Source organism: Homo sapiens, chromosome 13 (assembly GCF_000001405.40).
Source record: "Homo sapiens chromosome 13, GRCh38.p14 Primary Assembly".
NCBI lineage: Eukaryota > Metazoa > Chordata > Mammalia > Primates > Hominidae > Homo > Homo sapiens.
The window spans coordinates 66,195,537-66,251,371 of NC_000013.11; the positions used below are offsets into that span (position 1 = coordinate 66,195,537).

At 37.6% G+C, this 55,835-nt stretch overlaps 1 non-coding gene across 1 annotated transcript, besides 5 other annotated features; it reads left to right on the plus strand.

The window, feature by feature from the left end:
* Window positions 1–22,713: 22,713 nt before the first annotated feature.
* On the plus strand, window positions 22,714–22,788 carry MIR4704 (microRNA 4704). Its single transcript, NR_039853.1, has one exon. It is a non-coding gene; the product is annotated as a microRNA 4704 (primary transcript).
* Window positions 28,916–29,440: an enhancer, noted in NCBI's record as "OCT4-NANOG hESC enhancer chr13:66798584-66799108 (GRCh37/hg19 assembly coordinates)". NCBI's record gives its function as "activates a minimal SCP1, AML or CMV promoter by ChIP-STARR-seq in naive H9 embryonic stem cells {active_cell/tissue: H9 hESC(naive)}" and the evidence as "EXISTENCE:reporter gene assay evidence [ECO:0000049][PMID:30033119]".
* Window positions 29,441–29,965: an enhancer, noted in NCBI's record as "OCT4-NANOG hESC enhancer chr13:66799109-66799633 (GRCh37/hg19 assembly coordinates)". NCBI's record gives its function as "activates a minimal SCP1, AML or CMV promoter by ChIP-STARR-seq in naive H9 embryonic stem cells {active_cell/tissue: H9 hESC(naive)}" and the evidence as "EXISTENCE:reporter gene assay evidence [ECO:0000049][PMID:30033119]".
* Window positions 30,761–31,477: an enhancer, noted in NCBI's record as "OCT4-NANOG-H3K27ac hESC enhancer chr13:66800429-66801145 (GRCh37/hg19 assembly coordinates)". NCBI's record gives its function as "activates a minimal SCP1, AML or CMV promoter by ChIP-STARR-seq in naive and primed H9 embryonic stem cells {active_cell/tissue: H9 hESC(naive and primed)}" and the evidence as "EXISTENCE:reporter gene assay evidence [ECO:0000049][PMID:30033119]".
* Window positions 35,281–36,210: an enhancer, noted in NCBI's record as "H3K27ac hESC enhancer chr13:66804949-66805878 (GRCh37/hg19 assembly coordinates)". NCBI's record gives its function as "activates a minimal SCP1, AML or CMV promoter by ChIP-STARR-seq in primed H9 embryonic stem cells {active_cell/tissue: H9 hESC(primed)}" and the evidence as "EXISTENCE:reporter gene assay evidence [ECO:0000049][PMID:30033119]".
* Window positions 36,211–37,140: an enhancer, noted in NCBI's record as "OCT4-NANOG-H3K27ac hESC enhancer chr13:66805879-66806808 (GRCh37/hg19 assembly coordinates)". NCBI's record gives its function as "activates a minimal SCP1, AML or CMV promoter by ChIP-STARR-seq in naive and primed H9 embryonic stem cells {active_cell/tissue: H9 hESC(naive and primed)}" and the evidence as "EXISTENCE:reporter gene assay evidence [ECO:0000049][PMID:30033119]".

Sequence of the window (55,835 nt, forward strand, 5' to 3'; positions counted from 1 at the left end):
CAGATCTTAGAGGACAATCATTCAACTTGCTAGGTATGATGTTAGCTGTGGGTTTGTTAGATATGACCTTTACTGTATTGTACCTTTCTCCTAAAACAATTTATTGAGAGTTTTTATCATGAAGGAATGTTGAATTTTATAGGATATTTTTTAGCATCTATTGAAATGAGCATATGGTTTTTCCCTTGATTCCTTTAATGTGATTCATCACATTTATTGATGTTCTTTTTTTTTTTTTTTTTCAGACAGAGTCTTGCTCTGTCACCCAGGCTGGGGTGCAGTGGCGCAATCTCGTTTCACTGCAAGCTCCGCCTCCTGGGTTCACGTCATTCTCCTGCCTCAGCCTCCCAAGTAGCTGGGACTACAGGCGCCTGCCACCACGCCCAGCTAATTTTTTGTATTTTTAGTAGAGACAGGGTTTCACCATATTAGCCAGGATGGTCTCGATCTCCTAACCTCGTGATCTGCCCGCCTCGATCTCCCAAAGTGCTGGGATTACAGGCTTGAGCCACCACACCTGGCCTGATGTTCATATGTTGAATCATCTTTTTATCACTGGGATGAATCCCACTTGATCTAGGTGAATGATATTTTTAGCAGGCCATTGAATTCAGTTTGTTGAGGTTTTTGCATCCATATTTATTAGGGATATTGTCCTGAGATATATATATATGTGTGTGTGTGTGTGTGTATATAATGTATATATATATGTGTGTATGTTTGTGTATATATAATGTGTGTATATGTGTGTGTGTGTATATATACATATATATGTATATATGTATGTATATATGTATATGTATATATGTATGTATATATGTATATATGTATGTGTGTATATATACACATATATACATATATATATATATAAAAAACAGGACAATATCTCTAATACACATGGATGCAAAACCCTCAAAAAACTGAATTCAACAGCTTGCTAAAAATATCATTCACCAAGATCAGAGCTGAATCAGAGCTGAACTGAAAGAAAATTGAGATGCAAAATAAATAAAGACCAACAAATCTAATAATTTCTTCTTTGAAAGAATTAATAAGATCAATAGACCTCTAGTTAGACTAACAATGAAAAAGATAGAGAAGATCCAAATAAACACAATCAAAAATGACAAAGGGGACATTCACACCAAACTTGCAGAAGTACAAACAACCCCCAGAGACTACTTTGAACACTTTTGTGTATACAAACTAGAAAACCTAGAAGAAATGGATAAATTACTGGAAATATAAAACCTTCCAATATTGAACCAGGAAGAAATTGAAATCTTGAACAGGTCAATATGAGTTCTGAAATTGAATCAGTAATAAAAAACTTACCAAACAGAAAAAGCCCGGGAGGAGATGGATTCACAGCCAAATTGTACCAGACATATAAAGAAGAGTAACAATACTACTAAATTATTCCAAAAACTCAAGGAGGGGAGACTCCTCCTTTACTCATTCTGTGAGGCCAGCATTATTTTGATACAAGAGAAACAATAAAACATGAAACAGAGAAACATAAAAAATGGCAGAGAAACAATAAAAAATGAAAACTTCAGGCCAATATCTCTGGTGACACAGACAAAAACATCCTCAACAAAATACTAGCATTCAAATCCAATAACACATTAAAAAGCTAATCTACCACAATCAAGTAGACTTTATTACTGGGATTCAAGGTTGGTTCAACATATGCAAATCCATAAATATGATTCATCACATGATCATAGCTAAAAACAAAAACCAAATGATCATCTTAATAGAACAAGCTTTCAATAAAATTCAACATCCCTTCATATACTATACCATTAACAAACTAGGCATCAAAGGGACATATCTCAAAATAACAAATGCAATCTATGACAAAATCATAGCCAATATCATGCTGAATGGGCAAAAGTTGGAAGCATCTCTCTTGAGAAACAGATCAGAACAAAGATGCCCATTCTTACCACTCCTACCCAACATAGTAAGTAATAGACAGAGCAACTGGACAAGAAAAAGGAATAAAAGACATCCAAATAGGAAGAGAGGAAGTCAAACGATCTCTGTTTGCAGATGACATAATTCTATATCTAGAAAACCCCATAGTCTCTGTCAAAAGGCTTCTAGAACTGACAAACAACTTTAGGATATTTCAAGATACAAATCAATGTATAAAAATCAGTTGCATTTCTATACAAAAACAACATCCAAATTGAGAGCCAGATCAAGAAGGCAATCCCATTCACAATAACCACAAGATGAATAAAATTCCTAGGGATACAGGTAACCAAGGAGGTGAAAGAACTATACAAGAAATCAGAGATGACCAATGGAAATGGAAAAACATTTCGTGTTCATGGATAGGAACAATTAATACTGTTAAAATGGCTATACAGCTCAAAGTAATTTACAGATTTAGTGCTATTCCTATCCAACTACCAAAATCATTTTTACAGGATTAGAAAAAAGCTATTCCAAATGTATGTGGAACCAAAAAAGAGCCTGAATAGCCAAAGCGACCCTAAGTAAATAGAACAAAGCTGGAGGCAGCACACTACCTGACTTCAAACTATACCACAGGACTACGGTAACCAAAACAGCATCATACTGGTTGAAAGACATATAGACTAATGGAACAGAATAGAGAGCACAGAAATAATGCCATGCACCTACAACCATCTGAACTTTGACAAAGTCAACAATAACAAACAGTTACTGTTAATGTACCCTCAGCCCTAAAACAAAAATTGGAAAAGAAAAAAATAAAAGATAAAAACTAATTTAAATATATTCTCAACATTTAACTCTCTATATAATCTCATTCATGCACATATTCATGTATATCTGTGTACAGAGTTTTATGGATGGAAAAATGAGAAGGGTATTGCTACAGATATCAAAACATATTTTACATTAGGAAAAAGTGGTATAAATACTATTTAATAAATGATGCTGGGTTAACTGGCTAATTATATGCAGATGATTGAAACTAGATATCTTCCTTTTACTATATACCAAAAGCAACTCAGGATGGATTAAATGCTTAAATGTAAAGACCTAAAACTAAAACTGAAAAAAAAAAAAAGAAAGAAAAGAAAAAACCTAGGAAGTGAAAAACCTAGGAAATACCATTGTACCATTGTGAACATAGGCCTTGGCAAAAATTTCATGAAAGACTCCAAAAGAAATTACAACAAAAACAAATATAAGCAAGTAGGACCTAATTAAACTAAAAAGCTTCTGCACAGCAAAAGAAACTACCAACAGAGTAAACTGAAAATCTATAGAATGAGAGAAAATGTTGCAAACTATGCAGCTGACAAAGGGCTAGTATGCATAATCTATAAGGAACCTACATCAACAAGCAAACAACAAACAATCCTATGAAAAAATGGCGAAGGACATCAACAGGCACTTCTCAAAAGAAGAAACATACATGTAGCCAACAAGCATATGAGAAAATGTTCAGCATCAAAAATCTTTAGAGAAATGCAAATCAAAACCATAATGAGATACGATCTCACCAGACTGAATGGCTATTACTAAAAAGTCAGAAAATAACAGATGTTGGAGAAGTTCATACACTGCTGGTGGGAATGTAAATTAGTTCAGCCACTGTGGTAAGCAGTCTGAAGATTTCTCAAGTAACTTAAAACTGCCAATTGACTCAGCAATCCCATTACTGGATATATGCCCGAAGGAATATAAATTGTTCTACCAAAAATACACTTGTCCACATATGTTTATCACAGCACTATTTGTAATAGCAAAGACATGGAATCAACCTAGATGCCCATCAATGGTGGACTGAATAAAGAAAACATCATACATGTATACAGCAGAATGATACACAGGCATAAAAAAGAATGAAATCATGACCTTTGCAGCAACATGGATGGAGCTGGAGGGCATAATCCTAACCCAATTAACACAGGAACAGAAAACCAAATACTGGATGCTCTTACTTGTAAATGACAGCTAAGCATTGAGTACACATGGAAACAAAGAGGGGAACAACATACACCAAGGCCTACTTGAGAGTAGAAGGTGGGAGGAGGGTAAGGGTTGAAAAACTACCTATCAGTACTATGCTCACTACCTGGAGGAGGAAATCATTAGCACACTAAACTCTAGTGTCACCCAATTTACTCATATAACAAACATGCAAATGTACCCCCTGAACCTAAAATACATAAAAGTTGGAAAATAAAAAAATAAAAATAAAAGATAAAAACTAATTTACATATATTCCCAACACTTTACTGCACTCTATAGATAGTCTCATATTCATGCAAATATTCATGTATATCTGTGTATACAGTTTTATGAATGGAAAAATGAAAAAGATACTGCTAAAGATATCAAACCATATTTTATATTAGTAAAAATAATATTTTTGGACAATACTATGCTAAGCATAATAATACATGCTATGTGCTTTTTGTGGATCACCTCATTTAATTCTGAATCCTATGGAGTAGAGATTATTATAACACTTATTTTAATAGATGAGGATACTAGCGGTTACCAAAGTTTAGGAACTTGTCAAAAATCACCAGCTTGTGAGTGGCAGAGCTGTAATTCAAACTCGGGTTTCCAGACTCTTGAACTCTTCAGTCCTACGCCATCCAGATCTCCTGACTTCCTTGCTGAATTTATTACTGTATATTCTGGGAGCTATTGCTTTGTATATTTTCCCAAATATACACAGAGAGGCAAAGATGGCATCATTTTTGCTACTGATCTTTATCCAGGCTCCTGGATCTACTTCTTCCCTGGCCATAAAAATCTGGTTCGCCAGGGAGGTATATGCATTCATAAGATGAAGTTTCTAAGAAATAAAATTCAAGTTATAAATTTTTCTTAGTTGAAATCATGGAAAACACATATATTAAAATGAAGAATATAACATTATTTTATATTTCATCCTCCCATTTCTTTTATAGCCCTCATTTTAATGTTTTAAATAATCCTTTCGTCTCCAGTCTGACCCACCTAGTAGGTTCTAACTTCCTGATTATAGACCTTTTATGCTTTGTTTATTGTTGTCAGTGGTCTACAGGAGGCACTTAATAACAATTGCTTGCTCTAGAATCTGAGCTCAGGCAACTCTGAACAGTCTTTCAGAGAGAGAGAATGAATATCTGAAAATTAAATACAGAATTAAAGAAGAGCCATTTCCATGAGATCAAAGAGCAGTGCAAAGGAAGAATGAGCTGCTCCAACAGCTCCCCAAGGCCCTCTGCTGTCTTTTATGCTAATACATTCTAAATGTATCTTCCTGATCTGGTTGGATTTTCTCTTCTCAGAAAGGTCCCCCTTGATGTTCATATGACACTCTCTTTGTCTATGTCCTTGGTGGGGGTCAGGGGGAAACTGATATCTAAAAGACTGTGTACTGTCTGGGACTGGAATTGTTGATAGGATAACATCAAGAATGCCAATTAAGTTTGGAGATTAGGTTCTGTGATACCTCTCTCTCTCTCTCTATCTCTCTTTCTCTCTCCTTTTGTCCTACTGAGTATACCAAGGAACCTGAGTTGTGGGACGCCCAACAGTAACCATCCACAAATGTGTTCCAGGTTGGAAAAAAAGTATATCTATACATATATACACAGATGTTTATGTAAATTTTTTTACCACAAAAATGGTTTGCACACATTTTCACTACTCAAACACCTGAATAGCTTTTGGATATTTTCCTTCTTTAAGTACATTTCGTTTCTAATACCCACTATGCATTTAGCAGGACATTGAACAGAAAAGTAAATGAAACACTGCAAACACAAATACCCCTAAAGAAATCTTAAAGACATTTAACATTGTTAATATAAATGTGATGCCGTGTTTGTATATAAAGCATAATGTTAAGCATCTCCAGCATGTGGCACAGCTCAGGTTTTCTGAAGAAAAACCTATCTACCAAAAGATAACTGGATATTTGTAAAGTTTTACTTTGCTGTTATCCAGAGGAGTAAAAGAAAAAGGGAGCAAACCATTTATCAAGAACCACTTATATGCCACACATTTTGCTTGCCACTTTAGGAGTTTTATTTAAGTGAACATTAACAGTAATCTTATAATATTAAATTTAAAAACTGTCCCTAAAAGGGAGGGTGAAACATGTCCCTTGTCAAAAAGTTAATAAGAAGCCAAGCCAGGATGTAAATTCAGGCCTTTTTCTGATTCCAACATCTGGATGTTTTTCATTTCATCATGATTCTTTCCAAAATTTTTCTACCAAAGTATTTATTCTAGAGCTATGTATTTACCCAGTCATACTCTAAAGAGAGATTTATAAGCTCTTTCGGAAACAAGTTGATCTTTTTTTGAGAAGCCACAAAATGTGTGCGTTGAAGTGGAGGGATGAGAATCAGACTTCAAATTATTCATATCTTTCTATGCCAAGGAATAAAGACGATATTAATTCTATCACAACAATTCTGTCAACTTAATCCTTACAGATGTTAAATAACTCAAACTGAATAAATCTCTTTCACTGTTGACTCTGTCACAAAATAAATAGAAGTACTAAAAGTGAAATGATTATGGGAAGCCTTAGTATTGCTTTAAAATTAATATGTTTACAACTATAAAACCATTTTCAGCCAAATACAGATTATATATAACTCTGACATTATCCCCTAAAAAATAAGAAAATTAAAAAGTTCTGTAACAAGATGGGAAAGTATGATTAACTAAGACCAATTTTGAAAAATACGCCGGAAAAAGAATGCAATAAATCAGTTTGCCAATAAAGAAAGGTAATGGAAAATAACAAAGTTGCCTACATATCCTTTAAATATCATTGATCCACTCCCAAGCTCAACACATTGGCTGTTCCAGACCTTTATTGCACTCCTCCACTCCCTCGTATTTCTCTTTCTCCTTTGCTTACAGGAGAACTTCCCCGATTGCCTAAAACTTCATGTAGTAAGTAGAAACAATGTGATGGAGAACTCACTCAATTTCCTATATTATTACTTATACATACAGCTACACACACACACACACACACACACACATGCACACACACTGATATTCTTATATCCTATATCAGAAAAAAATTATTTCATATAATGCCAGTTAGCCAAATACATCCAACTGTGCCATTCTCAAGACACTGAACCCAAAAACTAATCCCCTGCCTTTATTTTGACTCTTTTTATTCCTCATAAAAACTTGCTGTCGAACAGCTTCTCAAGTCAACTTAAAAATAACAGCCCATAACAATAAAAACAAAATATTCCCCTTGATTTGAATTATTGTCTTCCTTCCATCTCAGTCCTGGAAGCAAAACAAGATGTCTGTATCTGTTGTCTACTTTTTTTTTTTTTTGTATATCTTTCCCTTCTCTTTTCTTTTCTCATTTGTCATTCACCCATCTTGCATTAAGTTTATATCATCATCTCTATTCGACGTTGAGGATACAGAGACAAACAGGTAATGGTTCCTGCTGTCAAAGGGCTGGCTCACTTATAATGTAACAGAAAGAGAGCAATAAGTGTAGATTAATGGGTTCAATTAAATATTATAGTGCAATGGGACAAAATGAGAATGCACTACTCTACGTCAGTGGGCCAAAAAAAAAAAATTAAAAGACAGGAAAAGGGCCTTGAAAAAAAATGAGTACATATTTAGCTCTTGAAGGGAATCAGAACATACAATAGAAGGGAAATCAAAGTAGAAAGAGAAGCAAAAACAAAGTCAATGATACGAAAGAGCTTTGGATGTTTGAAAGCCTTCAAGCCATTATACATGGCATAAAGATGGGAGGTAAGGGTTAGAGATGGGGGGACGTCAAAGAGATAAAGCTAAAGGGGTAAGCATAGATTAGAGATGAAAGCATCTTCTGTATTACGTTGAGTTTAGAATATATTATAAAGAAAATAAGAAATGACTTAGTAATGAAAATCCTGGGTAAATGTTTCAATAGGTTTGCTATATAACAAACCACTCCAATACTTAGTGACTTAAGAAATGCTTATGTCAGTTGGACTGTTCTGATCTGGTCTGATTCAGCTGATCTCTCTATAGTCAACTAGTGCTTCAACTGGGATTAGATGGCCCCACATATATGTCTGATGGTAGGCTTGATGGCAGCTCAGATAATAGGATGACTTGGCCATGTGTCTCTTACCATCCAAGAGACTATCTCAAGCTTTTTTACATGATAGGAATCTCAGAATAGCAAGAGCAGACAAGCCCCAATGAAAAAGTATTTCTTAAGTCTCTGCTTATATTACATTGGTATTGCTCCATTAGCCAAGTTAATTCACATAAAGAAGGACAGAATCTGTGTAGGAATAAATTACCTAAGAGCATGGATACAAGTGTAGACATAGTTGTAGTCATTTATTGTGAACAAAGACCAGAGCAAGGAACCAGAACTTTATAGCATAGAATATATTTATAGCATAGAATATAATGTGTTATTTACAAATTGTTTATAACCAACTGATTGACCAGAATCACATCTTATTGTATCTTTTGTCCCCTGCAGGCATGCAATCTGCCCTTAACAGTTGTGAGTCTTAAAGCCAGAGTACAAATGGAGATTTATATAACATATGTCTAAATATTTAAAACTTACCAATTAAGCTAACAAAATGTTAAATACACCACAGACTAGTCTTCTACTTTGACAACTATAAGTTCATAATGACCTGAAAGGCTAACTTCAAATTTTTTGGACCCCTTGTAGTTTCTTGCTGGAATGTGGATGCCAAGGAGGGCTGGTCCACAGCATCCACCACTATGCTTTTCCCTCCAGCTCCAGCGCTGTGAGAAGCTTCATACCCATACATTCGTTAAGCACAGTCCAACATGTCCAACTTCCTTATTCATCTCCAAAAGGCAAAAACTCACATGCTGGGCCTCAGGTGGTGCATAACTACGATGTGCTTTTCCTCTATTGGATCAGGATGGAGCAGAGAATTTGCAAGTCCTGGAAATGGATGTGGAGCCATTTCGACAGGGAATTTGGAATCTAGAAAATAATCTAGAAATTGGGGTGTGGCTCTGACCATGTAGATTTCCTGCCCCTTGAACAGGGGTGCCACTGGAGAGCACAGGACTAAGATAGAGAACCTCTTGTCATAGTTTATTGGTGGTTATTTCAGGTGAGAACATAGGAATAAAGATAGGTTCTTTTTCTTTACTTTGGTATCTACTTCTATAAAGAGCTACATGGACACAGGGAGGGGAACATCACACATCAGGGCCTGTCAGGGTTGAGGGGCAAGGGGAGGGATAGCATTCTGAGAAATAACTAATGCATATGGGGCTTAAAACCTAGATGATGGGTTGATGGGTGCAGCAAACCACCATGGCACATGTATACCTATGTAACAAACCTGCATGTTCTGCACATGTGTCCCAGAACTTAAAGTATAATTAAAAAAAAAAAAAGAAAAGAAAAAAAAAGAGCTGAATCAGAACTGAAAATCAGAAAACCTGGGTAAGGGGCTCTCTGATGAATTTCTATGTAAACAATTTAAAAAGAATACAAATAAAAATTCAAAAACACAGAAAAAGGAAGCAATTTCAGTAGTCATGATACCACAGACAGAACGTGAACCAATCACTATCACCTTCTTTTCTTTACATGTTAATCACTGCAAAATCTTGCTTTTCTACCAGATCCTCTACTTAAATTGCTCTGGCATCAAAACCAATAGATATTTCTCAGGACTTACCTTACTGACAATATTTGTGGTCCAACAGCAGTCTTTTCTATCTTTTTGCAACAGTGAGCATATGACCCAGGCCAGACAGTAGAAATATGTCATCCTCTTTGAGTCGTCATGTGATCTAAGTAGGACCAAACAGAGTCTTCCTTCAGAATGTATATGGATGCTGGAGGAAAGAGAGAAATATATCCTTCCCCTGTTCTCCCCAGGAATAAAAGATCAGCCCAGATCTTCTAAGAAAAAAGGAGCAGAAGAGAGAGGGAGACAGGGAGAGAAAACATAAACTCGCCATGAATGAACCAGTTAGCCATTATACCAGATTTCTCTTTAATATGAAAAATAAATTATTAATGCAGATATTTGTTGGTTTTTAAAAATTTTATTATTATTATACTTTAAGTTTTAGGGTACATGTGCACAATGTGCAGGTTTGTTACATATGTATACATGTGCCATGTTGGTGTGCTGCACCCATTAACTCGTCATTTAGCATTAGGTATATCTCCTAATGCTAGCATTAGGAGATAGTATTTGTTGCTTTAAATGGTTTGAATTAGGTCTGTATCTCAAACTAATATGTTCCAACACAACTGCCCTTGTAGTATGCAACACCCTTGAATATTTTCTTTATTTTTTAAATCTTCCTTTCCTAAGCTTCCAAGATTCCTGTTCTCTCTCTTGCTTTAGTTAACAATACAGGTACTGTATTAGTCAATTTTCATGCTGCTGATAAAGACATACCCGAGACTGGGTAATTTACAAAAGAAAGAGGTTTAATTGAACTTAACAGTTCCATGTGTCTGGGATGCCTCACAATCATGACAGAAGGCAAGGAGAAGCAAGTCATGTCTTACATGGATTGTAGCACGCAAAGAGAGAGAGCTTGTGCAGGGAGACTCCCATTTTTCAAAACCATCAGATCTAGTGAGACTTATTCACTATCACAAGACCAGCATGGGAAAGACTTGCCCCCATGATTCAATCACCTCCCTCTGGGTCCCTCCCACAACACATGAGAATTCAAGATGAGAGTTTGGTGGGGACACAGACAAACCATACCAGGTAATGATGTTTTCTTCTATCTGTCCCTTGAGTGTGAATGTTTCTCAGCCCATAGTTGTTTCATTCAATAGACTGTCTCTTGATAAAAACACACCAAATCTTATCACTAATGTTTAAGCCAGGTCCCTAAATATAGAAAACAGATAAAAATTCATTGCATTTCCTGTAATTTAGCTCAGGAATTGCTTTCAGTATCTACTTGCTCAAATTCCCATCCTTTGTCATGTACTGCTGTTTTTAATCATTTGAACCTAGCTTCACCTACTGTCTCTTATTTATTTATTTTAGTTTCTCTTCTCTTCTTTACTCTTTTTTGTAACTACAATTCCTATTAATTCTGGAAGAGATAAACTGATTTTGGAACCATTCCCCAGTTCATTTCTTTTTCCCATAAAAGAAAGGATATATTTCTTTCTTTCCTCCAAATGATATATCAAACCTTATTCATAGGGGAAAAAGAAGATTTGCCATTTAATCAGTGGTCCTCAAAATTTAGCAGGTATGAGAATCACCTGAAGAACTTGTTAAGACACAGAACACTGGTCTTGCTCTTAAAGTTTCTGATTCATTAGATCTGGGGTGAAACATGAGAATTTAAATTTCCAATAAATTCATAGGTAATGCTGTTTTTCTTGGTCTGGGTAATAGGAGTAGTTCCAGTCTATTATATATTGTTTGTTATTTTCTTTATTGCAAACCTTTATATCATGTGCTCTTTCTGAGTGTGGATAAAAGTTGTACCTTTATTCTAACCAATAGAATATGGCAAATGTGATGGGGTATTACCTTATCACCGTGTTATGATACATAGGACTCCGTTTCAGCAGAAAGGAGAGAGAGAGGTTCTCCTGCTGTCTTTGAAGAAACAAGCAGTCATGTCACAAACTGCCTATGCAGAAGGCCACGTGGCCAAGATGTGAGGGTAGTCTCTAAAACTTGAAATTAGGTTCCAGGCAATAGCTAATAAAAAGCTGGGAACTTCAGTCAGACAATCACATGGAAATGCATTCTATAAAATACCTGAATAAACCTGAAGGAATCTGAATGCAGTGGATTTTTCCTTAGTTAAGCATCCAGATGCAAACACACCCTTGTGTGTTTTCACCTTCTTTGCAGCTATGGGAGACCCTGAGCAGAGGACTTGGTCAGAAGCCAAGTGTGGACTCTGACCCATGACAACTGTGAAATAATACATGTATGTGGTTTGAAACTTCTAAGTTTGTATTGCAAACAACATCTTCTAAAAATATTATCCCCAGAACCAACCTCTCCAAACTTCTATCACCTATAGGATAACATCTAAATACCTTATTAGGGTGCATAAGGTTCTTTATCAAAAGGGTCTCACTTCTGTCTGTAGCCTCAGTGTCCAAGGAGTTGACCCTTCTTCTTGCTATTTCAACTTTTATCTTCAAATTTGGAACATGCTCTAATAGATAAAGATCAGAATCTTTCAATACTTTTTCACTGAGGATTCCTCATTCTTTACCCACACTTAATCCCTTCAAAATTTATTTCCAGTGTTGTCATCTTCTGGGAAATCTACCCAGACACTACCCATCAACTCGACTCCTGGGCCTGAATTAATTATCCATAGCCTTTGACTCTAAGCACATATTTACCTCTATTTTTACAGTTAAAACATTGTCTTGCAAAGTTAGTTTGCTTTTCTGTCTTCCCTTGTTGATTTCAGGAACTTGAGAGCAAGTAGTTTCCCCTAGTTAATACCTCAGATGCCTGTCTACAAAGATGGTACATATTTAAAGGTTCAATCATGAGTAATGGTTTATAAGAAATCCATATATATTTTTCAGAAGGACATTACTTATTAAAATACTACTGATGCAAAAAATAGTAGCCTTGGTAGAGAAAAATATATGCAACATAGACTAAATAGTATCTGATATCATAAAGTCATGGCCATCCCCTAACAGGGATGGGAAATAAAGAACAATAGGAGGTATTTGTTTAGCCATGTTAGGTAGGTCAAACACTGAGTTACATGTGTATTTTCCAGGGACTCTATGATGCCAGTTTATAATATGCTGTTTTGTACTGAGCTAATACCACAAATTTCAGTTTTATACAGTTCTGCATGGATACGCTCTTTGAATGAATCAACTATTGTCATCACTTTTGATGGAAGATATTTATTTAATTAAATTACTAAATAAATAATCACAAATTTTAAAATAACACAATTTTAAATGTACTATATAGTGAACACATTATTGAGGTTTTAAAAAACACTCATCTATTACATTTTCTGTTTCCCTAAAAAGAAATCTCATCCTTTCATAGTTTTTCCTCTGTTTTCTGGGAAATTAGATTTAACCAATGTAATAGCATTCAGATTTATATTTAGAGACCTCACATGAGGAAAATTTTTCATTTCTAGTCTGATTCCTCTGCGTCCATGAGATGTATATTATCCTTAAAAATATTATTCAATATAGTAATCACATTGAATTCTTCTTTTGCCATTATGCCGCAGAGCAAAAAGCTGACGTCATGTGATGGTCCTAATAAAGTCACTTGTAATGCACAGACAATTACACAGAAACCATAAGAAAAAGGCACCATTACATAAAGATAGGTAATATGACAATATAATTATAATTTAAATGAGACCATTATCCTTAATAAATCAAACCTATATACACTTGGAAAGAGAAAACCACAGTCTTTCAATATAGCTATTTATAGATATCCCAAATATTCTTTCTTATAAAAAGAATTTAAATTGCAAAGCATAAAAGGGAAAAAGATCACACCACTTGGCTTGTGTTGATATGTTGACACTGCTTGTTACGTCCTGAGTTATGTCCTCAAAAATGTTTATGCTAAAGTTCTAACCCCCAGTGTCTCAGAATGTAAATATATCTCTAGGCAGGGCCTTTAAAGAGGTAACGAAGTTAAAGTAAGGCTTTAGGATGATGTCCCTATAAGAAGATTAGGATATAAAGAGAGACACTAGGGGTGGACACACTCAGAGAAAAGGCCGTGTGAAGACACACTGAAAAAGTGATGATCTGCAAGCCAAGGAGAGAGTCTCAGAAGAATCCAAACTTCTCTGCACCTTGATCTTGGATTTCCAGCCTCCGGAAGTCTGAGAAAATAAATGTCTATTAAAGTTGGCCAGTCTGTGGTATTTTGTTGTGGCAGCCATAGCAAAGTAATAAACTGCCCCATTTTCCCTCAGTACTAACAAGGTCATGGTAGCAACAATGACAAAATAGAAACATATTTCTCTAAGAGTGAAAGAAAAAATAATTTTTGATGCTATAAATATTTCTGAGAAGCCATTTTAAAAATGATACATAAACTTAGATTTATTCTTCTTAATACTAGTGTTGTTTTTTCTCTCTTGTTTTCAACTTAGAACAAATCTCTGTCTGGTTTTGTGCAGGAGCACTAATCTGAGTGTATTACAATAAAATTACAAAAAAATGATAAATATATTTAGTATATCTCTAAAGTAATTACTTTAGCAATAAAATACAACAATCAGGAAAGATGATGCTTTTATTCTAAAACCTATGCCAGAATATTGCAACACGAATAGCCTGTATAAGGTACAAGAGTTTTTTTTTTTTTAAAAAAAATTGCTTTGTTAACTATTCCTGTAATGACAACTTGACATTTGGTCTTTACAATTAAAATGATAAGTATCAGATTAAGAAAATTTGAAGTACCTCCTTTTTTATAAACAGGTATAAAAATTAACAGCTGACAAATTTTTTAATCTTGGCCACCTGTATTATACCTGGCATGATTTAATTAACACAAAATGAAAAATACACATTTCCAAGTATCGCTACTGAATAGGTTTTCCTAGGCTGATAATTGAACTCATAAAATATGTAATTATTATTCAGATAAAGAAAATGAATATATTGTTATCTATTAATACATTATGACCCTAAAGCCCTTTGTTAAACTCTTTATTCCTTTATGAATAAAAATCTCACAGTTTCTTTTACTATATTCTTAATATAAAGGAGCAGTATTTTATGATCATTATTATATAAGAAGACACTTGTTCTATACAAAATTGAATTCCACTAGTCACAGATCATTTTTAAGGTAGTTAAGCTACTATAGTAGCAGATATTATACCTTGAAGTCATTGAACTCATACCAGCTGACAAGCTAACAGAAAATTGAAAGACAATTTTCAATACTATGCTCCAACTAAATGCCAATTTAGAAACTAAATATAAATCCTGGATTCTGTTTGCACTTTGAAAATTACATTCCAAAGTTTAACAGTAGAATGAAATTTTTTGTAAGTTCTATAGTCTCAAGTCTTGAGGCTTAGGCAAAGTGTGTTCCAAAAGAATAGGTGCTATTACTTAAAATGCAAAAAAAATTTCTAAAGCTATACATACCCGTAAAACTTCTTAGGTAAAGAAACAACAACAACAAAGCAGTATTTGAAATGCTGAATTTCTTTATCAGGATAACTGGGAAAATATGAAATTATAAAACTACAGTTTCTACTGCTAGGAAAGAATGACCAGTGCTTACCACACAGAATCTTAGGTGATTCATTCAGTGGACATTTATGGAAAATTATGAGTCAGACACTAGGCTATCTACCAGAGAATACCAAGACACAGCCATTAGGCTCAAAGCGCTCACAAACTATTGGGGAAGCAGACAGAAAAAAAAACAATGACAACCCAGTGTTGTACGAAATAAGCAAGTGGTGCTTTGGAAGACCACAGAAAAAGAATTAACACAGACGAGGTATGTGAGTGAGAGTGATTCCTTGCAGAAAGGGATGTACATGATGAGCTTTACAGAATGAGTAGGAAGTTGGCTAGAGGGGAAATTAAGTGCAAAGCACAGAAGCTTAAATGTTATGGTTTATAAACTGGTGACTACAGTGGCAAAGGGGAAGAGACAAGTAGTCAATGAAAGAAATTATAAAGAAATATATTTGTAAAATATATGGAATTCTAGCAAAAGGTAATATTAGGAATTATTGTTTAGGGTAGCAACTAAAAATGCTGTATTTTTGTGCTTTAATACTGGGATTGAGAACATTACTTCTTCTCCCTTTAGTATACTCCTTGAAGTTGTAATAGTAGTATCTACTTTATAGCTGTGTTGTGATGAATAAATTAATTTATATAGGAAAAGAGCAAGGCATCAAGGCTAATACATAGTAAGTACTCAATAATTTGACTCAACACCTAAGAAACAGATAATCCAGTTGTACTATGGAAAGATTGCCCTCAAAGCAAGATCTAGAATGATTCATAAAGGGACAAAATAGCAGGTGGCAAGGATTTCTAGGGGCTGATGTAGTAACCAGGTGTCTTAGTTCAGGCTACTATAAGACTGGGTAGCTTACAAAACAAACACTTATTTGTTATAACTCTGAATGCAGAAAGTGAGGCTGGAGATTAGGTTTCCAGTGTGGTCAGGTTATTGGTGAGGCCTAGATTCTTGGTTATATCTTCTCACGGCATTTCCTTGCTATGTGCACACAGAAAAACAAATCTCCTGTCTCTTCTTCTTTTAATAACTGGTTTATACTCATCATAAGGGCTTCACCATCATAACCTCATCAAATCTAATCACCTCCCAAAAGCCCCACTTCCAAATACCATCACATTGGGCATTAGAAAGTTAACATATAAGGCTTGGGGTGGGGGAGCAAAACAAACATTTGGTCCATAGCACCAGGTGAGAATTAAAGCTATCCATGAGAGAGTGGGAAGGGATGATGAGTTGGAGAGAGATTTGAAAGCTATTAAGAAGTAGAACTAGAAAACAGTTAGGGGGAGAGGTTCAAGATGGCTGACTAAAAACAGCTGTGGTCTGTCTCTTCCACAGAGAAGAACCAAAATATTTAGTAGATATTCACACTTTGAATAGATCATCTGAGAGAGAACACTGGGATTCAACAGAGAGGCAATAAAAAATACAAAGTTTGAAGGAGGGGGAAGCAGGGTTGCTCAGTCAGGGTTGCTGGGGCCTGGAACTGCTCCCTAGCCCAGGGAAGGGATAAATGAAAGACTTTGAATAGCTCATCTGAGAGAGAACACTGGGATTCAACAGAGAGGCAATAAAAAATACAAAGCGTGAAGGAGGGGGAAGCAGGGTTGCTCAGTCAGGATTGCTGGGGCCTGGAGCTGCTCCCTAGCCCAGGGAAGGGATAAGTGAAAGACCTCCAGGGCTCCACATTTCTGCCACAGACCTTTACAATCCAGCTACAAGAGAGCCCCTCAACCCTCACAGGCCTCTACTTGGCATAGGAAGCTGCCTGGAGATCACAGAGAGACACTGCTCTAACTCATGTAAAGTCCGACTGGCTTCCTAGCACTGGACAACTGCAGCATGGCACCATTCTGGGTGCCTGTCTACTTCTATTCAACTTAGTACTGGAAGTCCCAGCTAGAGCAATCAGGCAAAAGAAGTAAAAGGTATCCAAATTTGAAAAGAGGAAGTGAAGTTAGCTCTGTTTGCTGAAGATATGATTTTATAACTAGAAAACCATAAGGTTCTCTACAAAAGACCTCTAGATTTGGTAAATGACTTCAGTAAAGTTTCAGGATACAAAATCAACATACAAAAATCAGTACCATTTTTATATATCAATAAGAGTCAAGCTGAGAACCAAATAAAGAATTCAATCCCATTTACCATAGCTATGAAAAAATTAAAAACTAGGAATGCAATTAAACAAGAAGGTAACAGATCTCTACAAGAACTACAAAATACTGCTGAAAGAAATTGTAGATGACATACACAAATGAAAAAACATCCCATGCTCATGGATTAGAAGAATCAATATTGTTAAAATGACCATACTGCCCAAAGCAATCTACAGATTCAATGTAATTCCTATCTGAGTATTGACATTATATTCACAAAATTCGGAAAAAAAAATCCTAAAATTCATAGGAAACAAAAACAGCCCAAACAGCCAAAGCAAAATCTTAACCAAAAGAACAAAGCTGGAGGTATCATATACCAGACTTCAAGTTATACTATGAGACTACAGCAACCAAAACAGTGTGGTACTCATATCAAAACAGACACAGATCAATGGAACAGAATAGAGATTCCAGAAATAAAGCTACACACCTACCACCAACTGATCTTTGACAAAGTTGACAAAAATATACACTGAGGAACAGAGATCCAATTAATAAATGGTCCTGGGGAAATTGGATAGCCATATGTAGAAGAATGAAACCTGTTACCATATACAAAAATTAACTCAAGATGTATTAAAGACTTAAACATAAAACCTGACATTATAAAACAGATTAGAAGAATACCTAGGAAAAACTCTTCTGGACATTGGTCTAGGCAAAAAATTTATGACTAAGTTCTCAAACGCAACAAAAACAAAAATAGACAAATGAGACTTAATTAAACTAAAAACCTTCTGCACAGCAAAAATGTAATCATCAGAGTAAACAGAAAATCTGCATAAAGGGAGAAAATACTTGCAAACTATACATCCATCACAGGGCTAATATCTAGAATCTAGAAGGAACTCAAACACCTCAACAAGAAAAAAAATTACCCCATTAAACAGTGGGCAGAGGATATGAACATTTTTTTCTCAAAAGAAGACATACAAGCAGCCAACAAACATGAAAACAGGCTCAACATCACTAATCATCAGAGAAATGCAAATTAAAATCACAGTGCGATATCCTCTTACAGCAGTCAGAATGGCTATTATTAAAAAGTCAAAAAACAACGGATGTTGGTGAGGATGCAAAGAAAAGGGAATGCCTATACACAGTTGTTGGGAATGTAAATTAGTACACCCTCTATTGAAAATAGTATGGATATTTCTCAAATAATTAAAAATAGAGCTACCATTTGATCCAGCAATCCTACTATTGAGTTTATACACAAAGGAAAATAAAGTATCATATCAAAAAGACAACTGTATTCATGTATTTATAGCATCACTATTTACAATAGCAAAATTATAGAATCGACTTAAATGTCCATCAGTGGATAATTGAATAAAGAGAATGTTATACACACACGTACATACACACATACTCACACAAAGATATATATATATATATATATATATGCAATATACACTGTACATATGGATATAGTTCGTGGAAAAATAAACATTGGAGTCTTCAAAAGGTGGGAGTGTGGGAGGTGGGTGTGGTATGTGAAATTACCTATTGGGTGCAATGCACACTGTTAGGGTGATAGTTATGCTAAAAGCCAAGACTTCACTACTATATCTATGGAACAAAAATGCACTATACTCCCTAAATCCATAAAAATTTTAAAAAATTAGAACCTATACAGCCTGATGCCCTAATGTAGGAAGTGAAAAAGGAAAATGAAAGATGACTTCCAGGTGTGTGCAGGTGCTATTGATTAACAAGAAATACTGGAGAAAATGAGTAATTATGAGAGAACACATTGAACTCAGATTGAGAACTTTTTTTATTTTAGATGGCTGTTAAGCTTTGGAGCTACATCTAAACTGAAATAAAAATTTGTAATAACAAGCAAATTATTCTACACTTCTTGGTTAACATTCCCTTTAATATCCAAAGAAAGTTGCTAGAGGCCCATTCCATGTAATTATAAAAGTCAAAGAATTTCATAAATGTTGTTAGGCTTCTAAAGAAGTTACTCTCATGTTTTTCTACCAAATTTTTGTTTCAAATACATTATTGATTTGCACTTGTTTTACTTTCTATAGTGGCTGCCCTTCCTCTGTCACTTGGCCACTTCTGAATGCTTTGACCTTTCTTCCCGTTTCCCAAAGCTCCACCAACAAGGTTTGTGGTACAAGTTGACTATCTCTTATGCAAAAACTTGGGACCAGAAGTGTTTTAGATTTAAGATTTTCTCAGATTTTGGAATATTTGCATTACTATTACTGGTTAAGTAGCTCTTTTTTGTTTTTTGTTTTTTAGATGGAGTCTTGCTGTCTTGCCCAGGCTGGAGTTCAGTGGCACAGTCTCAGCTCAGTACAACCTCTGCCTCCTGGGTTCAAGTGAGTCTCCTGCCTCAGCCTCCCGAGTAGCTGGGATTACAGGCATGCATCACCATGCCTAGCTAATTTTTTCTACTTTTAGTAAAAATGGAATTTCGCCATGTTGGCCAGGCTGGTCTCAAACTCCTAACCTCAAGGGATTCACCTGCCTCGACCTCCCAAAATGCTGGAATTACAGGCATGAGCCACCCTGCTGGGCCATACATCCCAAATTTGAAAGACGATTTTCTTTAAGCATCAGGTTGGTCCTCAAAATGTTTCAGATTTTGGAGCATTCCAGATTTCAGATTACCAAATTTGGGATACTCTGCTTTAATACGAACTTTTCACTGCTATGTTTGATAAATAACAACAATCACAAAACAACATAAAAAAGAAATCACTTAAATATTCAGTATGACTGTTAAAAATTTTCTTAGCTACCTACACCACAGGGACCCTCTTCATGGCTGGATTTCTTTTTCTTTTCTTTTCTTTTCTTTTCTTTTCTTTTCTTTTCTTTTCTTTTCTTTTCTTTTTTCTCTTCTCTTCTCTTCTCTTCTCTTCTCTTCTCTTCTCTCTTCTTTTTAGGCCAGATATTGTTCTATCACTCAGACGAGTGCAATGGCATCATCAGAGCTCACTGCAGCATAGACCTCCTGTGCTCAAATGATCCTTCCACCTCATCCAGCCAAGCAGCTGGAACTACAGGTATGTACCATCAAGTCTTGCTATATTGCTGGGATTGAACTCCTGGCCTCAAGCAATTCTCCCAGCTCAGTCTCTCAAAGGGCTGAGATGATGAGCATATGGCACCACAACCAGCCAATATTTCTCGTTAGGTCTCAAGCAGTCATTGAATATCTGCATCCATTCTGCTTCTCTAAAAACTTCTTTACACATCCCTTTTTGATTTTACTATTTGACATCTCTAAAATCTCTTTCTTTTTAAGAGCCAAATCAATAAATGAAGAGACTAATTTCACTGTCAATGCCTTGTCGTTCTTCACTTAGGAGAAATAGGGTAAAAGCAAAACCTCATTACACTACTTTTCTCAATCAAAAACTTTATCAACTTCAGGTTTCCATTCTTACTAATACCAAGAATCAAGAAAACATTCATTTGTTCTTAACTTAACTAGCTCAAATTCTCAGGAAGATGTGTTGGCTACCAACTTGGATTTGTCTTGATAGTAGAATGTGTGGTTCAAGTTAGAGAGTACACGAGAAAATCCAGGGTCAACTGGTTATTTAAAAAATTCTCACTAAAGAGTTTAGTGTCAGAAGAAATGATTTATCAGACTCTGGAACACAGAAAGAAGTACCTAAGAAGAAAAACACCCAACCTCACTAATATGATTTTCATTCTGTGCACAAATAGGTTATTGCTTTGAAACAGGTCAGAGTCTTGAGCTCCAAACAAAGTGGAGCTGTGACTGTGAAGAGTGTGTGTTGATGGGTGCAGAGGTAATGAGATTGCAAACTCAGAAGAAAAGCAAAAGAAAAACAAAAATGAAGAAATCTTGGACTGATGCCTATTTTTTTCTTTCTGTAACTGCGGCCCTTTTTGGAGGAGTTCTAACGATGGGTTAAACCACAAGGAGAAAATTAAACTTCTCTTAAATGTAGTTAAAATCCCTAGAGAGACATGAGTTTGTCACGACTGCCTGAGAAGATATTGGCTGGGATTAAATATTGAATGTGTCTGCCAACAATGACTGCCTGACGTGACACACGAGAGTTTCTCAGTGAGGAAAAAAAAGACCATGTAAGAGTACATGGATTTTATATTTTTCTGTGACTTAGATGTTGGTACCATTTATTAGACGAAAAGAAAAGTGCTGGAGCAGTTGGGGATTTTAAGAAACTACAATTATTGAAATAAGAGCTAAGTGTGATAGGAGGTAAAACCAACTGGGGATATGTAAGAGGTTTGCTGATAAATGTTTAGGGCAGTGGGGAAATAGGATTCCATAGATCCTTTACTGCCAGCAACCTGGTTACATGCTTTTTCTTGATCATAGATAAATAACTTAACTGTAGAAGGTAAGAAGACAAATGGAAGGAGTTAACAGATATTTGAAGATATGCAGATGGTGGGAGAAAGTTCAATGGTAATTGAGAATTGGTTCGCTGACAAGAGGGTTTTCCATAAGAAATAGTCTCTCTATTGGTTTAGAAAAAGTGTAGGACATTAGTAATAAGCTTTTGAATCTCCAAATTATGCCCAATAAATATTCGAATTAGAGTTGCTTCCAGACAGAGATGCCATTCATTTGGGAAGTTTCCCACCCCCCTTCAAATTTCTGAATGGGACAATAGAGGTAGAACCCAGACAACTGGGACATCTTCATAAAATATTCTTGAACATTCATGAGTTGAGTTTAGTGCTATTTGGAAGGAAACTGGTAAGCCTGAGAAAGGCACTAAATTGATAATGAAACACTAAAAAATAGCTTATAATTTGGTGGCATTAATAATTTCAGGTACTCTTTTATGTTTATCTACATTATACCATTTAATAGTCAGAATATACCTATGAAGTAGGTACTATTATTATTATCATTCTACAGATAAGGCAGATAAGGAGATTGAGACACAGAGATATTAAGACTCATACTTAAAGTCACACAAGCAAACGTTAGAACCTGGACTTCAGAGATCTGGCCAGGATCCTGTTCAGTACTTTCGATGTTACTCTAATTCTTCTCTAATTTGGGTTTGCTTCATGAATGTTTCTATATGCTGACATCTTTAAACTTCTGTTTTCTTATCTTTAAAGTTGGAAAAATATTTTATATTTTTTCTGATTATCTCTTGCTCCATAGTAAATTACCCTAAAACAGTAGCTTAAAACAATACCTTTAATTGATTTCATTCACACATTTTTTTCTGCCAAGCCTCGGGCAGCAGTCTTTCTCGAGTCTTTTCTATGGTTGTAGTCAGTTGGTGGCTGGGACTGGAGTCATCTTAAGGATGAATCTTCTTATCCTAGACACTAGGCATGTGAGTGATTGTCTTCCTCACTCAATCAGTCACATATCTAGTGTCTAGAATGAGAAGACTCAAACATCTGGGGGCTAGAACACCTCTTGTCTCTTGATCATCTCTCTGTGTGATCTCACCATGTGTATATGTGATCTCCAGCTGGCCTCTCTAACACATAGTAACTTCAATGAAACCAGACTTCTTATATTGTAGCTTAGGGTTTCAAAACCCAAGACAAAAAGAGCCAGGTAGAAACTGTATTGACTCAAATAACCTAACCTGAAAAGTCCTGTAGTGTCACTAAATTGTACTCTATTCCTTAGACAATTCACTAAGGTCAGTCCATATTCAAGAGGAGGGGAGTTAGACTAACATCTTGAGTGTGGTAGGCTAAATAATGCCTCCCACCCCCCACAAAAGATGCCACTTTCTAATCTCAGAGATCTATGCTATGCTTTACATGGCAAAGGAAACTTTGCAGATATGATTAAGTTAAGGATCTTGAGATGGAGAGATTATCCTGGATAATCCAGGCAGGCTTAATGTAATCACAAAAGGTTCTAATAAGAGAGAGCAGGAGAGTCAGAGTCAGAGAAGGAGATGAGATGACAAAAGCTGAGGTCAGAGTGAGGCCAAGCCCAGGCAAGGCAGCCTCTAGAAGCTGGAAAAGGCAAGGAAACAGATTCTCAACTCAAGCCTCTGGAAGGCTGGAGCCCTTATTTGATTTTTGATCCATTTTGGACTTCTAAATTCAGGAAATGTGAGATATTAAATTTGTGTTGCTTTAAGCCATTTACTTGGTGGTCATTTATCACAGCATCAATAGAAAACAAATACAAGAAGTATCAACTAATTTGTGGGTAGATTTTAAGACTATCACATCTATCATCCTCTTTGATTGGTTGTTCACTAAAAACCCTGTATTATGTGTCTTTCATGTGCTAGCATTGGGTTATATCCCTAAGGATTTAAAGATAAATTAAACATGATTCTTTTCCCCATTATGCTCATAGACAGTATTTATGGAAGGACTTTGTGCAACTCTAAAGGGTAATATAAATGTAATATATTGTGAGTCACTTCCAAAGTTTAATATGCAACCCAACCATTCCTTAATTTACTAAATCGTAAATCAGAATCAATATTTCAACAGATTGGAATTATGCATATATTATGAGTAAATTGCAAACAAATACAGAAGATAATTTGAAAATTAAATGTCAACAGGATTTGCAATAGACATTTACCATGTCTCAAAGTAAGAAAACCTGTTAGAATAAGTATACTGTGGGCAATCTCAGTGTTACAAGGCTGCTAATGAGCCTCTAGTACACTAAGAGACAGCCCCTAGGGATGAAAGGGGAGGATGGCTTATTCTTTCACTGAACTCTTAACTGAGGCAGCTAACAAGGTGCCCAACTGTGATTTAGACACATATCCAGTAGAAACTGGAGATAGAGTGTTAATTTAGTTTGTAAGGGTCACTGAACTAATTCCATTAGGTGACAACTTATGGTCACTACTGATAGGAACAAGAATACAAACCCGAAGCCAAAAAAGAGGGAGAAGAATTTCTTGAACAATCTCACTTACCAGGAAAAGCAATGAGAAAAGAAGCAGTCACTCAACTGAGATGCCTATTTTTGTTATGATATTTAGGTCCTGGAACACCTTTCCACACATGACAGTCACAAACAAAAATATGTAGTGTGACTAGAATATATAAACAAGGTCATGAAAATAAAGTTGATATCCACTAAGCCTTTTTTTAGAGAGCTACATCCACTTCAATCCTTGAAGAAAGTTGTCTGTTCAAAGGATAACAACTCGCAGGGTTAGATGTTAAGAAAGGGGAGTTATCAAGGAAGCTTACAGAAGGGATATTCAGTGGTCTGTCTTGGGTACTGGTGGGCTCTCTTTCCATAGCACAGCTGCCGGCAGCTGGCCAGCACCTCAGGCAGGCAGCTGGTAGGGGAAGAGTGGCCTCTGCCAGCTGGCACTAAAAAATTAAAATTAAAATTAAGGGAAAAAAAAACCCACCCTGAGGCACAGATGCATAACAATCAAGCATTCAGTTTCTGGTGTTCTCCCTTATTCTTCAGTCCTTAGGGAAGCCCAGCAGTGAGGTAGCTCCTCTCTCCCCAACCCAAGGTCCCCAGGCTGCTTTTCTCTGGTTTAGATTCCCTTTTTGGAGGTTTCTCTGTGTTCATGCATCCAAAACACAGTTCTTGAATCATAGCATGTGCCAAGCAATGTGCTAAGGGCTGAGGATGGAAATATAGAAATGAATTACATTTCCTTACTTCCATCAAGGTGCAAATTAAAAGGGCTATAGCTGATTTTTAAATGCCCATAAATAACGACAGAAAGTTGGATGACCATAGTGCTTACGAAACATAGAAGAGAGCCCACAGTGGATGAAGCAAGACAAGTATCACATCAAAAAAGAATAAGAATTAAGGCTTTCTCAGCTGAACAAATGGGAATAGCCTCTTTAAAAGGAATGAACATGAGGAAATAATGGAGGCATAAAATGGAAATTGAATTTTAAAATGTTACTGTACTGTTAGAGTACAGTCTGAGCTGCTACAACAAAAAGACCAAAAACTATAGAAGCTTTGAAATGTCATATATCTCTCTTTGATGGTATGTTTCAGCCAGATATGGCTCATAGGACAGCCCTGTCATCCTCAGTATGCAGTTTCTAGCTTCTGGATTACAGAAGTTGCTTGAGCTCTTGCAATCATTCCTATATCTCAGTTGGGGAGGAAAGGGCAAAATCCCCTCTTAAAAGAGCTACATAAAAGTATTATCTCCACTCACATTATCTCCACTCACAGAGAGCTTCAAATGAAGCTGGGGAATGCAGTAATTTGCCGAGTAGTCTTGTGCCAATCTAAAACTTAGGAATTCAATTAAAAACCAAAAGGGATAATTAACATTGGTAGAAAGCCACCCTCAGTTAGGAATAAAAAGTAAATCTATGTAAACATAGTTCTCATTCTTCGTGCATAATGAGTTTTATAATTTTCTCTGTAAATTATTTCATTCAAGATTTACATTCCCTGGGCTATTACCAGGACTGAAATATGAATCATTTAATGAACTATATATATCAGAGATAAGTTTCGAACAAGACATTGTGGGAAGTATTGTGGTGATAAAAAAATATGCTTAGGTGGACTCTAATAAAAATGGAATTTTAAAATGACAAAATATTATCATGGAAAATGAAGAGATGAATACACATTATTAGAGCCAGTAGTGTTGTAAGTTGGTCATCAACCTTCTTGACTGATTCATGGTACTCACTATAAAATAGACCAAATAGTCATAAAACTTTATTCTGTCAAGTCAAGAAACCGCAACTAAAAATAATTTTGTTCAACCTCCATTTTATCCTATCTCTCAATCTAGCCATCAGATTTTGATCTATGTAAGCCTCAAGGTAATACATTATTGCTCCTAGAGTCACGGTATATTCCATATAGTCACATTTCATGCATAATGAAGATGGCAGTGAACTACAAAGGTTTTTATCAACTCAAACAGGAATACTAATGTTGTCTAAGGGCAATTTATGGTATGTATTTTAAAAGAGTAAAAAAAAAAAAGTAGTTTTTAGGTCAATTCATATGTAGGGAAAAATTATATGACTTGGAGACATTTTGAAAAGACAAAATCTTTACCTTAATGGATTTTAAGATTCCTCTCTATTTCATAAAATTTATTTTTCTTCAATATACATATATATGAAAGAACGTATTGACAATTTAAAACTCACAAAACAAAGGTTTTAGTATAGATATTTTCTTTTTAAGTATTTGATTGCCTATTTTATGCAAGGCATTTTGCTAGATATTAGAATACAATATTAGATAAGTCATTTATCTTAATTTGGATAATTTCGCTGTAAGGATAAAACAGTCATCAAAAATAGATCAAATTAAAATAGTATGTTGTTAGAGATATTAAGAAGCAATCCACACTCATTTAAGAACTAAATGTTCACAAGGTTGGGCTTACTCAAGACCAAGTTGTGAAAGGTTTCTAGACTCAAGGAAGCCCTGGGGACCTTAGCAATATGTGGCGACTTTCACTCTAGTGTCCTCCCCTTAAGTACGACTCAGATAATTAACAGAAGGCTGGGTTGTGTTCTGGGTTTTGTTTTGTATTTTGGTTGTCATTCTATTTTCCTTTTCTGTTTCTCTACCAACTGACAAATTCATTCTAATATTCTTAGTTAAAATTGCCAAGAACAGGAATCCGATTCATGCAAATTCTTTCCCAGTCCCTGCTACAAATCATAGTCCCTGTCTTTAGTTATGTAGGTAGGTGAGTTCACAAAGTATAGAATCTCATCATTTATAGCAGATAGGCCCTGGGGAATTAAAGTCAAGGTTTTGATATCATGAAGTATACCTGCAAGCTGTTTTAAATTGTAAATTGACAAAATTCTTCCTGAGCAAACATTACCATTATCATTGACATGTTTTATAAAGCACTTTAACATAAACTATCTGAGGTATATTCACCTAAAAATCCTATAATGTAAGCAGAAGTGATCCTCAGAATAGTTAGTAACTTGTCTAGCATTTACATGAACCAATCAGAATGAATGCCCAAAATTTCAAATTGAATTGTTGTCACAAGCAGTCAGCATAATGAGCCATCACCTGCTGCCTGAACTGCAGCCCTGGATCCAAAGTCAGCCTTTATTTTATACCCATTTTATGGATTAAAAGAAAATAAAGTTCATGAGTGGTTATATGACATGTTTTTGTTTTCTGTCTCAAAAACCCTAGCAGTTTGCACACTTTGCTTCCATCTGTACCCTGTTACCTATTGTGACATATCACATGCTCGAAGGCCACATCTGGGACTTTCGTAAGTAGCAACCGTTTTTCTTTTCTGTGGTTTCTAACATGCTATATAAGATTTTATCTCTATTGTATTTCCCGTAACACTGACCTTCCATTGGCTTCTTTCTCTTTTCTACAGAGTATATTTTTGGAGGGCAAATCTGTTAATGTGTATTCTTTATGCTCTGTACATCCTATGTAAGATCATCAGTAAATATCTATTTACATTTTTTTGAAGGGCAGAGAAATTAGCAAGTGTATGTTCATGGGTTTAGATGAAGTAGAGTGTAGTAATTATGAACACCAACTCAGAAACTCAACATTTTGGGTACAGGTGTAAACTACACCACTTCTAGCCATGTGATCTTGGACAGGTTACTTATGCATGCTATAGCCATGTTTCCTCAAATGGAAAATCAGAATGATAAAATAATACTTAGTTCAGAGAGTTGTGGAGTTCAAATGCATGTAGAAAGCTTAGCATATTGCAGAATATATGTAAGTGCCAACAATAACTTATGGCTGTTATACAATCTGTAATATAGACTCCTCTGCTTCTTATACAGTGAAGGCATGCATTGCCCAGAGGGATTAGAGTTCAAAGTCAGTGCATGCAACAAAACTTGCAAATGTTTCCTAAGTAATTTTTAAGTAATTTTACTCTTTTAAATCTCTTACTCATCAAAAAAACACACTCGTATTTTCTATACAATTCTTAATATATCTAAGTATGCATAAATGCATAATGCACTTACTAGCGTATTTTCTATAATATTCCCTAGAAGGATCCTATTTAGACATTAATTTATTCAAGCCTTTTATTGCATAGAATTCTTCAACAAAATTACCAGGCTTCCATCTTCTTTATTTGTTGTTTTGCATTTGTCTCCCAGCTACAGCTAATTTTGTTAGGCAATGTTTTCTTTGGCTCTTAATTAGTTCTTCAATAGCTTTCTCCAGGAGGTCCAAGAAACCTATAACTATCTTCTTCCAGCCAGTCCCTCTGGAATGTTCTCAGCCTCCTTTTCTCTCTCTCAAATGTAGTTGAACTGAGATAACTTGAAAACAAGTGTGCTGTGATAATACTGTGTAATTTACTTATAAATTGTCTCTAGTACAAGGCATGTTTGGATTAGCCATATAAACAGTGGTTATCATTATTACATATATATAAGCAGCAAAAACTAAATCTTCGAGAGTTTAAGCAACTTTCTCGGGGTTACATACCCATAAGAGGTATGGGGACAGGTTATAAACTCAGGTCTTTAAGAGATAGACACTTCAACTTTAAATTAGTGAACCTCCAGGGAGTCATACCATGTGCAGAAAGAATTCTGAAAAATGGTGTGGGAGATTTTTGGTTGTGCTATAAACTGGGAGATGTTGCTAACATTTAGTGAGCAGTGGCCTGGGATGTGAATCTATTTCAATATGCCAAGAGATCTTTCAAAGAGAAATTGTACCAGGCAGTTTAAACATGCAAAAGAGACTTTACTCAAGACTTTTGCAATGAGAGAGAGAGTCTAGACTCAGCTCCTCTGAAAGAAAAGGTGGAAGCATTTTTTTAAGTTCTGGGATAAGCTAGTGAAAAAGCACAGGAAGACAATGAGTGTAGTTCCTCACTGTTATTAGGCCAGCTGTATTTGCTAACCAGCTCATCTAAGTTAGGCTCCCACCTTTCACAGAGACTGGGAAATAGAGGCACTATCTTTCTTGATCGCATTTCAAAGGGATGGCTACCAGATCCTCAGAAAGACATTTCTGGATTATAAGACTGCCTGAAGGCTTGCAGATTTACATCTCAAAGAGCCAGGGCAAGAATTTACAATGACAAGTGTTGTAACATAAATACTCTAAGAAAAGGCAGATCAGAGGCCCAGATTCAGGGAGACTCTGTCAAAAGTTTAGTCAAGCTTTATGAACGCAATATAAAGGATACCTTGTTCAAGTCCCACATAAGAAAAAATTGCCTCATCTCTTGCTTTTATGTACATGAAAAACTTTATAATTATGTAAGCTTGGCCACCCAGTCTATTTTGTATATTGCTATAGTCTGGATGCTTGTTTCCTCCAAATCTCATGTTGAAATTTGATCCACAACATTGGAGGTGGGGCCTAATGGGAGGTGTTTCGGTCATAGGGGCAGATCCCTCATGAAAGGCATGTGCCTTCCTTGCTATAATGAGTGAGCTCTCACTCTATTAGTTCCCTTGAGAGCTGGTTATTAAAAAGAGCCTGGTACCTCCCTCCACCCTCTCTCTGCCTTGCTTCCTCTCTTACCATGTGATCTCTGCACACGCTGGCTCCCCATCACCTTCTGCCATGAATAGAGGCAGCCTAAAGTTGTCACCCAATCTTCCAGCCAGCAAAATCATAGGACAAACAAACCCTTTTTCTTTAGAAATTATCCAGCTTCAGGTATTTCTTTATAGCAACACAAATAGACTAAGACATACATGAACACAAACATTTTCACACAAATTAAATAGAAATACATCTTCCAGGAATGCCACAAACTTTTTTCATTTAGAAAAGGTTGTTAATTTTGGAATATTATCAAGGCTTATTCCTTATCACAGAAAATCATGTTATTATTGTTCATGTTGATCACAATTTTTTTAATTTTTAATTTTTTAAACATTATATGTATGTATTGTGAGCAACATGGTATTTTGAAGTATGTATGCATTGTGAAATGGCTAAATCTAGCTAACTAACAAATGCATTACCTCACATAGTTTTTTTTTTTGTGTGTGATGAGAGCACTTACCATCCACTCTCTTTGCATTTTTCAAGATACGATATATCATCATTAACTGTAGTCTTCTTGCTATTTAATAGATATCTTGAATTTATTCCTCCCTTCCAACTGTAATTATATAGGCTTTGACAAAACATTTTCCTAACCCTCTCTCTCCACTAACCACCCTAACTTCTGGTAACCAACATTCTGCCCTCACTTCTATGAGATCAACTTTTTTGGATTCCACATCCAGGCAAGACTATGTGACTTTCTGTGACTGGCTTATTTCACCTAACATAATGTTTGCCAGGTTTATCCATGTGATATATATATAATTTTCTTTATCTCTTTATTGATAGCCACAGGTTGTTTCTGTATGTTTCTGTACGTTGGCTATTGTGAATAACACTGCAGTAAACATGGGAGTGCAGATATCACATGAAGATACTGATTTTCTTTTCTATGTTTTCTTTACAGATTTCATTGCAGCTATAAGGAAATACCCTCTTTTTCATGCACGTCCGTGTGAAGAGAACACCAAACAGGCTTTGTGTGAGCAACATGGCTGTTTATTTCACCTGGGTGCAGGCGGGCTGAGTCCGAAAAGAGAGTCAACGAAGGGAGATACGGGTGGGGCCATTTTATAGGATTTGGGTAGGTAAATGAAAATTACAGTCAAAGGGGGTTTGTTCTCTGGCGGGCAGGAGTGGGGGTCGCAAGGTGCACAGTGGGGGTGCTTTTTGAGCCAGGATGAGCCAGGAAAAGGACTTTCACAAGGTAATGTCATCAGTTAAGGCAAGGATGGGCCATTTACACTTCTTTTGTGGTGGAATGTCATCAGTCAAGGTGGGGCAGGGCATATTCACTTCTTTTGTGATTCTTCAGTTACTTCAGGCCATCTGGGCATATACGTGCAAGTCACAGGGGATGCGATGGCTTGGCTTGGGCTCAGAGGCCTGACATTCCTGCCTTCTTATATTAATAAGAAAAATAAAATAGTGTTGAAGTGTTGGGGCGGCGAAAATTTTTGGGAGGTGGTATCTAGAGAGAATGGGTGATGTTTCTCAGGGCTGCTTCAAGCGGGATTAGGGGTGGCGTGGGAACCTAGAGTGGGAGAGATTAAGCTGAAGGGAGGTCTTGTGGTAAGGGGTGATATTGTGGGGATGTTAGAAGAAACATTTGTCGTATAGAATGATTGGTGATGGCCTGGATACGGTTTTGTATTAATTGCAAAACTAAATGGAATAAGAGAAGGAGAAAAACAGGTATAAAAGGTCAAAGAATTGGGACAACTCAGGATATCTGATTAGAGAGTGCCTAAGGAGATTCAGCATAGTCCTGCCAGCAAAGATTATTTATTTACTTCAAGAGTTAAGAGTGGCAGTTTGGGGATAGTACCAGGAGATATCAGCTGTGATGGCTTGGAAAAACAGTGTAAACCGGCAGTGTAAACAAGAGCAGGGCATCTGTGAGTAGTTGAGAACAGTGAATGGGAGTATGACTAGACAGAAAATAGTAGGGATGACAAGTTTTTTTTTGCGGGGGCACAGTCTAAGTTGGTCTGGTGTCTGGAATGAGACTGGGGCCTAATAAAAAGGAGCGTCTATACAGGAGCTCAAATGGGCTGTACCCTGTAGCATTCTGAGGACAGGCCTGAATTCTGAGAAGGGAAAGTGGTAGAAGTATTGTCCAGTCCTTTTTAAGTTGGTGGCTGAGCTTGGTGAGGTGTGTTTTTAAAAGACCTTTAGTCCGTTCTACTTTTCTTGAAGATGGAGGACCAAAAGGGATATAAAGGTTTCACTGAATACTAAGCCTGAAAAACTGCTTGGCTGATTTGACTAATAAAGGCTGGTCTGTTATCAGACTGTATAGAGGTGGGAAGGCTAAACTGAGGAATTATGTCTGAAGAAGGGAAGAAATGACTGCGGTGGCCTTCTCAGACCCTGTAGGAAAGGCCTTCACTTATTCAGTGAAAGTGTCTCTTTAGACTAAGAGGTATTTTACTTTCCTGACTGGGGCATGTTGAGTAAAGCTAATTTGCCAGTCCTGGGTGGGGGCAAATCCTCGAGCTTGATGTGTAGGGAAGGGAGGGGGCCTGAATAATCCATGAGGAGTAGTAGCATAGCAGATGGAACACTGAGAAGTTATTTCCTTGAGGATAGATTTCCACGATGGAAAGGAAATGAGAGGTTCTAAGAGGTGGGCTAGTGGCTTGTACTATAGCATAACCTGCCTTTGCTGGTGTGTGGCGATTGGGCCTGGTGGAACCGCCATCAATAAATCAAGTGTGATCAGGGTGAGGAACAGGAAAGAAGGAAATTTGGGGAAATGGGGTGAATGTCAGGTGGATCAGAGAGATACAGTCATGGGGGTCAGGTGTGGTATCAGGAATAATGTGGGAGGCCGGATTGAAGTCTGGGCCAGGAACAATGGTAATTGTGGGAGACTCAACAAAGAGTGAGTATAGCTGAAGGAGCCGGGAAGCAGAAAGTATATGCGTCAGGTATGAGGAAGAAAATAGATTTTGGAAGTTATGAGAACTGTAGAGAGTGAGTTGAGCATAGTTTGTGATTTTGAGGGCCTCTAAAGTATTAATGCAGTGGCAGCTGCTGCACACAGACATGAGGGCTAGGCTAAAACAGTAAGGTCAAGTTGTTTGCACAGAAAGGCTACAGGGTGCGGTCCTGGCTCTTGTGTAAGAATTCTGACCGCACTAACTATGCCTAGGAAGGAAAGGAGTTATTGTTTTGTAAGGGATTGAGGTTTGGGAGATTAATCGGACATGATCAGCAGGGAAAGCACGTGTGTTTTTATGAGAATTATGCCGAGATAGGTAACAGATGAGGATAAAATTTGGGCTTGACTGAAGTAATGGGGGCTGTCTATGAAGCCTTGCGGCAGTACAGCCCAGGTAATTTGCTGAGCCTGATGGGTGTCAGGGTCATTCTAAGTGAAAGCAGAGAGAGGCTGGGACGAGGGGTGCAGGGGAATAGTGAAAAAAACATCTTTAAGATCAAGCACGGAATAGTGAGTTGTGGAGGAAGGTATTGAGGACAAAAGAGTGTACAGGTTGGGCACCACCGGGTGGATAGGCAAAACAATTTGGTTGATAAGGCGCAGATCCTGAACTAACTTGTAAGGCTTGTCTGGTTTTAGGACAGGTAAAATGGGGGAATTGTAAGGAAAGTTTATAGGTTTTAAAAGGCCATGCTGTAGCAGGCGAGTGATAACAGGCTTTAATCTTTTTAAAGCCTGCTGCGGGATGGGATATTGGCATTGAGTGGGGTAAGGGTGATTAGGCTTTAATGAGATGGTAAGGGGTGCATGATCAGTCACCAAGGAGGGAGTAGAGGTATCTTATACTTGTGGGTTAAGGTGGGGGGATACAAGAGGAGGACGCAAAGGAGGCTTTGGATTGGGAAGAAGGGCGGCAATGAGATATAGCTGTAGTCCAGGAATAGTCAGGGAAGCAGATAATTTAGTTAAAGTGTCTCAGCCTAATAAGGGAACTGGACAGGTGGGGGTAACTAAAAAGGATTGCTTAAAAGAGTATTGTCTAAGTTGGCACCAGAGTTGGGGAGTTTTAAGAGGTTTAGAAGCCTGGCCGTCAATACCCACAACAGTTATGGAGGCAAGGGAAACAGGCCCTTGAAAAGAAGGTAATGCGGAGTGGGTAGCCTCCGTATTGATTAAGAAGGGGATGGGCTTACCTTCCACTGTGAGAGTTACCTGAAGCTCAGCGTCTGTGATGGTCTAGGGGGCTTCTGAGGCTATCGGGCAGTGTCAGTCTTCAGCCGCTAAGCCGAGAAGATCTGGGAAGGAGTCAGAGAGCCTTGGGCCAGAGTTCCAGGGGCTCTGGGAGTGGCTGCCAGGTGAGTTGAACAGTTCAATTTTCAGTGGGGTCCCACACAGATGGGACGTGGCTTAGGAGGAATCCCGGGCTGTGGGCATTCCTTGGCCCAGTGGCCAGATTTCCGGCACGTGTAGCAAGCTCCTGTGGGAGGAGGTTCTGGAGGAACGCCTGGCTGCTGCAGTTCAGGCGTTTGGAAGTTCTTGTGTGCTGGAGATGTGGCTGGGGTTTGTCTCACAGTGGAGGCAAGGAATTGCAACTTTTTTCTGTTATTGTACACCTTGAAGGTGAGGTAAGTCCGGTTGTGGGGTTTGAGGGCCAGATTCCAATTTTTGGAGTTTTATTTAATGTCGGGAGCAGATTGGGTAATAAAATGTATATTGAGAATAAGATGGACTTTTGACCTTTTAGGGTCTAGGGCCGTAAAGCGTCTCAGGGTTGCTGCCAAATGAGCCATGAACTGGGCTGGGTTTTTATATTTGATGAAAAAGAGCCTAAACACTTCTGATTTGGGATAAGGAAAAGGAGCGTTAACCTTGATTATGCCTTTGGCTCCAGCCACCTTTTTAAGAGTAAATTGCTGGGCAGGTGGGGGAGGGCTAGTCAGGGAACGAAACTGTAAGCCCGACCAGGTGTGAGGAGGGGAGGTGATAAAAAGATTACAGGGTGGAGGAGCAGAGGCTGAGGAAGAATTGGGACCTAGCTCAGCCTGGCCAGGAGCAGCCTGGGGAGGAAGGGAGAGGTCAGATGGGTCTGTAGAAAAGGAAGATTAGAAAGACTCAGCGACGCTTGGGGTTGGTACTGAGGGGACAGGCAGGAGGGAAAGAAGGAAGATTTGGGACGAGTTGCACTGGGCACAGAGACTAGGAAGGGACTGATGTGTAAAATAATGCCTGGACGTCAGGAACCTCAGACTGTTTGCCTATTTTACGACAAGAATTATTTAGATTTTGCAGGGCGGAAAAATTCAAAGTGCCGTTTTCTGGCTATTTGGAACTACTGTCGAGTTTGTACTGGGGTCAAGCGGCATTGCAGAAGAAAATAAGGCATTTAGGTTTTAGGTCAGGTGTGAGTTGAAGAGGTTTTAAGTTTTTGAGAACACAGGCCAAGGGAGTAGAAGGAGGAATGGAGGGTGGAATGTTGCCCATAGTGAAGGAAGCCAGCCTAGAGAAAAGAGAGAGTAGAGAAATGGAGGGAAGGGGTTCGGGGGTTCTTACCTTCCAGAAAAGTGGGAAAAGGGGTTGGGGCACAGAGATAAGAGGTTGGGGTGAGGAAATAAGGGATTGGGGCGCAGAGATAGAGGTTGGGGCATGGAAATAAGGGATTGAGACATAGAGATAAGAGGTCGGGGTGCAGAAATAAGGGATTGGGGCACAGAGATAAGATGTCGGGGTGCAGAAATAAGGGATTGGGGTGCAGAGATAAGAGGTTGGGGTGCAGAAATAAGGGATTGGGGGTTCTTGCCCCGTAGAAAAGTGGGACTTGCCACTAAGGGTGAATTAGAAGGGGTTGAGGGGTACTTGCCCCTGCCCCAGAAAAGTGGGACTTGCCGCTAAGGGTGAAGGAGAAGGGGTTGAGGGGTCCTTGCCCCTCTCCCAGAAAAGCGGGACTTGCTGATAAGGGTGAAGGAGAAGGGGTTGAGGGGTACTTGCCCCTCTCCCAGAAAAGCAGAGAAGGGGTAGAAACAAGGAGAGAAGGGGTTGAGGTATTTACCCCTTCCCCAGAAAAGCGGGACTTGCCGCTAAGGGTGAAGGACCAAGGCAGGCGTCCCTGTGTGGTCTGACACCCTTTAAACGTGGGCGTATAATCAGAGAGGCGTCCCTGCAATGATTAAACACCAAGGGAAGGCTGCCTTCCCAGTCCGTGACCGGCGCTGGAGTTTTGGGTCCACAGATAAAACGTGTCTCCTTTGTCTCTCCTAGAAAATGAAAGGAATTGAAATTAAGAGAAGGGAGAGATTGAAGAGTGGAAAGGAGAAAGTGGTGGAGGGACAGTGAGAGAGGTTGGAGAAGAGAGTAAGAAGAGGCCGCTTACCTGATTTAAAATTGGTGAGATGTTCCTTGGGCTGGTTGGTCTGAGGACCTGAGGTCATAGGTGGATCTTTCTCATGGAGCAAAGAACAGGAGGACAGGGGATTGATCTCCCAAGGGAGGTCCCCCGATCCGGGTCACAGCACCAAATTTCATGCGCATCCATGTGAAGAGACCACCAAACAGGCTTTGTGTGAGCAACATGGCTGTTTATTTCACCTGGGTGCAGGCGGGCTGAGTCCGAAAAGAGAGTCAGCAAAGGGAGATAAGGGTGGGGCCATTTTATAGGATTTGGGTAGGTAAAGGAAAATTACAGTCAAAGGGGGTTTGTTCTCTGGCGGGCAGGAGTAGGGGTTGCAAGGTGCTCAGTGGGGGTGTTTTCTGAGCCAGGATGAGCCAGGAAAAGGACTTTCACAAGGCAATGTCATCAGTTAAGGCAAGGATGGGCCATTTACACTTCTTTTGTGGTGGAATGTCATCAGTCAAGGTGGGGCAGGGCGTATTCACTTCTTTTGTGATTCTTCAGTTACTTCAGGCCATCTGGGCGTATACATGCAAGTCACAGGGGATGCGATGGCTTGGCTTGGGCTCAGAGGCCTGACACTCTTGACTTAGCTAATGTCTTTTTAAAGATTGCTAAACTATCATATAATAGTGTTTCCTTAAAAAAGTTTGTGACAGAGGTCTTCAGTCACTTTTTAGTCACTCAGATGGATTGTTGTTACCTGTAATTACTCTCTTCTCAGATTTCAGTTCTCAAATTCTTTAGCTCAAGATGAATGCCTAAGAATGTAAAAATCATGCTTTACTCTTGAATACTTAGCATAGTTCTCTTGATGTGTGCCACCCAAAATGAAGAACAGATAGGCTGACACCTTGATGAACTAAGTACTTTTTGGTTTTCTTGGTAAATCATGATGGAAGGCAAAGAAGAAGTAGGCACTTTCTTCACAGGGTGGCAGGATGGAGTCAGTACTTGATTTTATTTTCTTTAAATAGATACCCAGTAGTGGGATTGTTTGATCATACGTTAGTTCTGTTTTTAATTTTTTCATACTGTTTTTCATAATGGCTGTATTAATTTAAATCCCCACAGAAATATGTAGGGTTCCCTTGTCTCCATATTCTCACTAACACTTGCTGTATTTTTTTCTTTTTCACAATAGCCATTATAGCTGGAGTGAGGTGATATCTCAATCTGGTTTTAATTTGTATTTTCTTAATGATTAGTGATGCTGAGCACTTTTCATATACCCATTGCTATTCTATTGCAGAGTAATATCTGTCTAGGTCTTTTGATCATTTTTTAATTAGGTTATGTGTTTTCTTGCTGTTGAGTTCCTTATGTACTATAAATATTGACCCCTTGATATGGTGTGGCTCTCTGTCCCCACCCAAATCTCATCTCAAATTGTAATTCCCACGTGTTGAGAAAGGGACCTTGTGGGATGTGATTAAATCATGGGAGAGGTTTCTCCCCTGCTGTTCTAGTGATAGTGAGGGACTTCTCACAAGATCTGATGGTTTAAAAGTGGTGGTTTCCCCTGCACTCTCTCTCCCTCCTGCCACAATATAAGATGCACCTTGTTTCTCCTTCACCTTCCACCATGATTGTAAGTTTCCTGAGGCCTCCAACCCATGTGGAACGGTATGTCAATTAAACTTTTTGTTTATAAATTACCCTGTCTTAGGCAGTTCTTTATAGCAGTGTGAAAATGGACTAATACAGAGAATTGGTACCAGGAGAGGGATACTGCTGTAAAAACACCTGAAAATGTGGAAGCGACTTTGAAACTGAGTAATGGGCAGATGCTGGAACAGTTTGGAGGGCTCAGAAGAAGAAAGAAAGATGTGGGAAAGTTTGAAACTTCCTAGAGCCTTGTTGAATGATTTTTACCAAAATGCTGATAGTGATATAAACAATGAAGTCCAGGCTGAGATGGTCTCAGATGGAAATAAGGAACTTATTGGGAACCGGAGCAAAAGTCACTCTTGCTATACCTTAGCAAAGAGACAGGTGGCATTTTACCCCTACCCTAGAGATCTGTGGAACTCTGAAATTGAGAGAGATTATCTAGAGTATCTGGTGAAAAAAAATTCTAAGCCGCAAAGCATTCACAATGTGAACTGGCTTTTCCTGAAAGTGTTCACTCACATGCATTCACAAAGGAGATGATTTGAAATTGGAACTTATGTTTAAAAGGGAAGCAGAGCACAAAGCCTTGGAAAATTTTCAGCCTGACCATGTGGTAGAAAAGAAAAATCCATTTTCTGGGGAGGACTTCAAGTTGGCTGCAGAAATTTGCATAAGTAAGGAGGAGCCAAATGTTAATAGCCACAACAACGGGGAAAATGTCTCTAGGGCTTGTCAGAGACCTTCATAGCAGCTTGGGCAGTTAAATGAGAAAGACGTCTCCAGGGCTTGTCAGAGACCTTCATGGCAGCCCCTCCCATCACAGGCCCAGAGCCCTAGGAGGAAAAAATGGTCTCATGGGCCAGCCCCAGGGACCCACTGCTCTATGCAGCTCTGGGTTATGGCACTCTGCATCCCAGCTGCTCCAGCTCTAGCCATGGCTAAAAGGGTCCAAGGTACAGCTCAGGCTATTGATTCAGATGTTGCAATCCCCAAGCCTTGGCAGCTTTCACATAATGTTGGGCCTATGGATACACAGAAGGCAAGAGAGGAGGTTTGGGAACCTCTACCTAGATTTCAGAGGGTGTATGGAAACGCCTGGATGTCCAGGCAGAAGTCTGCTGAAGGGGTGAATACCTCATGGAGAACCTCTGCTTGGGCAGCATGGAAGGAAAATGTGGTGTTGGAGCCACCACACAGAGGCTCCACTGGGGGACTGCCCAGTGGAGCTGCAAGAAGAGAGTCACCATTCTCCAGAACCCAGAATGGTAGATCCACCAACAGCTTGCACCATGCATCTGGAAAATCCACAGGCACTCAACGTCAACCCATGAAAACAGCCACAGGTGCTGTAATCTGCAGAGTAACAGGGATGGAGCTGTCCAAGACTGTGGGAACCTACTCCTTGCATTAGTTTGCCCTGGATGTGAGACATGAACTCAAAGGAGATTTTGGAGCTTTAGGATTTAATGACTGCCTGGCTGAGTTTCTGATTTGTATGGGGCCTTTGTCCACTTTGTTTTGGCCAATTTCTCCCATTTAGAATAGGAACATTTACCCAATTCCTGTATCCCCATCGTATCTTGAAAGTAACTAACTTGTTATTTATTTTACAGGCTTATAGGCAGAAGAGACTTGCTTTGTCTCAGATGAAACTTGGACTTTGACTTTTGGGTTAATGCTGGAATGATTTAAGACTTTAGGGAATTGTTGGGAAGGCATGATTTGTTTTGAAATGTGAAAAGGACATGATATTTGGGAGGGGCTGGGGCAGAATTATATTGTTTGGCTGTGTCCCCACCCAAATCTCATCTTGAATTATAATCCCCGTGCATCTAAGGAGGGACCTGGTGGAAGGTGATTGGATCTGGGGAGCTGTTTCCCCTATGCTGTTCTCATAGTAATAAGGGAGTTCTTAGGAGATCCAATGGTTTAAAAGTGGCAGTTTCCCCTGTGCTCTGTCTCTCTCTCTTTCTCCTACAACCATGTACGACGAGCCTTGCTTTCCCTTTGCCTTCTGCCATGACTGTAAGCTTCCTGATGCCTCCCAGCCATGCAGAACTGTGAGTCAACTAAACCCCTTTCTTTATAAATTACCCAGTCTGAGGCAGTTCTTTATAGCAGTGTGAAAACCGACTAATACACCCCAACCTGATGTATAGTTTGTAACTATCTTTTCCTATTCTGCAAGTTTTCTCTTTACTCTCTTGATTGCTTCCTTTGTTGTGCAGAAGCTTCTTAGTTTGATGTAAACCTGTTTGTCTGTTTTTGCTTTTTTTGCCTGTCCTTTTGAGTTCTTTTCCAAAAACTTCTTGCCCAGACCAAGATCATGGAACTTCAACACTATGTTTTTTTCTAGCAATTTCATAGTTACAAGTCTTACATTTAAATCTTTATTTTGAGTTGATTTTTGCATTTGGTGAGAGATAAGTGTGTATTTTATTATTTGGCATGAGAGTATCTAATTTTTCTAACATCATTTATTGAAGAGACTGGTCACAGAATTTGAATTATCAAAGTGTGCTTTTTGTAGCTATTTTGTTTTGGGCAATTCTATATGCAGATTCAAAAATCTAATATACTTCATTTTGATTTCTAATAAATTCACATCTTAGTATTTATAATTGACCACATATAATTATACTATAAATTACTTTTCTTTTACTTCTCCTTTACATTACAGTTATAGTATCTTTTAAAAATTTATTCGTTGTACATTCTGTATATTAGTCCTTTGTCAGATGTATCAATTGTGAAGATTTTCTCCCACTCTGTGGGTTGTCTCTTTACTCTGCTGACTGTTTCTTTTGCTGGGCAAAAGCTCTTTAGTTTAATTAAGTCCCAGCTATTTATCTTTGTTTAGATTGCATTTGCTTTTGGATTCTTGGTCATGAAATCCTTACCTAAGCCAATATCTAGAAGGGTTTTTCCAATATTATCTTCTAGAATTTTTATATTTTCAGGTCATAGATTTAAGTCCTTGATCCATCATGAGTAGATTTTTGTATAAGGTAAGAGATGAGGATCCAGTTTCATTCTCCTACATGTGGCTTGCCAATTATCCCAGCACCATTTGTTGAATAGGGTATCCTTTCCCAACTTTATGTTTTTGTTTGCTTTGTTGAAGATTAGTTGGCTGTAAATATTTGGGTTTATTCTGAGTTCTCTATTCTGTTCCATTGGTCTATGTGCCTATTTTTATACCAGTATCATGCTGTTTTGGTGACTGTGGCCTCATAGTATAGTTTGATATCTGGTAATGTAATGTCTCCAGATTTTTATTTTTTATTTTTTTGCTTAGCCTTACTTTGGCTCATGCAGGCTCTTTTTTGGTTCCATATGAATTTTAGGATTGTCTTTTCTAGTTCTGTGAAGAATGATGGTGGTATTTTCATGGGAATTGTATTGAATTTGTAGATTGATTTTGGCAGAATGGTTATTTTCACAATATTGATTCTACCAATCCATGAGCATGGGATGTATATCCATTTGTTTGTGTCATATATGACTCCTTTCAGCAGTGTTTTTTAATTTCCCTGTAGAGGTCATTCACCTCCTTTGTTAGGTATATGCCTAAGTATTTTATTTTTTTGCAGCTATTGTAAAAGGGGTTGAGTTCTTGATTTGATTCTCAGCTTGGTTGCTGTTGGTATATAGAAGAGCTACTGATTTGTGTACATTAATTTTGTATCAATAAACTTTGCTGAATTATTTTGTCAGTTCTAGGAGCTTTCTGGAAGAGTAAAGCATTCTATGATCTATTATCGTATCACTCTACCTTTCTACCTCTTTTCCTCATGCCCCATTCTTTTTAGTCTTGTTTACTCCTCTTTATAAAATAATTTGGTTTCCCTAACCCTTCAGACTCTTGCAGATCTTGTGTCTAGAGAGTTCTCCCTATGGCAGCTGTCCTCCATCCCTTATTATAGTCCCTCTATTCCCTTACAATAAATCTTACTAATAAATATCTCCTTGATAAACTGGAATTTGTTTTCTACCTGGCACATTGTTATCTTAGCAAAACAGACTAACTCAAATTCCATCAAGATTAGAAAATGGCATGGAATACAAATACATACATTCTACAGTATTTCCAGAACAGATTAATACGTGTTTAAAAGTTGGTGAGAGATTTCTTCAGAAGCTCATTAAAGTAACTCAGCCTTCTTAGACTGCTCTGTCAGGCAAAAGATTATTGTTTCCTTCTTTCCTTTATTGTTCTTAAACTAATCCCTCTTCAATGTGCAGCACAGATAGTTAATCCCTTAAACAGCCAGGTGGGAGCTCTTACTGATGGTATTATAATGGTCAGCACTGGTTTTAGGGAGGTCAGATCAAGCCCTAACAAACAGGAAGGAAAGTATGAATGTCAATGGTAATGATTATTAAACAGACTGTGGAAAATAGAGAAAAGATTAAGCCAAGTTTAGATGATCTCCGAGTGCACTTAAGTCACAATGGTGCTTGGCTGCTCATAGCCATGTTCTTCACAAAGGACAAAGCGGGGCAGCAATTTAACAACACAGCTGGTTTTCCTTCCTCAAGATGGCAGTAGTTTAAGTCTGGATGTGGTAAAAAAGAAAAAAAAAAGGCCACTAATACATACAAACTATGACGTTTTACATTTTTTATTGGCTTGAAAACTCAACTCTTTTGACTGGGCTACCAAAGAAAAAATTAAAAAGCAAGTAATGTGAAGTGATATTGAAAAGGTTGGTTTTTTAAAAATATGTAAGACAAAATGTGTTTTCTCTAATAACTAAAACAAAAAAAAAATTCCAAAATGTAATTTTCAAATCAACCTGACCTGTTACTTCACATCTGATCCCTTGTTCAGTCAAGATTCAGAATTGAAACTATGCATAAGTCTTTTTTTCCTAAATATGCCAGATATAGGCTCTATCCTAAATTCTTTCACTAATTCCACAAATCCATGCTGAGAAACAATGGCAGTTTTGCCAGGTAGGAAAATGAGAGCATCACATAACTGTACTGGTACTGCTGGCAGATGTCAACAGTCATGATCATTGTCCAGGAAGATAAATGAAAGGCAACATTCAGTTTTCCAACAAATAAAATGTTAACACGTTTGAAGATAGAAGATGGCATTTTTCATTTTAATTTAAAAAATAAACAATATTTTATATCAACATAACTATTGAGACCTTTATGTTAAAAACACATATTTCTTCATGAGTACAAAATCACATATATCACACATTGATTTCTATATTCCTTAAATAGCTGGATTATATTTCCTAATTTATAGCTCTAAATGAACCTTAATTTCAAAAAACCTAGATTGATATTACCTACATTGGAAGTGATTTAATCATAACTTATTTAATTAATTTATAACAAAAGTAAATATAAAACATAGTATGATTATTTTAATGTAATTTGATTTCTACATAATAGTTTTATTTAAATATTATACATATTTCTTATTCCCGTTTTGAAAAATTAATAAGGATATTTCAAAAAGACACATATTTTTATCTATTTCTATGTGTGTATTTTATTCTAGAATGTTCTACGTATTGGCATATCTTTTTACTATTATGTCATTTTATGAAGTTATAAGTATGCCCTTCCAAGTATAAAATTTATAGTCTGTGTTTTCTTTTCTTACCTATAATCAGAAAGCACTAATGTTGATGAAAATTTCTTTGTTGTGAATGGGAAAGAGAGAAACAAATGAGAGAGGGAAAAAAAATAAAACTCGCTATATGTTCTTTGTGAATGGCTTAAAACTAGACAATTATTGAGGCAACACATTTCCCACCCTCATGCCCACCCCAATCTTTTCTCCTGTGAACATGGCATTTATCACTTAGTGGGGGTTTAAAGCAGGTGAAAAAATTAACTCTAATGATTTTCTTTTGCTTTCTGATATAGAAGGTGTGTAAGGTCTGGGAGGCAGGCCTGTGTCAGGCAGAGGTGTCATTAACTAGTGTGCAATGGTGATTTGAGTGTGTTTATAGCAACTTGGCCCTGAGTAATTCCAGAGAAATGAAATAACATGCCTTTCCAAACAAAGTAGAATAAAGCTCCTCATTAGTAGAAGAGGCCAGTATGTCTCTTGGGGATGTCACTCATCTCAGGCAGTCTACACTAAATGGATTGTTTTAGGGCCACATAATGGATAATCTTCTTACTGTTAATTTTTTTCCTGCTATTAACATTGTCATGGCTTCCTAAACTTCAGGGATCACTTATTTAGTTTGTTTGGAACTATTAAAAACATTGTCTATCTCATTATTCCTGTGATTTGTATTTCATTTCACACTTTCATCTGTTCTATCCTTTTCAGTCATTTGTGTGTTGTTCCTTGCCTGGTGCTGTTAGCACTGAGCACTGGAGTGGTACCTGATCTATCAGTATGCCATCCTCAGATGTCTGATCTGTGCCAATGTAATAAGAATGAATGTTCCATGACATATCTAAGATAAAAAATGTCATATAAAGAAAAGTTTCGCTCAAATTCTTTACTTACCAATATTATCATTAGGTCCAATACTGTATTAATTATTTTTCTTGGTTTTTCTCTCCTTCCCTTGAGTTTTACTAGAAAGCTGCAATTGTCATAGCCCATGAAAAATGGCAGCTGCTGGCTCTCGGTTAATAGCTGTTGCTTTTGCTAAGGCTCCTTGGCCACACCACCATACAGGTGCAGTTAACTTTTATTCAGTAGGGAGAAGTCTCCAGAACTTGTGCTGAAAGCTTGCTACATAAATTTTTGCCAACATCCCAAGATTTCAGTTCTCAGGTCTAAATAGTCATTGGTATTCCCCACCTACTCCCATCCAAGCTCTTCAGCCTTTAATATACTGATGACAAGATTGGTACCACTCTACGTCTTTGAGAAACTATCTCATTTTCCTTCAGTTTGAGTAATCTTCATATCTGTTACCCAGAACTACCAGCCTTCAACACCTTCTATTTTAGGAAAAATTTCTAACTAATTTTCTTGATGAGTTTAGGGGATACATAGCGTAATCGTAGTCTAAGGGGGCAAAATCAACTCTTACAGGTGTTTTGCTGTGGCCTAGGCCATGTCTTGAAAATTAGATAATTTCACATCAAAATCTAGATAGTAGGATGTTCTTCAAACATAAAGAGGTGATTAATCATGACTAAGGATAAGTGAATCCATAATTTAAAAACCACTATGTTGACTAAAAAAAACTCAATAGGAAAACTTCCACATTAAAGAGTTAATCTATTACTTGACAAATATGAGTTTTTCCTCATATTTAGTGAATATTTGATGATTATGACTGCATGAAATATGTTTTCATAAGGTAAGTGAATTTCAATTTCTTGAAAACCTCCCTGTATCAGTCTCTTTTTAGGTAGTTTTGATAGAATTAAAATATTAATATAGCCCCTGACTGCAGAGATGAAGACGTGGTATAAATCTGGTTATTCAGAGCTAGAGACACTAAATGGTAAGATTTTTAAAATAATAATAAGACATATGTTCTCTTTTATGTAATTCTTCACACTGTGAGGATGTTGCCCCAGCAATGATGGAGGCAATAACAAGTAGAGAGCCTACTAAGAGTGAAGCCAATGTGGAGAAAAGCAGAACTCAGGGCAGAAAGTGAGGGTGCATGATGCCCATTGAGCCTATGTTTTTGGCCACTCTGAACTTGGTCTTTCCCAGGGCATTTTAAATCCATAAGCTAATACACTCCCATTCTTCTCTTAGCCATTCTGAGTTAGGTTTCTGTCATTTGAAATCAAAGGTCCTAACAGGGAACCTTCTGACATACATATTTTTCCATTCATGAATTATCTTGTTCTTAACTCTTTTCTTTCTTCTAACATTTCTCTATACTCTTTTCAATAGATCCCTTCATACTTTCTACCCCTTCCAGTTGATTGAACTTACCAGCATCTTGAGAAACAAATGTTATTTGTGGCAGTCTGGCATGCTGAACAACTGTGAGAAGCTAGCATAAAATGCTAGACTGTTAACACAACACACATGCACACACACACACAGACACACACACATGCACATACACACACACAAATAACTTTCTTGCTTTCTAAATCACTGAAATTTAGGAGGCAATTTAGACTATCATCACTAATTTGTCAACATATTTTATAATTCAAATTTAGCTGTTGGTCATGTTGTGATTCACAAAGAAGGTAAAAATTTATATGGAATAATTTTAAATATCTCTACAATTATTTGAAACATATTACATTTAAAGTCTCTATTAAATGCTAGCTGTGGAGGATGTTTTGCTTTTTTATAGTTTAAACATATAAGAAATGGGAATATCAGAGTGGAGAAAATAAAATTTATGGTAAATTAATCTATATTTGAATTTTAGTTAAATCCATTATAAATTCCTTCATTTAAAATGGTAGTAAGAGTGTTAATGTGAAATTAGTGGATTACAAATAAAATGTAAAACAAACAAATTGAAAAGGAAATCCAGAGGACAGTAAGGTCACATGTCAAAGCAAAATCATCCTGCTTTTTCAAATAATTTGAATTTCCACTCTTGTAGCATTTGACCAGTATTCATAAAATCCACCCCAGGACTAAAATTATTGGTGAATGGTTGGAAACTGAGGTGAGCAGGCATTTAGTAATTGTTCAGTGGTCTGTAAAATGAATTTCTGATCTCAGTCCAGTCATAAAACCTATCATCACAATTGATGCAAGTCAATGCCTTTTCCATCAGTCTCATCAGAGAAATCTGGGACTGCCTGAACACAGACACAAAAATGTCTCCTATAGACCCAAAATCTAAGTCAAAATTAAGGATCACTGATAAGGAAGTCACTGTCTGTATTTGAATCACTGTGTAACTAAATGCAAAGCTTTAAATGATCATTCTAGTTCTTTTAAGAAGATTTACACTCTCTCTGAAGATAGAGTAGAATAGATATTGTGAAAATCCTACATCCTATAGGAGAAAAATTGGAGATAGAAAAAGTCTCATCCCATGGGCAGAAAAGTGGAGGATCGCCTAAGGTCTTAGTCAATACAACAAACATTCTTACTTAGAAGTGGAGTGAGGTCCAAAGAGTACCCTTTGTGTCCAAGTAAACCAATGCAATTCAGAGTGGTTTAGAAGGTCAAAATTAAAATATATATATAAATGAAATGTTTTTATTCCTGTCTGAAATGACTTGACAATATTATATTTGCAAAATTCTAGGTGTCCTCCAGGGATTTTTCACAAGCCTTAAAATAACCTTTCTCTCTCAATCAATGTCACTCTTTATTTGACAAGTTTTAACTTCCAGCCACATTCATAAAGTTATACTTTTTTCTGTCAGGTTCTGTTTAAGTGGGTCTCGGGGAATCAATTGAGAAAATTAGAAACGAGCTCTACTTGACACCCAGTGTCCAATTCTTCAGTCCAGCTATAACTGGCCCTGGCTGCCCTTCTCCTTGATTTCCTAAAAAACTCTTGTGATTTTTTTCTATCCTGAATGTTCTTTCATCTTATCATCCTCTTGTGATTGGAGAATCGGATAAAGCTGAGATTTTAGGATATGTATAATCTTTGTCATGGTCTGGTCTTAGATATTGGGAAGGTGATATTTTGGAGTACTAATTTTTCTAGCTAGAAATAGGTGCTACATGCAGCAAGAACTCAAGAATTTGCAATTTGCAAGATTTAGATCAGGTCACTAAATGAGAAAAAATATAAGATTACCTTGAGTACAGGCACCTCCAAATTAAAGATAAAATCCCTCTGAATCTTATGGACTATGGTTGAAATGTGACAGCAGTGCTTACTTGAGAGGAAATGTTATAATGTGTAAGGAAGTATAATCTGCACCAACATTAGTGAAGTCTAATATCTTTGATTTAGGTGTGGTATGGAACACTGAGGCTAGCAGACATCATAAACATGTAAATTTTATCCTTAACATATTTTAACCTGTAAATATAACTAGTCTCTTCTCTACTTTTTATCACTGACCTCCTGTATAGGAAGGGTGTGAGGAGAAGCCCCTGACGTCTTAAGTGTTTCAGCCAGAAAAGAACTGGCTATCTTCAAAATACCTACATTTATATGGCGCATGGTCCTGGACTGTGTAATGTTAACTGGAAAAAGGCTGGAAAATATTTTCTCAGAACCTCATACCCTGTAAGATTCTAAGTTCTAACTGACCAAAAGAGGAATTGGGAGATATTTGAAAGGTGAAAAGGAAACAAAAAGCCATTGTCTCAGAAGGTCATAATATTCAAACATAGTGACACACCTAGAGTTGCCAGAGGGTCTCAGTTAGTCCTTGGTCTGCTCTGTTTCCCTTCTCAACTGTTGGTCTTGCTGCTCAAAGCAGCCCCAGATTTACCAGCAGGCACTTGGCTGTGAACTCACTTGGGGGTAGCTACACAAAAGAAGCAGCTTCTCTAGAGACTGCACTTCACATACACTTTTCTAGGAGCTTCCTCTTCACAGCCTTACTTTAGTTGTCAGGTATGTTTGGCTTTTCAGAGTCTCTTGCAAGCATCACTGATTCATGCACACAACATTTTATTGGTTGTCATTTGTATTTCAATTTCTTTTTATTTCAGGTATTCAGTCACAGGAAAATTGTACTATGGATAAAAGAATTATTATTAAACTCTTTCTATATGAAATATTCCTTTTGTTCAGTTTTACTGATTACAAGCAATGTAATTGTCAGATCATCCATAAATGAAATATAGACATATCGTAAAATTTGGGCCACCCCCATCAGCATAGACTTAATCTCAAGAATAAAGTCATACAAATTGTCAATAAGTGGGATAAAACAAAAGAATAAATTTGGTTGTTTAAATTGTTTCAGCATATATTAAACCTGTCGTGAAAAATGTTGTGCTCCCCGATCAGTGTCCTGAAAGAAGTCCCTAATTATGAGGTCTTCTGCTACCTCTGTCAGCACCTTTATTTAATACTTGTTGGATTTTCTAACTGCTTTCATTTCAGGATACTCTATTGGACCAAGGCATATACAAGCATTGAGGATCTGACATTTCATTGCCAGCTGCAAACTTTTCTTTCCCTTGGTAAATTGGCAGAAGACCTGATCATTTGCTTTGTTTATAGTTGTTTTATTCTTTCTGTTTAGGAAAGAAATTGTTTAGGAAAGAAAAGCAAACATGACAGTCTAAGCCCATGAGTAGAACTAGAATCTGTTCTGGTTATTTACTGCATTACAAAGCACACCAAACTTGGTAGTCTAAAACAATAATCACTGTATTATATTCAGGATCTAAAGGCAAGAAATTCAGTTCCAGTTTAGCTAGATGAGTTTTCTGTCCTATATGGCATCAAATTGGGTTACTTAGTAGTATTCAGCTGGCAGTTAAGTTAGTCTGGGGGCTCAAAAATGACTTAACTCACATCTCAGGTGCCTTGGCAGAAATAGCTGGAAAGCTGTGCCCAGGAGTGTCACTCTCCATCACTATGAGGACTCATATCCTTCACATGTGGTCTGTCCAGCAGGGTGCTCAGATGTCTAATATGACAGCTTAGGGATCTGGTATGGTTTGGCTCTGTGTTCCCACCCAAATCTCACCTTGAATTGTATTCCCCATAGTCCTCAAGTGTCAAGGGCATAACCAGATAGAGGTAATTAAATCAGGGTGTGGTGTCCTCCATGCTGTTCTTGTGACAATGAATGAATCTCATGAGAGCTGATGGTTTTATAAGCATCTGGCATTTCCCCTGCTTGCATTTCTCCTTCCTGATGCCTTGTGAAGAAGGTGCTTTCTTCCCCTTCACCTTCTGCCATGATTGTAAATTGCCTGAGGCCTCCCCAGCCATGCTGAACTGTGAGTCAAATAAACCTCTTTCCTCTATAAATTACCCAGTCTCAGGTATGTCTTTATTACCAGCCTGAGAAGGGACAAATACAGTAAATTGGTACTGAGGTAGTGCGGTGCTGCTATAAGTGCACCCTAAAATGTGGAAGCAACTTTGAACCTGGGTAACAGACAGAGATTGGCAAAGTTTGGAGGGCTCAGAAGGAGAGAGAAAAGTATGGGAAAGTTTGTAACTTCCTAGAGACTTGAAGGGCTCAGAAGACAGGAAGATGTGGAAAGGTTTGGTACTTCCTAGAGACTTGTTGGATGGCTTTAATCAAAATGCTGATAGCAATACAGACAATGAAGTCCAGACTGAGGTGGTCTCAGATAGAGATGAGGAACTTGTTGGGAGCTGGAGTAAAGATTATTCTTGTGATGCTTTAGCAAAGAGACTGGTGGCATTTTGCCCTGTCCTAAGATCTGTGGAAATTTTAACTTGAGAGAGATGATTTAGGGTATCTGGCAGAATAAATTTCTAAGTGTCAAAGCATACAAGAAGAAGCAGAGCATAAAATTTTGGAAACGTTTCAGCCTGACAATATGATAAAAAAGAAAAACCCATTTTCTGGGGATAAATTCAAGCTGGCTGCAGAAATTTGCTTATATAGCCAGGAGCCAAATGTTAATCACCAAGACAATGGGGAAAATGTCTCCAAGGCATGTCAGAGACCTTCATGGCAGCCCCTCCCATCACAGGCCCAGAGGTCTAAGAGGGAAAAACGGTTTTGTGGGCCAGGTCCAGGGTCCCCCTGCTCTATGTAGCCTCACAACATGGTTCCCAGTGTCCCAGCTGCTTTAGCGTAGTTGTGACTAAAAAGGGCCAAGGTACAGCTCAGGCTGTTGCTTCAGAAGGTGCAAGCCCTCAGCCTTGCGGCTTCCACATGGTGTTGGTCCTGTGGGTGCACATAAGCCAAGAATTGAGGTTTGGGAACCTCCACCTAGATTTCAGATGATGTATGGAAATGCCTGGATGTCCAGACAGAAGTCTGCTGCAGGAGTGGAGCACAGATGGAGAACCTCTGCTAGAGCAGTACAGAAGGGAAATATGGGGTTGGAGCCACCATAAAGAGTCCCCACTGGGGCACTGCCTAGTGGAGCTGTGAGAAGAGGGCCAACATACTGCAGATCCTAGAATGGTAGATTCACTGACAGCTTACACCGTGCACCTGGAAAAGCCAGACACTCAACACCAGTCTGTGAAAGCAGCTAGTAGTGAGGCTGTACCCTGAAAAGCCACAGAGGTGGAGCTGCCCAAGGCTGTGGGAGCCCCCTCTTGCATCAGTGTGACCTGTTTGTAAGACATGGAGTCAAAGGAGATCATTTTGAAACTTTAAGGTTTAATGACTGCTCTATTGGATTTTGGACTTGGATGGGGCTTTGTTTTGGCCAGTTTTTCCCATTTGGAACAGATGCATTCACCCAATGCCTGTAAGCCCATTGTATTTAAGAAGTAATTAACTTGCTTTTGATTTTACAGGCTCATAGGTGGAAAGGACTTGCCTTGTGCCAGATGAGACTTTGGACTTGAACTTTTGGGTTAATGCTGGAATGAGTTAAGACTTTGGGGGGACTGTTGGAAGAACATGATTGCATTTTGAAATGTAAGGACATGAGATTTGGCAGGGTCCAGGTAAGGAATGATATGGTTTGGTTCTGTGTTCCCACCCAAATCTCACCTTGAATTGTAATCCTCATAGTCCCCACCTCAAGGGCAGGACCAGTCAGAGGGAACTGAATCACAGGGGTGGATTCCCACATGCTGTTCTCATAATAATGAGTCTCGGGAGATCTGATGGTCTTGTAAGAGTCTGGCATTTCCCCTGCTTGCAATTCTCCTTCCTGCCACCTTGTGAAGAAGGTGCCTTCCTTCCTCTTTGCCTTCTGTCATGATTGTAAATTTCCTGAGGCCTTCCCACCCATGGCGAGACAGACATGAACTGTGAGTCAATTAAACCTTTTTCTTTTATAAGTTACCCTGTCTTGGGTATCTCTTTATTAGCAGGATGAGAATGGACTCATACAAGATCCAACTATGAGTGCTCCAAAAGATAGAAAGTGGCAAAAGGTCACTTCTGTCATATTCTATCAGAGTATTCACAGAGCCTGCCCAGATTCAGGAAACAGAGACGTTGACCCAACATTTCAGTTTATGGAACATCACACATTTTCTGGTTACCTTTAATTCACCACATAACTAGAAATGGACTGGTGCATATGGTCATTAAAAATCTTAATATGTTAGAGCTGGAAGGATCCTGAGTGCACATTGAATTCTCTTCAATTAAAAAAAAGTGGTGCCAGTAAGCCCCAGTGACAATAAAGGTATTACTCAAGATAAAAGAGTTAATCAGATTCAGAGCAGACACTAGACACTGACCTTCTGACAGAGTCCAGTATCCTTTGAACACTAAAAAACATGTGGATAGTAATTACTATTTTCTGTGAAATCTTTTCTGGTATAATTATTATTATCCATAGTGCCATAAAACACAGTTTAGCACATAGCAGGTACTGAGTGGACTGCATAAAAAAATTTTTAAAAAAGTCTGTGCATATGAGTTTATAGTCTGGAAGGAGAAAAATTTCAGTGAGCAAGAAATGGGCTTTCATGTCAGACCACCTGGTTGTGACTTCAGGTTCCAGTGTAACCTTGGCTGATTATTTAACTTCCCAGTTCCTCGGTTTCCTCAAAATAAACTACTTTATAAACTTTCTGATTCCTCAGTTTTCTCAAAATAAACTACCTTATAAGTTTATTGTAAGGATAAAATGAGATGCTCTACAAAAGGCCAAGCCCATAGTAAGCGGTCAGGAACTCTTAGCTATTGCTTTCACAGTTTGGGTTTGTTTGATAATACAGTCCTTTTTTTTTTTTTTTTTTTTTTTTTTTGAGATGGAGTCTCGCTCTGTCACTCTGTCACCCAGTCACCCAGGCTGGAGTGCAGTGGTGCGATCTCAGCTCACTGCAAGCTCTGCCTCCTGGGTCCACACCATTCTCCTGCCTTTCCTGCCTCAGCCTCCCAAGTAGCTGGGACTACCAGTGCTCGCCACCATGCCCAGCTAATTTTTTGTTTGTTTGTTTTGTATTTTTAGTAGAGATGGGGTTTCACTGTATTAGCCAGGATGGTCTCAATCTCCTGACCTCGTGATCCGCCCACCTTGGCCTCCCAAAGTGCTGGGATTACAGGCATGAGCCACCACACGCAGTCGATAGATAATACAGTCCTTTTCTGAAGACATTTATTATCTCATTGTTATCTGGATATGGTCATCAACTGAAAGTGAGTTGTAGGGGAATGTAGGAATATCGAACAAAAGGAAGAAGGTATAAAACTGTTTTCTCAGAGAGTGGAAAAATGTATAAAATTTTAGAGCAATTGAGTGACCCTTTGAAGTAATGAGTTTTAAGTGAAACTAAGCAGTCTGCTGTAGTTTTCCTCCAGAAATATTCAGTTGTTTAGATTTAGGTGCTGAGAAGGCAAAATATGTGTCAAGCAGAATTAGGATCTTGCAGAGCATGTAGGATAGAGAGAGAGGACTAAGAGAGTTAAAAGAGTTTGCAAGAAAGTGAAAATAAGGATGAATGTTGAAAGCTAAGCAGAACTGGGAGAGAAATTTGTATAATTTTTCTAACACAATAGAGTCATTTCTTTAAAAATCATTTCTTTTGCAAAGGTGTAATAATTTTGAATAATTCCAAGTCCAGTTTTGTTAAAGAGAAATTAAAAAGCATGGAGATAAAAGTCATTGAAATTGAGGTCAAACAATGCTGCAGTTGAATCACATGTTCACTTATAAGTAAAGACAGAGGTTGGGTTTTAAGGCCTTAGGAGAATAAGAAACAGTCAAAGAGAAGGAAGAAAATAGCAGTAATGATAAGGAGAAAAGCTGATCAAATAGCCTGACGTCTTACATCTCAAAAGATGAGGGACCTTTTTGTGAGAGTGAAAGAACAGTTTTCTAAAAATTGTGCCTTGCAGCAAAAAGTGGTTAAGCTAATTTTCAAGATTCTAAAGTATACCAAATGGAGGAGAATTAGCAACAATATCTTGAATAGGCTGTACGGAAGCTATATCTTTGTTTGCAGAATTGAAGAGTGTCTTTTAAGTCACAGGTGCTAGAAAAAAGATCATTCTGTCATCATCATCATTCTTTTATTATTAAATTACCATTATTAGTCTCACCAGGGCCCGCTGGAAAAGACTGAAAGTAAGGGAACAGTGACAGGTGGTTCAGAAGATAGGAAGGGCAAAACAGTGGAAGGATGATAGTTGACAGAAGGTAAGTCGTTTTCTGAAAGTATTTACCTACTGTGTGATCACTAGGAGTAACAGTACTGAAAACCGTGATGATCTCAGGGTGTCCAATTAATTAGTCCTATTTGGTAACGGCTTGCATTAATTGTATTCCAAAGCACCATTTCTCACAATTTAACATGCATGTGTGTCACCTGATGACCTTTTTCTGATTCTGATTTGGTATATCTAAGTGTAGCCAAATTTGCTGCTTTTCTAACAGGCTCCCAGGTGCTGCTCTCTTTTCATGCGTATTAACCCAGTCAACGCGGGTTCTGTTGCCAACTTTACAGGCAGCAGAAACCAGTGAGAAAACCAAATGAAGGGAACCCCTCACTCTTCAGCTCCTAGTGCACAGTGCAAGCAACCAGAAGAATGAGATTTAAGTACTTTTGAAAAGTTTATTCACAGTTTAATGACTTAATATTTGTTATATCGATTTTCTATTAAGAAACTCATACTCTGAAGACCTTCTAGGAAGTATGTGATCAAGAATTTCATTAAATTATACTTATCAAATATCTCAACTCTTTCAAGAAGTGCTAAATTTTGGAGCAGGAAGAGAAAAAGTGATGTGTAGAAGGTGGAAGAATACCAAGAAAAGCATCATTCCATAAATAATTAATTGGTAATTCAACAAAGTTATATTCCATAACATATACAGGTTTTAATTTGTCAATTAAAAAGAAAAAAAATTGACTGACATAAGGATTACACACAGACAGAAACTTTTTTTAAGTTGTGGTGATGTGACTGAACTTGAGAGACAGTACTAATCCCTACTCATCATTAAGAAAAATATATCTGAGCATTTTTTTATATTTCTGTACACGTTTTAAAATCAACTAATGAAAGACATTACATTTAGAAATCTGACTCAAGAATTTTCTTAGGTTATTGGGAAAAATGTCTGTGAAAGCTGGAGAAAATGTTTACACCAAAAAATAAATTCCTAGTGAACATTACTAACAGTAGATCAGTCAAAAAGATCTACATTTTTCTAATTCAAAGGGTCAGAGGCAGCAGAGAAGAATTGGTAAGGTTTCATGGAGTGGCAGATACAAATATAATATATATCGTTACTTGAAATGGCTTTAAAAATATCCAAGAGAAGACAGAAGAAGAAATATGATTCATTTAGTTGCCTGATGATACTTAGTATTTTCTCATGTAATCATTTATGTGGAGTGCCTTCTCTCTATTTCCCCACCTTGAGCTATTATAAAATGCCTCACTGTTGCCCCCAAAATAGATATATTTAATTTTTTATTATACAGTGTGCCCTTTAGGGCTTATAATTTTTCTAGGATATTGTGGGAACTCAACTTCATGGGGTGAATGAATGGTTTGATGTGGAGACTCAAAGCCGTAGTAGCATCAGACCCATGCTTCTGATCACAGAAGAATAAAAGGCAAGATTCTATAAACCCAATGCCTAAGAAGTCAGAGGTCCTGTGTGTGTGGCAGCATCTCTCACTGACAGCATGAATGGCTAGGACTATGATTAAGTCTCTGACTCCAACAGGGTCCCAGACTCCCAGATCTCTAAATTAGGTGTCAGTAACATTTTTCTTGTAAGGAGCTATCAATAGAACCTCACTCAGGGATGGGATACAGGCATCTAAATCTGTAAACCTCAGACACGTTGACCTAACTGTTCTCAGGGCTGTATTCTTGGGTCTAGGTATAAAACTGTGATAGGAACTGTCACTGGCAACAAGGACCTTAAAATCATTGTGCTCATAATCTTAGTAATGACTAAGAAAAGGCTAAATTATAATTCTGCCACTTTCCTCATTGTGTTAAGTTTCTGTTGTTCTTTAGCATATTATATAAATGTAGTATCTTAAAAACAGCACACGTTTTT